Source organism: Amphiura filiformis, chromosome 4 (genome assembly GCF_039555335.1).
Source record: "Amphiura filiformis chromosome 4, Afil_fr2py, whole genome shotgun sequence".
In the NCBI taxonomy this organism is placed as follows: domain Eukaryota; kingdom Metazoa; phylum Echinodermata; class Ophiuroidea; order Amphilepidida; family Amphiuridae; genus Amphiura; species Amphiura filiformis.
Window position 1 is genome coordinate 83,614,955 of NC_092631.1, and position 57,409 is coordinate 83,672,363.

Consider the following 57,409-nt stretch of genomic DNA (forward strand, 5'->3'; position numbering starts at 1 on the left):
CACGCCCGACCTACTCAATAACGTGCAATTTGACGTTTTCCCTTCTCCATTTCTCCTCTTTTTACCCCCGGCTTGACCCCTTTTGCTCAAGAACGATATGTCGCAGATAGGTCGAACTACTTTTTTCTGAATCCTTGAGATGAGAGGAATAGTTTGGTATGGTTTTTTCTTTTACAAAATTGAAGCAAGTTTGAAATTTGACCACTGTGTTGACCTTTGATTGACCCCTACGCTCATATCCACCAACACATGCTAGCTAACAGAAAACATGAAAATTCCCAAGGGGGGGGGGGGTCGTTCCAGGCCCACACTGTCTGCTGGTCTATACACAAATTCATACAAGACAGAAATAATTTTATTACCTCAAAATCACTTTTATTTTCATAATTTTGGAATAAAACTGATCGACTTTACTGAGCAGACTAAACATACATTGTATCTCTATCTCTCATAATAGTTTTTCATTTTGTCATTAGTATTATCATTAATACATTACATATATTACACAAATAATACCAACCGGTGTAGTACTTGAGCAGAAAGTATGGCAAAATACAAATGAATTTATAATTGATTAATCACTATATTTTTTAAAGATTCATATTTTTTGAAAAACCATAAACAACTGATTCCAAATACAGAACTCACAATTTGGAATACAAATTATTATGGTTTTATCAGATGAAACAGCTGCAATAAAATTTAGCTTAATCTACTAGTATAGTGGGAATAAAAGTTAAAATTCCATATTCAATACATCTTGTTAGGAAAAAGGGTCAACCCTTATTTTGTATGTTGTCTTACAATAACACCCGTAACTAAATTCACTGACTTGGGGTAAAATATCAAACGTTTGTCTTTATTGTAAAATAATTTTCTTTTGCACAAAACCAAAATATTTTACTCACTTGACGGTTTCGCCTATCATGGTCGATAGGCATCATCAGAATGATGGTGGATGATCCTTACTTCCGGTAGGACGTATCCCGACTGTAGAGGGTGTATTTACAGCCAGGAGAGGATCATACACGTGACTAAGGTAGTGGGCCCCCTCGTCTCTATTCATGACATTGGGTCCTCGTCTCCTGATCCATATTACTTCTTTGACATATCTGGCATTTGCATCACACTCCTTGCTAAGAATTTTGGCATTGTCCCAATTGATGATATGATTTTGTTGCACTGCGTGGTCTGTTATAGCTGACTTGGATAGGGTGTCAAAAACCAAATCAAATTACACCCGGCAAACCCGAAAACAATCAGCGAGTGAACAATCACGTGTATGATCCTCTCCTGGCTGTAAATACACCCTCTACAGTCGGGATACGTCCTACCGGAAGTAAGGATCATCCAACATCATTCTGATGATGCCTATCGACCATGATAGGCGAAACCGTCAAGTGAGTAAAATATTTTGGTTTTGTGCAAAAGAAAATAATTTTACTGTATATCTACAAACCTGATGAATCTATTTAGTGTTTGTCTTTATTTTAGTAATTGAGAGGTGAATACGAGACACTTTGCATAGACTTTTTACATAGAATTTGCAGCAGTATTTGGGATTGATTGTTCTGGCATTACAAACACGCAACATAAAAATGCAGGATTTGGACCCTTTTATTCAAAACCTTGATTGAACATGGAATTTTAACTTTTAATCTCAGTTTAGTCGAACTAAAGGAGTAAGATTGAGCCTTTTCATCTGGCAAAACAAGATTAAAAAAGAGTTCAGCTTGATGAAAACTTGAATTATGATACATTTCACCTCTTTTTGGAAATCAAAGAATACCACTCACTTAAATTACCACTAATAGCAATCATTATTGAATTTTTTTAGGGAATGCAAGAAGGTCATAGGTCACAATGGAAAATACACAAAACGTTTGTGAAAACATTCGCAAAAGGTTAGAAAAGGTTGCCCCAGAACGATGGGTTTTATGAAGGCTATAAAATGTTATATTAATTGCTGACAAAAATAATTTGCAAACTATGTTGGCAAAATTATTTTTTACATAAAATTTAGGCAACATATTGAAAATGTGCCTATACTTCAGTCCGACTAGGCCATTACTCACTGCGGTGTCCCCAAACGTAAAACTGCGGTGTCCCAAGATCGGGGGTTCCATCAATCACTTGTTAGTGTGCTATACAGAATACACAACAGTGATTTTCAATACACGATTATGAATTGATTGAACAAATTAAATCTCTCGCACTGGTACATCTGTGGCTCCATCAATAGAGGGCCAAATACAGTAAATGCTTCTCGGATTGGTGTATAGTGGATAATAGTGCATTTTTATACAAAACATTTTACAACATTTTCACGACCTTTATATAAGCCGACACCCGACATTTAATGTTGTCAAAACATTTTGACCAAAACCCCCCAAAAACGTTTTTGTTTTCTGGGAGAGGCATTCTTACATTCTGCATACAGCTTGTTGGCACCTGAAAAAAAACCAAGCTCAGCATGGAACTGAAAAAGGAAGCAAAACATGTTAACACCACAGGAATGATTTGTAGATTCTTTCAACCTACTTGGCGTGGGTGCATAAACTGCCTATACTTTTTATTAAAATTTGCACACACAACAATAATAAGTTGTACATATGAGAACTGCAGACTCGTGTTCAAGATTTCCAGGATTTACACATTTTTATTCGTACATAAAGCCTCCTAACAATACAACAATTATTTGATCCCTTCTACTTTATGGAAACCAGAATACTAGATTTGCAATTTCAATCTTTAACATCACAAAAAACAAATTATTCATCTTGTTACTTGCGACAAATTTGTTTTGTCACTCCACATGATTGCGTTTCTAGATTGTATTTTCTTTCTCCTCCATTCCATCATTTCCACAAGTCTACATAACAAACACTATAAGGGGCAGGCAGCAGTCAAAAGGTTAACATCTATACAAAATGTTTAAAATTATAAAATTATTCACTTGTGGAAATGTGGGAATGGAAAATGATGACTTATTTCCTGCATGTGATCTATCATTGAGTCCAATGACTAATGTGAAATTCAGGGAAGAAGAATGCATGAAGAGTCAGCTTATGTCTTCACAGTGAAAACCTCAACTGTATCACCAGGTACATGGTCACTCTGCTGATTTAACTTCTCGTCCAAATTGTCCCTGTATGGTTCCATTAATACATATAAAAAGTCACGACACATGTCTATGATGTTGAGTATCATCACATCATACCGCCCATGCCTCCCATACCACCCATTCCACCCATACCGCCGCCCATGCCTGCGGGCATGGCGGGTTCTTCCTTGGGAATTTCTGTGATGACCGACTCAGCAGTGGAAAGTAATGAAGCTACACCAGATGCATCAATGAGTGCTGTCCTTACAACCTGTAGGAGATAGGGGTGAAAATAAAATGCGAAACAGTTGTCAACAAAAAATCTAGTATGGTTCACACAAACATTTTTACTTTTGATCCAAACACAAGAAATTAATTCCTACCTCGGAAGAATTACATAATGCCACGCTCCCACAAAATTAGCGTAAAATCACAAGTTCGGAGAGTTTCAAGACGTTCCAACTGTTGTGTTGATTTTCTATGTTTACCTGTATTGGCAGCAGTATGTCCTTTGTGAATGAGAACAGAACTAAGTACAGCATATTTATATCCCCACTCACAAAGGACATACCAACGACTATACAGGTGTCTTCAAACAAAGAACAGCAACACAACAATTGGAAGGTTGTGAAACTTTACGCTCATTTTGTGGGAACAGGTCACATATGGTTCTCCCATCATTTATCCGTGAGAGCCCTGGTAGTTTGAACCCATCTCCTCCCCGCCGAGAGATGATCCACCCACCCCCAATTCAGACTGCTTCCTCAACACCACACCCCAAACCACCAACGGTCCTTGTCCACAAGGCTCTGACCTAGACATAGCCTGAGTCCACAGAATGTCCAGGTGACCCAATACAATCGTGACCCGAGACCTCAATCCAATGTCCAACCTGTCGTTTGAATTAACAACTTGAATATCTTAATTAACGAAAAATCAAAATTTGAAATACATTAAGGGATCGGATAGCAACGTTTGCACATTATTTTTAGTGGGACATAAGAGCATATCAGACATATCGAATTGCATTCTGAACAAGGAATGTCCTTCTGATATCAAATAATTTTGATTTTTTGAAATTCGCGATATAATACAAATCACTATTAAAAATTTATATTTTTAAAAATATTTTTTGATATTTAACAGTCCTCGAAGTAAACTTCATAAATCTAATGATATGTACTTAAAGTGAATATATGTGACATGATCTGGTTCATGGGGGCCAAAGGAGGCATTTTTGAAAACTGAGTTACTGTAATTATTACATTATACATACAATAGGCTATCATTGACTGAAAACACCAAAGGTCTAACATACTTGGTTCTAAAGTTATGAAGTTTTTTGATGCTTATTTTCTTATGTATTTTATTGTTTTTTACTCTATATTTTTGCCTTTGGCCCCCATGAACCAGATCATGTCACATATACCTTGGAGGAAAAGACGTCCATCATGTGAAAATTTGGACCTTTCAAATTGAAGATATACATTTTCCCCCCAGAAAGACCTAAGTATTTTTTGGGAAAGATACTATGCTATGGGAAACCCGCCATCTTGATTTGTTGTTCATGGAGGCCACAAATGTACCTCGTGCATTCACCGGCAAGTGTCTGAAATTGAACAATAATTTGTATCTTTAGGTTTGAGCATTTCAAAGGTTTGCGAATGCAGAATTCAAGCAGCCACACGCTTTGAATCGCAGTTTGACAGGTGCATAGCTAAAATCTGGAGGTACATTAAAGGCCCATTCAGTGATTTGCTCATCCGGACGATCCTAAAAATCATCAAAATTCAGATTTTGGTACCTTTGTTCAGCCGAAAGCCGTGTATTTTAGACACAAAAAAAAGGAATTTACATGAAATCTGCAATTTAGATACTGACAGTATCTAAATTAGCTACATGTATTCAAATGGGGCTTCAACTTTGTTAATACTGCTGTTTTCTTTGTTTTTTGCCCAATTTTTCATTTCAAAAATACCAAATGACAATTTGAATGACTTATCCTTTACTTTTAAGCAATTTATAAACAATTTTAATTTTTTTACACTTTTGCTGGGAATGGGATCACTGAATGGGTCTTTAAGTGGCTTCTTCGAGCAACACACAAATATGGAGGAGTCTGTACTCTTTGATTCTACCTCATTGGTTATCTTGAGGTACATTAAGTGGCTTCCACGAGCGACGTACAAAAATGGTGGAGCAGGGCAGTCAACTTTTTGGAATTGCTTGGCGTGAGACAGAGGCGTACCGGGATTTGCCGACTACAATGTTCATTTTGACCTGTGATTATTTGAGCCACAGCCCTGGGTGGAGTCATTCCTCTTTGATTGTACCTCATTGGTATTTTCAGGGTCAGTTTTGAGAATCCCAGCTGCACATGCCCCGCTGATCCAAACTACAGAAACCCTGAAGGAATCAACCTGCTAATCCATGGTTTATACATACCTTTGTTGGATCAATGATGCCAGCCTTAACCATGTCTACATATTCATCCTTCATTGCATCATAACCAATTTCCTCTCCTGCTGCTAGCACCTTCTCTACAACCAGGGAACCTTCAATGCCTGCATTCTTGGCAATGGTCTGGCAGGGGATTCTTAGAGAACGACGGATAATGTCAATACCTGCAAAAGAACAGTGAACACAAACACTTGTAAATGAGAAGTCTTATCAGAACGCAATAGGTGGGACTCGCAGAACTGCCGACTGCAAAGGCAAAGAGAATATCTATCTAAAGAGTTTGTGAAAATTTTAAATCCCAATGCCGAATGCAGTTTCCCTCATCAGTTCAAACTCATTCAAAATAAAAATGACATTTTCTAAACTTTCAACCCTTCCACATGACAATTTGTACTTTTATTAAGTGTTCATCAAACAATTCAATGGATTCTTGCTAAATTTCTGAGCCTGTTTTAATAGTCTCTGTGTTACTCATATCAGCACTATGTAGTTGTGATATCACTGCATATAGCTAATCTCTTACCTATTTTTTGATCATTATTTGCAGTCTTAACATTATCCAACACTGGTAAACATCTGAGGAGTGCTACACCGCCACCTACCACAATTCCTTCTTCAACAGCTGCTCTTGTTGCACACAATGCATCGTTGACACGGTCTTTCTTCTCATTCACCTCAACATCACTAGAGCCTCCAACCTGTCAATTTAATGTTAAATTGTGATTAGTAGGAGTCTAAAAATGTTCACCTACCACCTTTTGCCCAACTAGAGAGCAACAACAAACATAATAACACCCATTTTTGTTTTCAAAGTTGAGTTCTATTTTATGTAGAACCCCTTTTTTAATCCATCATCATTTCAAGGCGCTCCTCCAAATGTGGCCCCAAGGCATGTGCACCCTGCCCCCTTCGCTACGCCACTGCAACCCTTGCACTATGAGAGAATGGAATCTCCTACTGACAGAGGTCTGTGATGCTCCGGAGGTAACAATTTGTAAGACTAAATTGGATGAACTGAATATTCATGAACTTGTCAAAAGAGCTCATTTCAAGATGTAAACCGTCGCATCACACCAACCTGTGTGTGATAATCTCCAGCCAGTGGTATTTGCACAGTACAGTTTGAAGCAGAAGCAATATTCAGTTTTTAATTATTACTCGCCATACCTTCAAGATGGCAACACCATCAGATAATTTGGCTAGTCTCTCATTCAGCTTTTCTTTCTCATATTCTGACGTAGTATCTTCCACAGCATCCTGAATCTCGCTTACTCTCCTATCAACAGCTGCCTGGTCACCTTTACCCTGAAAAGCAAAGAAAATCCATCTTCTTATTCATCTGGTTTTGGAAATTGTTTCAAGTTAAACAAGAATGATCAAATTTTATACGCATGTACGCTTTTTTTTTACGCAAGTGATAGAGACGGTGTGAATAAAATGGATCCACCTATTTAGACACATTCTGGCTTACAATATAAAACAAAGTATCTTGCAGCTCTGCTCTATCTTGAAGCACTAATATTTCACAAGAATGATGAGGAAATTCTACTGATACCAAAATCTGTTTTAGGAATAATCCGTCTCTTTCACCTAAGGGGGTACTACACCCATTGCATTTTTTTTGCATTTTGTGAAGAAATGAGAAAAAAATGGACAAAGTGGTATGCAAAATGAAGGGGAAAATCTTCTCGTTCAATTGGTGGCATCAGTATCAATGAAGCGTACATGTATGCTTCTAATGGTATAAGCCAAAAGGTGATACATCACTGATGTTTTAAATTCACTTCATTTTGGAAAGCTTACTATCAACGGATTTTGTTGCTAACACATTAGGGAAATAATGTTGATATGTAAAATGGGAATAAGTGGTTCCTGATTTCTTTTACAATGTATGACTTCATGAACTTGGTGCTCCACAACTATCAAAAAACGAACTGGTTAAAATACTTCTATTTTCAATGTTGAGCTATATTTTGTATTTTTAACTTGCGACATTATTTCACTGAAACTTAATTAAGCCATATGTAACAGGTTACCACAACCACACTACAGCAATGTTGAAAAAGATTGTATTTTTTGTCACCTATACCACCATATTAGGTAGTTTTCCGTAAGCTTCATTTTTGTGATTTTGGTAACTCTTTTATATTTATTTGCCCAATCCATCTCAACTAGGCAATCTAAATTGTACTCACCATTTACATCCCAAGGTATTTTAGTATATCAACCTCACACATTTCCATTATATATCCAGTAACAGACAAAATATCAAAATTGATGCCTCATTATGACATGTATGATATCACAGACTATCACATGTATTCAAAATGGATGCCTGAATTTGACCTGAACCAAGTGACCTATAACCTGACCTTTGATGACCTTATAGCCCTTTTAAATCTCTTTTCCTAACAACACATACATGGTGTAGTATTAAATTGTCTATGTGGAAGAGCTTATTTAATTTATTCAGTGTTTTAATCAGTGAGTACATTTCTATAGATAGTATAACAAAGGATTTAATGTATTCTATTCATGTACTCTACTTGAACATGTTGAATAGAATAAATTATGGTGTGTTATGGAACACACATCTGACTTACTAGGATACAGTAAACAAAAAATATATTGGGCTAAAATGATTTTCTAAAATGGTTTAAGGTATTGTTGGTCGAAGCAACCTATAAATCGATTTTCATTATCTAGATCAATATATTATTGAAAATTAACACCTTGATGTTTTGCAAAAGTTCATTCTACAAATCGTATACTTTGCAAACTTGCTTAATTTATTGTTGTTAATGAGTTATGTACGTTTTACAAAAGTGTTGTTGTTTCAGCCCTCTTTACAACGTAACTCAAGAACCGCAGCACCTATAAAAGTATATCTGTGATATTTTAATTCTTCTACACGCCGCTATGAATTGAGCAATGCAGTTTTTGCCAAAGCTCACTACCATTCGTAAGATGCTGTGAACTACCAAGTCACAACAGTTTAAAATAATTAATAACCTTAAAAGCACTTTGTATGGAGAGATATTTTATAAGTTCAGGACATGAGGTGATAAACATATTTGGTCATGTGTCTTATGGTGGGACCATAAGACACATGACCAAATATGTCCAATTGCATCAAGTTTGGGCTCATAATACAGCTTGATTATTCTAATTTTCAAATATGTTTCACAATTTGGAATTCAAATTGGTTTAATTAGTGAAAAATATTAAAATGTTAACGAAGGTAAACCTGGTGGATAAGTGGTAGAGGGCAAGTGGTAGAGGAGTATGTACAATCTCTATGGTAAAAGCTTTGTTGAAGACATGATATCTTTTTGAATTTTAATTATATCATTGTCAAATTGTGTACTATACATGCAAATCATACCTCAAATGAAAGCGTGTTTATTCATTATTCATATTCAGCTATAAATTTTATCTGATTGTGTTTACAAGTATTCACAGAGAACTGCAAGTCACAAGAACCACAATTTTTTCCTATTCACTTACACACAAATGCCAAAATTTTCAGTCACAACATGCGTTTTGGCTTTCAATTGTTGTATCTTGAGAATTATACACCCTAAGATAGGAAAAGTATACATTTTTGGAAAGCTTTTTACCCCAGGTAAATAAATAAATGTAGGATTCACTCTAAAGAAATTTTTTTCAAAAATGTAATCAACATTTGGTGCATAAAGTTACGTGTATTTTCGCACCCTGTATCACCACTTTGGCCAATCATAACATAGCAAAAGTATACATTTTATTAAAGCTCATAGTGTGGCCTGTCAGAAAATTAGATTTCATTTGAGGTATTCCATATCAGTAGCAAATGCAATGAATAATCAATTTACTAGTAAAATTAAATTTTTTCATGATATCACCCTATATATTTTCTTACGCACCCTGTATACCAACTTCAATTTTGCATAGTTGGATTCCTTGGAACATAAGCTTTCCAAAAATGTATAGTTTTGCTGGTGTGAGATGTATTAGTTTTAGATATGTATCAATTTTAGTGAAAAGGAAGACAAATGATCAAAATCAGTGCTTGTAACGCAAATGTGCCCCACCATATGACACATGACCATTTATATACTTATATACAAAAAAAGAAGAGGGGTACTGATGAAAATCAGGGTATTATACTCCCTTAAAATACCTGGCGGATAATCTTTGGTGATGTCAATCTTGCCTACCTGACCCAAGTTTTGAGCTTGAACATCATAAATATTTGATTAACTTCAATACTTTAATCACCAAACTTATATCAATGTGTTACCTTAAGGATAAGTGTGTCATCTTTGGTGATGACAATCTCTCCAACCTGACCCAAGTCTTGTAGTTGGACATCCTCAATCTTAACATCAAGACCTTCATCACCAAACACCTGTTGATATCAAATACCAAGTAAGTTAATTCAACTACCAATGAATAGGCAATCAAGAAAATCTCGCACTTGTGCACAAAGAAAGAAACAGAAAGGTCTATTAAAACAATAGCTTGGACAGAGAGCTTTTGCACACATTCATTTTTCAAAATGCAAAAGTCAGACACTAAACGGTCTTATATGACCAGGAATCAAATATGCATATTATAGCAGTTGAATGTATGGTTGACTTACTAGAGTACAGGCAAGTTGAAGTTTTAACACCTTATTTCTTCATACCGTATTTTGTCAAATAAATGCCCCTGGGGGCGTTACATTTTCCCAAGGGGGGCATTTATTAGAGGTCATTTTTAGCACGACAATTCCTGTTAAAATCATTAGGTAAGCTTAAAAGTCACGCTAAAATGACAAACTATGAACTTGACACTGACTTTAATGGTTCACTTCCGGGTTTCTGATGCAGATTTTCGCCATTTATTGCTGCTATTACCGACCATGTGAGCAACTTGGTAAACTTACTACACAAGATATGCATGGAAAAATCAGAATTTTTGAAACATCATGGTTGAAAAAAGTGGTGGGTGGCGTTTATTTGAGGGGGGCGACTATTTGACGAAATACAGTATACATGTACAACAAAGTTTACATTAAATTTTCAGATAAGGGATTATATCTTTGATCTAAGAAAACTATCTGGCCCTCTGACGTACATTTGACCAGTGGCTATGGTTCAAAGCAACAGTGCCTGCTGTGTGTGTGATGCACACAGCATGTATTTTTGTTGGGATTGGAAATCATTGTGATTGGTATATTTCAATTATTTTGATAAATCTATTCAACCTAAATTATAGGATTTCATTGACTTGACACCAGTGTCAGTGATATAAACAGTGAGAGAATTCAACAAATAAATAAAATAGCCGGTGTTATGTTTTTTTTTGTAGTTGCAGAGAAGGGCAAGGTGGCCTAGGCATTGTCTTAGGGTGTCACCGTATTGCTGTTAATGTTAAACATGCGTTGAAAACATGTTTGAGCCCCCCTTTTTAGATTCTCGAGCGCTTTGTAAAAAAAAATAATGGTCAACAATTATTAAGGGTCAACAACAATTTCCAGGCAAAAAAATATTTTGGTCAGTACATTCACAAATTTGGGACGTCGCCACAACCTCTAGCTACGCCACTGGATATAAAGATTTATCACAGACCACAGTACTTGTAATAAATCCAACACATAAATCTGTCAATTCATGACAGATGCCTCCAAGTGCTGAGGTCAGTGGCTCAATTGGGTTAAACACTTTAATAGTATTAGTTTTCCATGACACTTACAATACCACCTGTAGCAATAGCCATATCATGGAGCTGGTTCTTTCTGTTGTCACCAAATCCGGGGGCTTTGACTGCAGCAATCTGAAGACCAACCTTTAACCTGAAATGAAATGAATTCAAATAAATACGCAATAAATACACTGATGACCAAAAATTTAGCGGGTTCGCCGTCGGACAAGTTTGGAAAGTGTTATGAACTCCCGTTGTAAAAGCCTATTCCACAATTTAATACACTGATGGTTGTTTTTCCTTCCCTTTTACTGTCTTTCATGATTCTGAAAAGATTCCACCAATAGCTATACACCAGTTCTAAACTGTCATTGACTGGATAACATAAACAAATCTTTTTTACTTCTTTTTTTTTCAAACATTTCTTGATAAGTGCTCATTCAACCTGACCTGATTACAGAGCCTTTTAACATGTTATCTGAAGTTCATTTATAATTTTGCAATGCGCATGATTCCATAGTTACAATCTATACTATAAATAGAAGTTGTGTCAAAAAATTGCAAACAAGGGGATGTTCAGAGCAAACAATGACAATAACTTTGAAGTCTCTACAAAGTAACTTCAAGGTGAGGTGGACAAAAGGTCTCCCTGTTCACCTTCCAGCCCATAAATCTTGGAAACAAACAATGGCAGGTGATGATGTCTCTGGACTGAAATGCTCATAGATTAAAGAATACATAGATTAGAATATTCCATGCCTGTGCTCTCTAAGCCTACTTGAATTCAGCTGACGCTGGTACAGTGTTCATACTTGGTGACACTGCTCATCTTACGCGCTAAGTTTCTTTTGTATTTGCGCAATTTTTGAGTTCACTCACGCATACCTTACATTTACAATGCATTTCTTCCCTGTACCGTACTGATTTGCTATTCAGTGCAACATGGGTTAATAGTGAAAAAAGAAAACCTCAATTAACAAAGCTCATCCAGATCTTGCAACTGAGGTATTTCTTGTCACTATCGACCCATGTTGCACTGAATAGCAAATCAGCAGAGGGAAGAAATCAGTATGAGAAGTTTAAGATAATTCTAATTCAAGACTATTTCAAGTTTACAATTCTTAACTATTTACAATTCTTACCTATTTACAACCAGGGTAGTGAGAGCTTCACCATCAATGTCTTCAGCGATGATAATAAGTGGTCTACGTTGGGCATTAGCCAGCTCCAAAGCAGGTACAATGGACTGAATACTGGAAATCTTCTTCTCACTTAGCAACAACAATGCATCTTCATATTGGACCTTTTGACCTGCATACACACAAATTTATTAAGATGCTTTTTGAAGGAAACTGCATTTTACTAAAATAGTATTAGTTCAGAGATGCCTATGCAATTAATTAGTTACTGCTGTTCTTTCAAGATCTCAGTGTTCAAATTTAGTTGATCTGATATTCTGTAAGTTTCAATTACAATTTGCACTAGAGTGGAATGCAGGGTCTTAGCTAGGCACCCATCCACCCATCAAATGGGATGGGACATTTACTCTTGGGATGGGCAAAATTAATGCCTGTGACAGATACTAAATTAGAATTACAGCTGTAGGGAGTACACTGAACCATGGAAATAGACCAGGGTCATGAAATGAAAGAAAAGCCTTAGAAGCACATATTTGAACTCTATGAGCCCCGGTAGTCTGCAAAAGTCTTACAAATATTTGTAGGGTCAAATATGGATGGGCAAGTTTTTCATTTAGACGGTCAATCCTCAATTCCTTGCGAACACACTTGTGGAATGTCAACACAATCAGTGTGACCCTACTTAACATTTGAGAAGACACCCATTTTCTTGTACTAACCTTTTGCGGTATTAATGAAATATGGTGAGATGTATCCACGATCAAACTTCATTCCTTCAATAATTTCAAGTTCATCATTTAGGGTTTTGCCATCTTTTACTGTGATCACTCCAGAGCGTCCAACTTTCTTCATTGCCTGTGAGATGAGATCTCCAATGGTTTGATCACCATTAGCTGAAATGGTGGCAACCTGAATGTAAAAAACAGAAACAATTTGCAAATACTGTAAGAAAAATCAGTTGTGAGAAAATCAAACACATACATGTGTCTTGAGTAAAACACAAATAAACAAGCTGTAACTTACAGTCCCATTCAGTGATCCCAGCACAAGTGTAAAAAAATAAAATTGTTTATAAATTGCTTAAAAGTGAAGGATAAGTCAGTCAAATTGTCCTTTGATATTTTTGAAATGAAGTATTTGGCAAAAATGAAGAAAACAGCAGTATTGCCAAAGTTGAAGCCCCATTCAAATACATGTAGCTATACTGTCAATGTAAAATGCCTTATTTTGTCTTTATATACAAAGCTTTCAGCTTAACCACTAGCAGGGTATGTTTGCACATCTATGACAATGACAAAGTTACCAAAATCTGAATTTTGATGATTTTACGATCGTCCGGATGAGCAAATAACTGAATGGGCCTTTAAACTGTAAATAAGAGCAACTCATTTAAGGGTCAGTCCATGTCAAATCAACCAGGGGTCCCCAGGTGACCTTCTCAGATTTTGATGAAATTCCATCAGAATAATCTTTTGTGGCCACAATGAACCCATACACAAAATTGGCCTCATAGACCATGTCTTTTTTGAGAAATGGCCGTTTGAAGTTGGGCCCAGACCCCCCCTTTTTGGCACTCATAGCAAGTGTCATTGGTGATTTTACCAACTTGGGTAGCTTATAACTTCTTGTTCTGAACAGATATAAAGCTGCAATGTTGCATTCTAGCTAACCTTATGTCATATGTTCAGAATCTGGCTCTAAATTTCAGATATCTGCTTTCCGTTTAAAGTTATGAGCACTCAAAGTTGGTCATTTATTCAACCGCAAGTGTGATTTTGTCATTTTAGGGGTACCCTGGTGCCAAAAATATGTGATCATATGACTCAAATGTCATAGATACATTGTCTATGGGTACATATCTGAGCCCAAAAGCAAGTTTGAGCAAATCAAACCATTCATGGAGGAATGAACAGCATCCTAATCTGGGTTCGGGTGAAAATTTGCCGGAGACCCCCCTCTTTCTGACCAATGGTTGACCATGTTGACAGTTGAAACATGAATTGAATTTTACAGCCCTGAAACATACTTATGAGACCTACCTAGAAACAAAAATTCAGCTTTGGTACTCAACTCCATCATAGTTAGATGGCTCTTGAAAATAGGGAGAAAAATCCTATTATTTCTTGTCTAAGGGTGTTGAATTCGGCAACCATGGTAACAAAATATGCCAAATTTTACTAAGTATATGTGCATATTTTTGGGTCGTACATTACAGACCACTCTAGATGTGTTTATTTAGCCTCTAAAACACACCCAGAACAAATTTCATATGACACTTGAGGTAACTTGTGAAAAAACTTTGTCAAATTTTGCTGATTTTGTTGTCATGGTTGCTGAATTCAACACCCTTAGACAAGAAATAGCAGGTTTTCCACCCTATTTTCAAGCTGCCATCTAATTTTGATGGAGTTGAGTACCAAAGCTGAATTTTTGTTTCTAGGTAGATCTCATAAGTATGTTTCAGGGCTGTAAATTTCAATTCATGTTTCAACTGTCAACATGGTCAACCATTGGTCAGAAAGAGGGGGGTCTCCAGCAAATTTTCACCGGAACCCAACTTCAGATACTGCCCGTTCCTCCATTAATGGTTTGATTTGCTCAAACTTGCTTGTGGGCTCAGATATGTACCTATAGACAATGTATCTATGACATTTGAGTCATATGACCACATATTTTTGGCACCAGGGGACCCCCAAAATGACAAAATCACACTTGCGGTTGAATAAATGACCAACTTTGGGTGCTCATAACTTAAAAAGGAAAGCAGATATCTGAAATTTAGAGCCAGATTCTGAAAATATGACACAAGGTTAGCTAGAATCCAAGATTGCAGCTTTATATCTGTTTAGAACAAGAAGTTATGAGCCACTAAAGTTGGTAAAAATCACCAATGACACTCGCGAGTGCCAAAAAGGGGGGGTCCGGGCCAAACTTCAAAGGGCCATTTCTCGAAAACGACATGGCCTATGAAGCCAAATTTTTGTATGGGTTCATTGTGGCCACAAAAGAGTATTCTGATGGAATTTCATCAAAATCCGAGAGGGTCACCTGGGAACTTCAGAAAATTGGTTGATTTGACATGGACTGACCCACAAATATACGAGTGCGCTATCCAATATCACATTACCGGTGCAGCCAGTCAATGTGCGAGTTGGTCAAGCTTTCATCATACGTGGCTCTTGACTTCATCAGGACTTATAATGTAAATTAAGCGTTTACACATCAGTCTGAAAGTTTCTTTGTAAGCAATTGTCACGAGTAAATTATCAAGAATTAATGTTTCTTTTTATAACTCTTACTTGTGCAATTTCTTCTGGTGTTGTGACTGGTTTTGACATGGCTTTCAATGCATCCACAATGGACTCCACTGCAAGCATCACTCCTCGTCTGATTTCCACTGGGTTAGCACCTTTACTGATCATCTCAAAGCCTTCTTTTGCGATGGCTCTTGCCAACACTGTTGCTGTGGTAGTACCATCTCCAGCCTCCTCATTTGTGTTGTTGGCAACATCTTGTACCAGTTTGGCACCAATGTTCTGCCATTTGTCTTTGAGTTCTACAGCTTTGGCAACTGTGACACCATCTTTTGTGATCTTGGGACTTCCCCAGCTTTGTTCAATGATTACATTACGTCCCTGTGGGAAAAAATTGTGAAATTACAATTTTCAGTTGCAATTTTCGTCCAGCAAACAAACTAAGACTTGGAATATCTAGCTCAAAATTATGTGATTTTTTTAATCAAATGGTGGTTGTGAGTTCAGTTCAGGATTTCATATATGTAGTAGTACCGGTAGGCCTACTCCCAATGCCAATTTGAGGATAAATTTTGCTCTGACATTGACTACTCCTTCTGCCACCAAATGCAGACCAGTGGAAAAAACAGTCCATAGAGTGCTTTAGTCAGTTTTGTATTAATTTTACCGGGTACCATACCTAACTTGCTGCTTGTATATGAAGGAAAGTTATATGACACTGAAATATATAAAGGGAAAAATCTTTTTTTGATTTTATGAGCCAAAGTATGTTAAGGGTGGGTTAACTTATTATTTTTGTTCATTAAATTCAACAGGTGGAGACGGTCCAAGCTGGTCAGGCAAAACAGAATTTGATCAATTCTAAAATGTAAGGAGGTACTACACCCCTTGATAAATTTGTGACCATTTTTGCATTTTTCTCAAAAAACAGTAACACACTGGTAACAAAAGTTATACCGGTCGGTAATGCATATTAGTTTTCAGTTACTATACTGGATTTTCTGTGACTCAAGACAAGCGGTAGGGCCCCTACGTTATTCATGATAAGAGAAAAGGTTGAGGTACCTCTAGAATGTACCTCATAAAACTTAATAAAATTTCAGTGAATAACAATGTTACCAGTGTGTAGTTTATATTTTTGAGAAAATGCAAAATTAGTCGCAAAATTTATCAGGGATGTAGTACCACCTTAACATCACTCAAAAGCACACATACATGTGACTTACCTTTGGTCCCAGTGTCACTGCAACAGAATCAGCCAATAGATCTACACCCTGTAACATTAGTGCCCTTGCCTCTGCACCAAATTTGATGTCCTTGGCATAGCCTCTGGTGACAATGGGGGAGATTGCACGTGATGCGTTTGGGGCCATTGCCCGTGACACAAGTGGTCGGATTACACTAGATATGCGATACATAATGAATTACTTCTGGAAAATTAAAAATACCACACACAAGACATTAAAAAGATGCATAAATCATAGCACTTACGCTTTAGATAGCCTTTTATGATTATCATGTTTTTCCATGTCAACATCGATTACGATACCGGTAGTTGTGACTACAGCTCAACTTACCGTACTTTGCCTAACCAGACAGTCCATGCCAAAATTGTTACTACACCTTTACATTTCATCGAATCTCTTTTTGATGTCTGTCATTTTGAACATCACACTTGAAAGAGGTATGCTATGTAGAAACTTTATTTTGCAATTTCATAATTTGCATATTATTAGCATATTTGCAAGAAAAAACATGAAAATCAATAAATACCTATATTTTTCACAATTTCAATATTTTATTAGAAATTAAGCATGTAGGCCGTTTGTTATGACTTGATGAATGAAGCTGTTAAACAGATTTTGATATTTTTGCTTATTTTTGAAGTGTATTTTGAAGTACAGTCAACATGACCGGGATGATCCCCTGCTCTTTTCGAATAGCCTGTGACGTTCTTTAACGTGCAGACTACATTAATGTGAGAAAATATGCATGTACACGGGACCGACAGCTTAAAGTGCCCTCCGAAGCACTAAGCAAGTAGAGTGAAGTGTCTTGCTCAAGGACACAAAGAGCCGGACCTGGGATTCGAACCCTTGACCCTGGGTTCACAGTCCTATAGATGCCTTAAACCGCTAGGCCACGCTCTCCTCTGTTCAGTTCAGTTGAGGATTATTCCGCCTTTTCATTCAGACGCACCGCCAATTGGTGTAGTTTAGCTGATGAGATGCATCAGCATAGTTCACATCAAACATTTTACATATGTGACCATCCTCCACAACTGAGCCCGGATGTCGCCAGTGCCACTACTGAGATATGCTCCATCGAACTCAACAATAAACAATAGGAAACAAAGGATTTATTGACTGTTTTATTGATTTTTCACTACTTAAATGTCAAGTACTATAGACATGATTGATATACATCATTTTAAAGCTAATTTCAAGCAGAATATTTTGGCTGAATATCTCAAAAATGATGATTGGCGACTTCAGGGCTCCTCAGTTGTGCTGAGGGGTCACATATTAAACATCCAATCTTTTTTCTTATGCACACAATTTCCAAAATTTTTACCCCTCCCCCCTCTTACGCATGCTTTGTGCATAACTTAAAATGGCGAAAATTATGGACGGCCCCTTACAAGGATGTCAAATCAACAAAGCATATTAACATCAGACATAATACAGGGTGGGTGAGAAATATACATGGTCGCATGTCACAAATAGGTCACCCAAAAATGGAGCAGCCGTAACATGAAAACGCTTTCTTCACACTTCAAGTTAGGTTTATGCTAAAAGTATAATACCTCTTGTAGAAAATTTGGTGTCATTTTGTAGATAATTATGTTCTTTTTCAAATACAAAAAACCCCAAGTCAATTGGACATATACTTTGAGATTTATACCTCAATATGTAAGATGTGTCAATGGAGCAGCCGGTTCGGGAGAGCCGGTTCGGGAGAGCCCCATAGGGTTATACACAAAATTGTGAAAATATGGCAAACTTCAAACCTTTGTATCTTGAAAAGTACAAATAGCATGGACCTCAAATTGCACATATATCATCCTGGACTGTAGATCTACCTCATAGTACATCAACTGTAACAAAAGATGTAACCAATTAATTGCCTAATTAAATGCTAATTAAGACAGTTTTCCCTATATGTTACTGTACAAAGTGTGCATACTATGCTCCGACATTTCTAAATGGACTATCTCTTGCCCGAGTCACCCTGCTTATTAAAAAGAACACATATTTTTAAGGAAATTTGATGAGGAATTCAATTATGCTATTAGTTTTAGTGCCAGAAATGGAGGAAAAAAGTTTTGATTGAAAAATGTCATAAAAATCATGAAATTATTTTACAATTTTTGACCACCCTGTATGTTTAACGCAAGCGATACTAAACTCTTTCTTCCTAATTTGTTTGAAGGACCCATGCAATGTCTTTCTGAATCCATATTTATTTTGATCTACATAGCTTTCAGAAAAGGAAAAATATGGGTTTCACCATGACAAGAAAGATGCTAATTTTGTTGTTGTTCCACCCTGTATATTTCTCACCCACCCTGTATTATGATGTTATGCTTTGTTGATTTGGCATCCTTGTAATATAAGCTTTCCAGAAATATATACTTATAATGGTCTAAAATGTATTCATTAAAAGTTGTGTTGAATTGAATCAAAATTGGTGATATTTTTCTCATTTTACATCATGTTACACAAAAGATGACCAATTCATGACATGCGACCACATGTACAACTTCAAGGTGGAACAACAACAAAATTAGCACATCTTTCTTGTCATGGTGAACCCCATATTTTTCCTTTTCTGAAAGCTATGTAGTTCAAAATAAATATTGATTCATAAACTCTATTGCATAACTTCGCATAAGGTTGCTACACATTTCCACATGGATGGGTCTGTTATTCTGCCATGTGAATCAGGATGACTTTTGGTAAGCTTATGTAAAAATTGGCCTTAAAAACAGAAACTATCCAAAGATTTTTCTTTTAAATAATGGTAACAATTATATAGTCAAGTGTGCGATAAAATACGTACCTTTTACTTTGTTTCTGAGGTTAATTTGTAGGCTTTGAAGCCTATTACGTGATGGCGATCGGGTCGGCCGACGGTGACGAATTTGCTGGAAAAGTGGCTTCTGGATCGAGACCCACGTGCGTCCCTAGGTCATGGGTTATTTAAAATCCAGGGATGGCCCTTCAATGTGAGTTCATACTATTTTTCAGATTAAATCCGTTAAAAAATGAATTCAAGAACAAAATGTAACAATAATTTTGACCATAGTTTAATTTTTTATAAAAAAACTAAGGCAGAAGAAGTAACTTCACAGAGAAAACACACCTTTTCATGATTTTCATAATTTTAAAGTTATTTTTTGTTGTAATAATGCTCGGTTAGGGGCCCCACTACTTCGAATATTGGAAGATTCGAGAACGAAGCTGAAAGGAGCTGATGTAATTAATGCAAAAATTACAACTACTGTGAAAATATGTGAGGTTGTCCACCAGTGGAGTCCCTGAATTTTTGAAACCTACATTGATTCCAAATTGGGGTCTTAATTATAACAAGAAAGCTATAAAACATATTTTTCTGGGATTCTATTTTTCCACACGCATGCGCACGTCGTGTCCAGCTACCTCTGAGCCGATTAATTATTTTGCTGCAGCCGACGATCGTGATCTGCATACCGTCACACGTGTGTGTAATAAAATATCAATTATTTACTTAAAATGGTAAGTATGTGGCATATTATTAATGCTTGTAGTAGTATTCAATCTTCTGATAGCATGATTTTGGTACAAGTTGATTTTATGTTCCAAATATGTTTGAATATGGTGGTGTAAATGTGGAAGCTTATTTTAATGTGTTTTGCATGCATGATCATGTGATGCATGGGCATGCATGATGGGTATGACTGCTGAATTTTGACCCAGTCCCAGGCCGTCATCTCATACTCATGCCATGGTCACACCGGGAGTCGTGGTTTTAAAACACAGGTTCGCCAGCTGCTTGGATTGTAAGATGTTGAACGGGGCGAACGGCAGATATATTAGTTTGCGGATTAACTGACTAAATAAAAAACTAATTACTCATGATACATGGTATATAGGTATGCTAGGTGAATTTAAATTTGCCATCAAACTGCATCATTTTATATATCAAATTAAAGCTCTTGAGTAAACAAAGTCAAAGCCAAAACTGAAAACCTTTTTTCAATGCACTTTCCAGTAGCAAAGTTACATCTTGTCAAAGATTGACTTTCATCAAAAAGATTCAGCTAGCAAAATTCCCCAAAACGGCATTTCGGGGTGTTTCTAGATCTTAGTCTCATTATGATAGCACTTTTAGCAGCTTTTTTTAATGGAACTGCTAGCCCTAGAACTCTGGCCATAGTATCCGTTTTTACTTCCACTAGGGCCAGAGGCACTTCCATTGAAAAATTTGTTGGACATACTTGAACGATCCAGTACAAAAAATGAAATCATTTCAATGCTTGATCGAACCAATACAAATGTGTGTCAGGTCACTAATTAACATGATAAAACCCACTTGAGAACACACAATCGCCGGTCATTTCTAAAGATGCATTTATACTTTAATCGCTTTTGCAGAAACCTGAATCGCACGCATGATCAGTGTACTAAATCGCCGTCATATTTGCCTGCTGAGCATGCGCATGATTCACTTTTTTTCAAAAGCGACAGGCTATTATTGACACCCTCTGTCGGTCAACGTTCTCCAGAATTGCACACATAACTTGTGCAGTTAACGACAAGGATTCAGTCTGATGATGAGCAACCCATGGTATAAACACAGCTTTACACAATGACTAATTTACATAGGCACAAAAGACCGTGTTCATGTACCGTTACTCAGCCAAACATGGCAGAGTAGGTCCCGGATGACGGTACATGTTCCTATCTCCTCAACGTTATACCTTTCCAACAAGGAAAGAGATACGAAAAGCGAACGTCTGGGAACTGCTATCAAAATCCCTCTAAAATTCCATGTGCGCCTGTCTTATCACCATAAAAATCATATATGTGGGTCAAGTGAAGTATAGAAAGCATATTTATGTAGGTTTCTTTCTTCGGCCAGTTGTTTTAAATTTCTATGTAAATATGCATTGACATTGTCGGCGAATTTGACTGACTAGGTCGCATGTCACAAATAGGTCACCCAAAAATGGAGGATCCGTAACATGAAAACGCTTTCTTCACACTTCAAGTTTGGTTTATTCCAAAAGTATAATACCTATTGTAGAAAGTTTGGTGTCATTTTGTAGATAATTATGTTCTTTGTCAAATACAAAAAACCCCAAGTCAATTGGACATATACTTTGAGATTTATACTTCAATATATATGTAAGATGTGTCAATGGAGGATCCGGGCGGAGAGCCGGGTGGGAGAGCCCCATAGGATTGTACACAAAATTGTGAAAATATGGCCAACTTTAAACCTTTGTATCTTAAAAAGTACAAGTAGCATGGACCACAAATTGCACATATATCATCCTGGATTGTAGATCTACCTCATAGTAGATCAAATGTAACAAAAGATGTACCGTAACTAATAAATTGCCTAATTAAATGCTAATTAAGACAGTTTTTCCTATATGTTACTGTACAAAGTGTGCATGTAACGCTCCGACATTTCCAAGTGGCTTATCTCTTGCCAGAGTCACCCTGCTTATTCAAAAGTACACATATTTTTAAGGAAATTTGATGAGGAATTCAATTATGCTATTAGTTATAGTGCCAGAAATGGAGTTAAAAAGTTTTGATTGATAATGTCATTAAAATTGTAAAATTATTTTACAATTTTTGATCACCCTGTATGTTTCACGCAAGGGATAGCAAACTCTTTCTTCCTAATTTGCTTGAAGGGCCCATGCAATGTCTTTCTGAATCCATATTTATTTTGAGCTACATAGCTTTCAGAAAAGAAAAATATGGGGTTCATCATGACAAGAAAGATGCTAATTTTGTTGTTGTTTCACCCTGTATATTTCTTACCCACCCTGTATTATGATGTTATACTTTGTTGATTCGCATCCTTGTAATATAAGCTTTCCAGAAATATATACTTTTAATGGTCTAAAATGTTTTCATTAAAAGTTGTGTTTAAGTGAATCAAAATTGGTGATTTTTTTCTCATTTTACATTATGTTACACAAAAGATGACCAGTTCATGACATGCGACCACTAGCAAATATGTGTTAACTAAGGTTTGCCTGGGATTCCTACTAACTAGTAGTAAAAAAGTATGAAAATTGACTATTGAGAAAGAAAGCCAACCCCCACCAGTCCATGACTAGACCAAGACAAGAGTATGAATAACTAGCCCGAGGTACTCACACCTCCGTCACTACGATTTCCACTGACTGTCCTTCTCCGCCCGTACGAAGTCGAAGGTCCGACTCTGAGCCTATCCATGCTATATATCTGGTGCAGGGTACACATAAAATACAGTCCTTGGAAGTGCTTTTTTTTTCATAAATACCACTTCCTACCATTCCTCACATGAAGATGAGACTTAACCAAAACATATTTGGTGCATATTCGTAAATTTTGAGCACATTTGTAAATGACCAGACTTGTGACTGTTATCATCGCCATGTTTTGAATTCTTCCTAGGGACCGTTCATAAATACTTTGGTGGGGGGGCTGGGCACTTGGAAATTTTTGGAGTCAAACTTTTTTGACCCCCCCTCCAGAGAACCTAAAACTTTTTTGACCCCCCTCTTTAGACATACACAACTTTTTTGACCCCCCCCCCAACAGTCTGGGGAGGGTGCTACTCCATTTGTGCAAACTCAGTCACAATTGTTTATATAAATTTATTTATAATAGGCCTGTTTCCTAACATGAAAGTTGAAGGTGTTTTTCACATGCTGTGACTTGTATGAAGTTTAATTTCAATTTATGCATTCTAATTTTTTGAAAATACATGTTTCATTCTTATACCCAATAATTAAATAAATAAAAGTAACACAAGAAAGGGAAATGTCGGTGGTGTTTTCTAGGGCTTGTGGCACCCAGGGCTAAGGATAGGTGTCGCTCCCGATTCTTGAAATAATTATTGCGCGCGGAGCACAAATAGGGCCTACCACTAATTAATTTTGGTTATAATGAAGTTGAATATCGATCTTAAATTGAAATTTCAAATGATTTTGTTCTGAAATGCGCGCGAAGCGCGCAAAAAATTTGACTTTCATCGCTTAGAGGGGCGCAGAATCGATGCTGAATTGGTCAATTCGGTGCCCCCTAAGAGTGGTGCATGTCCCAACCTGCCCCCCGTCTCTATGCCACTGGAAATTGAGAGCAACATCTGGGCATATACTCAAGATTTTTAATACTTAAGACTTGTTTATCATGGGCGTAGCCAGCTTTCTTGGTCAAGGGGAAAATATAAATTTCGGGCAAAGACCAAAAAAATGCTGGTTGCATCATTTTGACCCGCTATTATCAGTGGGATTCCAAAAGGCTTTAATGGGATACTGGTAATGAGCGCCAAAAAAATGTATTTTTCACTGTTTTAGCCATAATCGGGTAAAAGGGCTTTATTATACACATATCTTTGCCAGTAGCGCTGCAAAAATTTTGTATGCTCTTGTTCTTTGGGGATTTTCTTGTTTAAAACTTTTTTGACCCCCCTCATTTAGTAACCAAAACTTTTTGGTCCCCCCCTTTGTGGAACTCAAAACTTTTTGTGTCCCCCCACACTTTGCCCAGTCCCCCCACCAAAGTATTTATGAACGGTCCCCTATAAATAGATCCCGTCAGTGTGACGTCATCACCGCGATGTGAGTTCACGGCGCCCCCTTTCTACGTACGTACGGCATTCATGGCCCTATGGTGAGGAAGGAACAATTAGGGCCATGATGTTTCGGGCTAAAGAATAACATGAATTAGATTCCACTCGAGTCAAGAATCTAAAAAGGAAGGGGGGAGTAAAGAAGGGACACAAAACACAAGACAATTGTTTAGATATTTTGACGATACATGAGATCAGGTCTGTATGGGTTGCGGATTTTGCAGACCTTTTCAAGAGATATCTTCATTCTGGCGCCCAAGTTATTCCATCTGCAATTTAAGGGGGTACTACACCCCTGTGGTAAATTTGTGACTATTTTTGCATTTTTCTCAAAAAGTAATAACACACTGGTACAAAGTTATGTATATTATTGGGGCAAGGAATCCAATTACTACACTGGAATTTCAGTGATTCAAGACAAGTGGTTCAGTATAATATGATCGGAAATGAGGTACATTCAAGGTCTTAGCTAGCCATGCGTCCACCCGTCTTTAAGACGGCCTAATCTAATTTTAGACTGGTGGATTTAATGGATTTTACAGATGTGATAGCTCTAAAACAGATGATTTTAAGGTTATATGAACTTGAGACTAATTCAGAGTGACATGTAAAGGCCAAATCAGGACATATTTGACCCTAGTGATCCTTCCATGGGTATAGACAAGTTCTTTTATATTTGAGGGTCAAATTTTGGTATCTGCTTGGACGGGTGGCTTCTGATTTCTGGCTAAGACTCTGGGTACATTCTTGCGGTACCTCTTTTCTTATCATAAATAACGAACCGCTTGTCTTGGGTCACTGAAATTCCAGTGTAGTAATTAGATTCCTTGCCCCTATAATATACATAACTTTTGTTACCACTGTGTTATTAGTTTTGAGAAAATGCAAAAATAGACACAAATTTATCGAGGGGTGTAGTACCCCTTAAGCCAATTCAGAATGGAGTGCATTGCAGGTAAAAATCTTGTGACGCGAAATGGGATATAGAAAAAATACACATTGTATTATCACAATCCTCCCATAGACGACTGGGGGATTTGTTATTTGGTTAGTTAAATTCAAAATCAATAGAGGGCGTCCTATTTTGGCTAGTTAAATGTTGGTCGCTCAGGCTAGTTAAATTTTAGGCACCCAGGCTAGTTAAAATTTTGTCGCTCAGGCTTTTCATATTGAAGATATACATATTTTCCCAAGGAGATCTAAATTTTATGTTTTGAGGGAAGAAAATCCATATATATGGTGACTGCACACTTTTTTGTTCGGTCTATATCCAAAAACTTCGTCATTCCATGTTGAGATAGGTCAAGTGGAATAGAAAAAACTGTTAACAGAGAAAAACAACCAAAAACGCATTTTTGAGGCCCTTAAAGCCCACTCCTAATTAAACTTAATGTTTTGTATCTATAACGTACTGTAGGCCCTATTCATTCCAATAAATCGGCCAGGGCACTTAACAAAGTCATTTTGGATGGGCGCTTATTTTTTATCTACGTCTATACCATCACTTCAAGTGAGTTCAACATTAATGGTAGGCCTACCCTTTAGCAAATTGAAAATACCCTGTGTGGCTGCTTATTGGGGCTTGTAAACAGTACACGCTCAGTACCGTAAATGTCAATAAAATCTGATTCTGTATAATACATAATAAATTACAACACTAAATCACATAGATCACCTGTCTTCTTGGGCTAGGAGAAGATGGAACCTTGCAAGGCTTGTATACAATGTACACATAAAACCCACCTTGATTCAACCAATTTTTGGCATTGTAAATCTCATTTGGGAAATATTAATTACCGGTACTTGATTTACAATCAAGTTACAATTTTATGTCACATGATCACACAGGGAATTATAGCTCTTTGATAAAGGCAATATGTGCCATTTGCATTGAAATAAAAATACAATATAGATTTGATTTTGATTTGAATTTTTTTCAAATATTTTGTGTCAAAATCAATAAATTTGGCTGAAAAACAGCAGATTTACATGATTGTAGTTTTTTGTATGTATGTACATTGTAAAATGCCTAACTTAAGATTTATTTTTCATTTCCAGTCTTTGATTAGGAAGTTCAAGCCACTCGTTGACAGAGTACTTGTAGAAAGATTCGCCCCAGAGTTGAAGACCAAAGGAGGCATTCTCATTCCAGAAAAAGCACAGGGCAAAGTTCTTGATGCCACAGTTGTAGCAGTAGGACCAGGACAGAGAGATAAGGTAATATCCAAATTGATGGCCAAATTGTTTGCACCACATCTGTGTTATTTGATTTCAAGTGATGAAATAAAATTGAAAACTAATGAAAAATTGCACTTTCAATGGTTAAGAAAATCTTTTCTGGTTGTAGTCAACTCCTGGGGAATCAGCTTTGGCATCCGCTAAAACAAGGTAAATAGCTACACATGCTACACACAGGTGCAGATCATCTTCACATGCAGATTGTGGTTCCTGCATTCAGGCTATTTCATTATAAATGACACGTTCACAAAAATGGCTTTTATCATATCTGGTTGATATAATTAGGGTGATAATGCAGTGTTATTAACTTAATTCTAAGTATGCCACAAACTACAAGCTACATGAGCATTTTTACAGAATTCTGTCTATTTTTTGTATAAAAAATTGCCAAAAGGTACATTTTAACCCAATTTTGGAGTCCCATTTCATTTTGCCCATGTATTCTGAATTAATTCTTTGAAAAATTAGGTACATTCTATGGCAATGTGCTTGTTGCAATGAAAATATGATATGTGTGGAACATCATGCAAGTTGAATGGTGAAAATTGGTGCAAAAATGTTAAAATTCCGTCGATTCTTGCAAAATTGGCATTTTGCGTTAAATAAAAAAATGAGTGTCCTCTCCAATTCATGCCTCCATTTTTGTTAACATTAAAGAGGAAATATAAACCCTTACCCTACCTGTATAATCTGTGTTATATTACCAATTGATGGGACAGGGCACTGATTGAGGAATTCATTTATTTTACATACAGTAGACCACTTGTTCTTGATACCACAGTTCCGCGTTAAAAATTTGTCCTCTCCAGAACTGAAGTTAATTACTAATTGTTGAAATAAGAAGGATTATATCATAGAATGTGAAATTTGTAGAGGAAGAGTGGTCTTCCTTCTACCAAGGTGGCACATGATTTGGTATTTGTTGCATTTTGCAAGCCTGTATCCACGATTCTGTTTGCAATTTAACAAATGTCCTCTCCAGCACAATTATGTCATTTCCATGAATTGGTAAACAAACTAAAAAATTAAAATTTCAAAGAGCCAAACCCACAAGAAATTTTTGCATTTTATTGCAAATTATGCTTACAAACCACTTTAGTGTTCAAATTATTGTCCAGTTGTTGAGAACACATATGATATTATTCTGCATTGAACTTCGGTTAGCTAAAAATTGCAATATTCCTAATTTAACCAGAATATTAACCCTGTTTGTAGTGGATTTTAAATGCTGGGGATCTTTTATGCAATAATATTGATGCAGCTATTTCTAAAGTTAAAGTATGCTTTATTATGTGTTAAAAATGTGTCCTATCCAGAACAAATGACACAGGAGGGTCTTTTATTTTAGGTTTTCCATGACTAGTACAACAGATTGACGCAGAATACTCACTTATGCATCAGTGTAGCTATTGGGCAGGACAAAATGACTATTTCATGAATTTTTCATGTGAAGATAAAGTTTATCCTTAAAATATGTAGTAATTTTGCACCATTTATCTGGATTAGTATCAATTTACTAATTGTTTTATATTGAAACTGGCATATTTAAGACACTGAAGTGTAAAGGAACATACAACAATTATTACAGACTAAATATGAATAAGTATGAACCCAATGTTGGTTACATACTCTTTCAATGTTGTTTATTAAATTGTTTAAAAAAATGTCCACTCCAGACGGCAGCTATGTTTTACACAGCAAAAATTCAATTTAATTTTTTTAATGGTTCCTGAGGGTTTGACGCTCTAATATTTTGAGAATTATTGACACACCATCTGAACTTTGAAATGATAATGAATTTGCATGAAATAAATGAGTTTGAATTTTGACCCCTTTTGGGACTCAATGTTGTCATTTATAATGAAATAGCCTAATTAGGGTAGGCCTTTTAGGGCTTTTGTTATTGAGACATATTACATTACCATATTACATTATATTCCATAGACTCCATAATGTTTACAATTTAGGGAATGTAAACATGCTAAATTGTACTTAGCACTCTTCAAATACTTTCAATTTCTTATTATGCTCTTACAACAACAGGATGGCAATTTCCAGACACCATCAGTAGCTGTCGGCGACAGGGTCTTCTTACCAGAATATGGAGGAACCAAAATTGAAGTTGAAAATAAGGTGGGTAAAAACCCAAAGCAATTATGCATCTATTCTTAATACAAGGTTAAAATGAAATACCCCCCCCCCCCCAAAAATACAAAACATTTCTTTTGTTGATTTGAAAATTCAAAAGCTGTGAATAGAGGAAGCGTTTTCAACCCTCCCAAAGTTGTTTCATTTGCAGTAGTTGTAGTCCTTGACCTTGCCCCTATAATATACATATCTTACTTGTCACCAATGCGCTATAATTTTTGAGAAAAATGCAAAAATAGGCACAAAATTGGCCAAGGGTGTAGTACCCCCTTAATTGGCTGGATGCCGACTTCCAACCTGGGGTGTCATAATGTGCCGCATTAGATAGTGCATCTATTAAAAAAAGAAATTGACCCCAATATGGTTCGGTTTTGAAATTGTGATTATTTTTCTATTAATTCAAATAATGTTCCATATGTTTAGTTCTACATGTAATTTATTTTTTTTTACTATTTTTTACAGGAATATCATCTATTCAGAGAGGGCGACATCCTTGGCAAGTGGGAGTCATGATGACAGACTACAAATCAAACAATATGTGTGTTAACAATAAACTGTCTCAAACTACCACATCCACTAAAACCAAATTCCTGCAAATTAAATGTAGCAATTTTTTCGAAATGTGGTTACTAAAAGATGTTATTATAGATGTACCGCCAACAAGATGAGACTTGCTACTTTGGATTGTTAACATATGGACCACAAATTGTGATATAAGCCTCATGAGCAGTGGTGCATCTACTGCATGTTCCTATACAAACACTGAACATGTAGTGAAGCAGATATAGGTTGTTTCAACTGAATTCACATGCTATGTTATGTATTCCTTTGCTTGTTTGTGTTGGTACTATTGTAAATGCACCACTGCATCGAAAAGTACAAGATTATCATGATTGTGTGAAGGATTTGATTTAATTTGACGATATTCATTTTGCATTTTACAACCAATTATAATGACCAATAGAAATGATGTGACATACCATACCTATAGATAGAATTTGAATTAAAAAAAATTTAAATACATGTAGTGTTTTTCAATGATTAAATCATAATATAACAAAATATACTGGAGAACAACAATTGTCACACAAGAATAGAATCCTGGTCCATCATTATTTCAAATTTAAATGTCAGATTATTACATTGGGTGCAGGCTTCCTGCTAGACTAAGTTTTGGAGTCTTTTTGCATAGTGAAATTATGAGGGACCCTATCTTTTTCACATTTTGAAGATTACAGGGTTCACCTGGACCACATAATTTCAGACTAAAACTTATAATTAGTGTGTCCACAGACCCCCAACACTTCTTTATGACCCAGATTATGGGGTCACCGTCCAACTGGGGGTCTGGGCCCCATCATTTCTTTTAACATAGTGGGTACCCTGATTGGGGAATGTCACAGAATTAGACAATTGGCTGGAAATTATTAATTAATAACATATAGTTTTGGAGAGAATACATGTGGCATAAAAAGGTTTTTCATTGTGTAATTTGTACACAGATTCAGCCAATTTATTCGTTATAAATATACAATACAAGTAGAAAAGTGAACCCGCCCGGATATCGAACCCATGAACTCAGGTTTATGAGACCTGTGCCTTAATCACTCGGCCACGGTAGCTCATGAATAAGCTGGCTGAAATTCGAATCCATAAGCGGTCCATAAGCCATAAGCCATAAGCCATAATCCATAAGCCATCTCCTCCCATAAATAGCTCATAGCAGCTTGGGCCGTAAATGCGAGATGTAAATTGCCATACTCCCTGCAGCATGTGTGGAGGAAATATAACATGGAAAAACAGTGGCATGAGTGACGTGGAAATATATAAAATAAGTTGGGGGAGGTGGACCCTTGACCTTTGACACGACTCCTGCTAAATGTTCCTAACTGTTCCCTGGTGATGAGCTTTGTTGATCAGAGCAACTTAAAATTAGACTTTGACTTGACCTTTTTTATACTCTCCGGGAGTCAGGGATTATTTTCCGCAAGTTACAGCCCAATTGGAACAACTTCAAATTTGACCTGATCTTTGACATCGGATGACCTTTGCGGTTTTAGACTCACCGAGTGTTGAGGATGATCATTTTCCCCGAGTTACAGCCCAATTGGAGTAGCTTCAAATTTGACCTGACCTTTGACCTCGGATGACCTTTGCAGTTTGGTAGGGATTATTTTACCCGAGTTAAAGCCCGATCAGAGGAACTTTAAATTTGACCTGACCTTTGACCTTAGATGACCTTTTCGGTTTTATACTCCCGGAGTGTCTATCCCCGAGTTACAACCCGATTGGAGCAACTTTACAAATTGCATTATGGGTAAACAACCACTTCACATTGCATTATGGGTAGGCTTACACAACCACTTCCATACCCTTACCAACAGACAGAAATGACAAATCTGTACCATTTGCAGACCATTCGGACAAAGTTTGAAATTCAAAAATAATGTGCAGCAATGAATTCTGGGTAGACATTACGGTGCATGCATGTGTTACTTGAACTCTTTCTCTAGTGACTGCCAGAGGTATATTTCCACTACTACTGCAGTTGAACATAGAAGTAAGTCCTGCATAAAATAGTTTTCACTCTCCTGACCTTATAACCCACTTAGCCATATTTCTGCCAACTCACTCCCCTAGAGTAAAGACAGAGATATCCACAGACCCACAGACCGAGAGCTCTGTGTTAGTAGTTTGATATTTCAACTCTATTTCCGGTCATTTTGATCTTTTAACAAATGTCTGATGATGGCAAATCAATAATAAATTTCCACCAGATATTCTGCATCAAATGTAATCGATTTGTCGTCATCAAGCAATTGTTAGAAGATCAAAATGCAACAGATTTTGTAACAAATACTTGTTGCATTACTTGCATCGAATATTCAATGTCAAGTAAAAAAAGTTAATTGGCTCTGTCAGTGTAGAATCACATGAAGGATCAACCAATAAAAAGAGTCCTGCATGCCAGTATTCTTTTCTGCAATGTCCTTGATTCCATTTTCTATGCTGATGTGGCAGTGATGTTAATATGTTGAGGCAGTGGTTTTGCACGTGCATCTATGGGACATCTTAAGTATGTGTGTGTGTACGACAGCACTTTGAGCACACACTAATTATTTGAAGCTGCGCCAATGAAATATGCACTGATGTCACTGCTACATCAGGGTGAAAAATGGAATGCTGTAAAACTTGAAATAATTCTCTTAAGAATAGTAGAAGGAAACAAAAAGCAAATCATGTTTTTTTTATAATATTGCTGTTACAGGTTTTATTACTGCATGTGAAATAAAACAGAAAAGTTTAAATTGAGTTGAGATATTTCATAATTATATTAAGTACTGTACAGAAAGACAAAGCACATTGGTAAGGGAACAAACCAAAAGATCGATGATGTCCTATAAACGTAACTAGTTTCGTTTCTCAGCCGACTGCCTCCCTCCCTGCCAGAAACGTAATAATGAAATGTTGAAAATTTTGACATAATAATTATAATGACACGTTCTTCAGACCGATGTTTTTGTACAAACGTAATCGAGTATTTTTACCCCTCCCCCCTAAACAAAACTAGTTTCGTTTATAGGACGTCATCGATCTTTTGGTTTGTTCCCTAACATATAGTCTAAGTTGGTCACAATATGTACAAATGATCTCCATGAAATGATGAACAGAATCTGTATAGATGTAGCTGGGGGACTTCCATTTCATTGTTTTCTATTTGGAACGACAAGTCTTCAATGGTGGAAACGGCACATTACTAATTTGGATTTTTACAGGTCAGGTCACAAAAAAGTTGTCTCCACTCGGATGACATTATCTTTGCAGCTATGGAAAAAAATTACTTGTGTTTCTTAGATAGATATGACAATCCATCACTATGACAATCCATCACTATCATTTAAATATGAGGATGTTTCTGAGCATGTTTTCAATAGATTGAGTAGGGCAAAGTACACCGATTAATATGCCTTTTGTTTAAAGTTTTCATAATACGTCTATTTATATTTTATTGTTTTTATCAATAATCAATTGCATGAAATAATGAGTTAATTTGATTTGCATAAATGCTAATTAATTATGCAAATAAGCAAATGAGAGGGCGGGTAGACAATATAATATATTAGAACATATCAAAAACACTTGGATCAAGTTTCGAGGCAAAAGTATGCAAAATAAAAGTACCCTGAACATTTATACATGAATTTTTAGCAAATTAGTGGCAAATAAGTTGCAGCTACTTTTGGGGCTAAAGTGGCCAAATATGAGGTTAATTTGTTCAGAAACCCACAGGCGTCAACATGGGGGAGGGGAGATATGATTGTATGGATCACCCCCTGGCAAAATATTCCCTCCCCCTCCCGATCGATCTACGCCTATGGTATAGAGTTACATTTTTTCACGGCTCAATTATTTATATAGATTTTCAGCTATTTTATCTCATTAACATTATTGATAAAAACAATATGATACAAAGAAAATGATATATTTTGAAAATCGTATGTCTGATTGCTTCAAACAAAGGCATATTGATACGTGTGCTTTGCTCTATTCAATTAAACTGTTTAAAACATGCATATAAGAGTTACTTCCAAAATGCCTCACAAAACAGTATAATATTTCAGTATTCTTTGGGAGTTGGAACACATGGGTTTATGCAGACTTAAACATGGGTTTATACAGACTTCAACATGACACTTTCCCTTTGCCTGGATTCTTTTTGAAAGGGAGCACTTTTGGGACTTTTTAAAGTTCCAAATAAACACACTATTTCAGGATTTTAGCCACAAGTTTGAGGCTTTTTGAGTTGTGCTGAGTGGCATCTAGCTGTTAAAAGAGGAAATTAGCACATTGCTATAATAGCTATGACAAGCGTGAATTCTGAGTTTGGCAAATTGTATATATCTACAAAAAGATGATTGAAATGATTAAAAAGAAACAACCTGCTATTGGGTTTCATTCATAAAAATATTTGACCTCTTGGATATTTGGCTCAAATATTATCAATTAAAGTAGGAAGTGAAGCTTTGCTGAATGAAAAATCGTGGTGAAGATATTGCTCAGGAATGTGAGAGTTACTCTTTTGTTGCCAAAATTTATGTTTGTTTTTTATTTTCAGACCATATTTGGCATTTTTATCCTGATTTACGCTGTTTTCAGCTTTTTTATATAGTAATTTTGTTAATTTTTGGTCTGTAGCCTCTCACACCCCTGAGTGCCGTCACATTGCAATATTGATGTGTATTTTCTTGTGTATCGCAGTTACAATAAGTTCCGATTCTTGCATTGCTCTGGAGATGATCACGATTCAAAGTCTCAATGATATAGGCTCTTCGTAGTGCCTTCCTTGGTGCTGCTTTGATTGTTTCAAAGTCTCAATGATATAGGCTCTTCGTAGTGCCTTCCTTGGTGCTGCTTTGATTCAAAGTCTCAATGATATAGGCTCTTCGTAGTGCCTTCCTTGGTGCTGCTTATCACGATTCAAAGTCTCAATGATATAGGCTCTTCGTAGTGCCTTCCTTGGTGCTGCTTATCACGATTCAAAGTCTCAATGATATAGGCTCTTCGTAGTGCCTTCCTTGGTGCTGCTTATCACGATTCAAAGTCTCAATGATATAGGCTCTTCGTAGTGCCTTCCTTGGTGCTGCTTTGATCACGATTCAAAGTCTCAATGATATAGGCTCTTCGTAGTGCCTTCCTTGGTGCTGCTTTGATCACGATTCAAAGTCTCAATGATATAGGCTCTTCGTAGTGCCTTCCTTGGTGCTGCTTTGATTGTTGAAAAGACGTCTGGTGTAAATAGCCTGAAATTGTGAAGAACAGCAAAGATTATTAATATCTTACCAAGTATTACTTTATTTTGTTGCTATATACATTACAGCTACAGTGGCGTACCGTGGCCTCCCCTTACCCGGGGGGCTGAAGAAAATCCAATTTTGCCGCCCCTTCCTCAACGGCCCGAAAAGGTTGCCCCAATTTTTTTTACGGTCGTTTGAAAAAGTGAACCCTTCTTCTTTCCGCCGCCCCTTCGATTTGGCCGCCCCCTGCTTTGACCCCGGGGGGCTGGCGCCCCCAAAGGCCCCCCAAATACGCGCATGAGCTATATCCAATAGAGGTGGGGTTTGAACTTAGTCTCTGGCCAAAAGAGGTAGGCGATCATGCACGAAGGCTTAATGTCATTGATTGGTTAGGGTTAAAGGCGGGGGTTGGAGTTAGTATTAGGATTAGGGTTAGGATTAGCTTACACAAAATAATTACATGAAGGTTTCCCAATGAAGCTTGATGAATCAAAAGCTAGAGAGGGCTCAAACAAGTTCAAAACGCTCATCAGAAAAGTTTCTAAGTATTAAGAACCGAAATCCTTTCGTGATCGATCAGTAATGAGCATGGTATGATGAGTGGGGTTATGACCACTAGGGTCCTAAAAACGCCCTCGAAATTACACCAAATAAGAGACAATCTATATTGATGGTCCGCCGAATTATGATATTCCAGTTCAAATCCATACTTTCGTAGGGGATGTAATAGCCCATTTTGAAATGAATTCTGCGCGGTGCAAAATGAAGCTAAATTTCAAATAGCTTTGGAGAAAAGATTGGACAACATCACTTCTCAAAATTAGTTCTGAAATTATTTACGAGAGCATACGAACTTGCTACTCTTCAGTCACACATCCAACCTTTCTAAGACCTCTCCGGAAAGGGGGATTATTGCTTCATTACCTGATGGATACCTTCGTTGGTCAGTAGCATCCATGTTCCGATAGTCTTGTGGGTAATGTTGTAATGAGCTGGAAGGTGAATCATCGTAAGATTTCATCCTATCTAAAGTGGAATGTCTAGATGAAGTATTCTCAGCACATGTTATCTGTTTGTGAATAATATAAAAAAAACATTGAGAAAATTAAGAAATAATAAATTACACAAATTGAGATGCGGTTATTCTTATCTATTTTTCAGTGTCACTTTTTGAGATGCTACTGAATATTAAAATCTGCACAATAAAGAAGGTAGCAGTTCTTGAATCATGACCTTATAGCCAAGTGAGGGTCGATTTCGAAAATCAAGGTGACTATTTTAATGACCGCAAAGGATGGTTTATAATTTGAGATATCCGTGACGGCAAATGATCCAGTAAATTCGAGAGGCCTAAAAGGCACAGATTCAAAAGTTACTCTCATCATTCATGTCATGAGTGCACATGACAAGGGACGACAATAGCCATGATAGCCTGACAATAACCTTAATTAATCACGATGAGTGCCGTGGACAATGGGGTTTGCCACGGTAAACGTGGACGGAAATTGCAACTATTGAATTCAACTATTGTACATGTACCTTCCACTAGTTTTAGTTTTACAACTTGATCATTTCTGCATGTTCAATGCCGTCACTGATCATGCTAATATCTCAATTAAAAAGAAAGCCTGATGCATCGATGGTCAACTTGATTTTCGAGCAGACCAGGGGAGGGCTACTTCACCAACGCAACATAGGCCTATAAGTATACTTACTATTGTTTGAGTGCCCACGGTTTCTGTTGGAGCCGAACCCGGACCACAGATACCACTCCAGCATACAAGCATACCTATAATACAAATAACCATTTCGGCGAATCCAGCCGCAGCACAGAAAAGGTGTAAGATCATTATTACTCTTTGCTGAAAACAGAAAATATCAAAGGCGATAAGTTATTGTTTGGAAAATTTGATATGAAAATTGATTGTAAGAAAGGTGGTATGAAGTCAGACCTTTCTTTCAAAGTTTTTCAGCGTCAAACTGTTAATGAAGGTCTTCCAGGAGCTTCCAGAGATTTCTTTTAAAGATTAGAGTTTAAAATAATGACAATTGTTTTCCACCGGGTTTGCAATCGTCAATATCATCGCCAATGGTATCATCGCCTTCTAAATGTTCCTACAAATTATGAGTTTGATGCAGAACAGGGGTACATTGCCTGGGTATAAGTAACGCCGACGTATCCGAAAAATAACTTAGAAGATTTAAAGTGTGTCGCCCGATTTTATCACGTTTCCCCCCATCTTACATGGAGGCACATTACCCAAACATTATTTATTCCACGTTAAAAGTTAATCGCTCCAGCAGGTTGGAAATTTAATAGAAAGAAATGTACATAGACCCTAATGGTCTATGATCATTCATAATGGTCCATAGACATCGGCCTAGAAGACATCAATTCTCTTGATCATGATGCAGTCATGTATACAGTAGAATTCACCACGACCTTTGCAGGGCTTAAACCCCATTAAAAGCTGTTAAACCGAGATAACACTCATTGAAAACAGCGCAACTGATTAAAACAGATCTTCTCTGGTTAAATCCACACTACACATGTTTCTGTTTTACCTGTGCGGTATTGCAATGAGCTGGTATTATAGTTTCAGTTGGGTAACCGATTATAAAGCAAACACAAGGTAACAATACTATGTGAACCTTTGTTTACGAAATGAGACAATAGTCTGCTTATTGTTAACCAGCATTCTTGAAAATGAGAAACATAATGGTTCATACTAGACCGGGGGGGGGGCACTCCAACTTTGGAGGTGACGCGTATGTAGGGCTGTTAAGACCCCCCTTTTCAGCATCGCTGTCACCCAAAGACCCCATATTTTTTACGAACACATGCTCTGTCACCCAAAGACCCCTATTTTTCCATTTGATCTGTCACCCAAAGACCCTTACAAGTTCAATTTGAACAGCAAATTTCATTTATCACAGATTTTGTTACTTATTTTGAAAAAACAAGAAATTTGAAGCCATTTAGAACTAGAAATTTGATTTTCGAGGTTTCTGTGGCGCTGTTTCGGTTCTCACCCAAAGATTCCATTAAAAAAAAAAGGCCATGTTCTCACCCAATGACCCCGTATTTTTTACATTTTGCTCTCACCGAATGCCAAAAATCATGCTCTCACCCAATGACCCCATATTTTTTACATTTTGCTCTCACCGAATGCCCCTTAGTGCGAAAGTGCCAGCCATACACCTATATCCATTTCAAATTGAAGTGCCCCCCGGGTTGTAGACTTAACACGGTTTGGAAATAATTTCTTCATATTTTTTGGTGTTATCTGTCGTTTACATATCCTTCCTATAAGTGCGAATATTTCCAAACACCTAAATTAGCTAAAAATTTAGGACATGTTACAAAACTATATTTTCTAGAATTTCAGAGAATACTTTAAATATTGGCCGTTTTTTTTCCACACAGTGAAGTTAACTAGGCAATGTCCTATTACCTATAACATACACTAAAACACCAAAGTGCGAATATTTCCAAACACCTAAATTAGCTAAAAATTGAGGACATGTTACAAAACTATATTTTCTAGAATTTCAGAGAATACTTTAAATGGCCGGTTATTTTTCACACATTGACGTTAACTAGGCAATGGCCTATACTTCTAACATACACTATTTGTAGAGGTCACGCGTCAATGGTGAGAGCACTGTGTATTGTGTATAGGAAAACGGACAGTAACTGCAGTATGTGTGGTACATTCATTAGCGTCAATCTGTCTTGAAATGTGTGTGTGTGTGGGGGGGAGTGAGCGTAGTCTCGGTCCCAGCCGATTTGTGCTCCTTCTTCACTAAACAAACCACGGAGGAACACAAACCGGCTGGGACCGAGACAAGTATGAGCGTAGCCAGCGGGGAGGGGGCAAGGGGGGCAGAGTGCCCCTCTGACAAAAAATGAAAGAAAAAAGTGCCCCTCGGACAAAAAATTAAAGAAAATCTTGAGGGCAAAGGAAAAGAAAAGGGACAAGGAGTCCCTTTTACACCAAAGTTCACCCTGATTATGGGCCAAATATTGTAAAATACACATTTTTTTGCACATTATCCCAACAAATCCCTTTTCATCCCGATCATGGACGAAAATAGTGAAAAATACTTTACGCACATAAAGCCTTTTTGGAAGCTCGAAGACGTGTACAGTCTCTCTAAAAAACAAAACCGGTATGTATGTATGATGTAACTTCAAAAAAATTTTGCGTCTGTGCCAATTTTTAAGTGGTAAAGTGTGAAGAATGAGGTTGTCACCAGCCTTTCAAATACACATTAACTTAGGACACCAGGTTTAAAATTGACATAAAATAATGTTCATAATACTTACACGATAACAGGTGCGATTTGCGTAGTATTCGAAATAATCACAGTAAATAAATGCCATATCTTCTGACCGTGACTTAACTCCTGATACCGTGTCATAAATAGCTTGAGCACATGCGCATCCAGCGGAAAGAGCGCACATCGCCATGTAGGCAGTAATCTGTGGAAATCAAACAGAAAGAAAACAATTTTAATATCTACCGCTTCATGCCATTTCGTTATGATAAGTGAGTTGTTGTTAAATCAACACATTTATTAGGAATAACCCAAAAGTTCGATGAAGCCCTCCCCCTCCCCTCTAACGTAAGTGTCAAATATCGAAAATTCCAACCCATATTCATTGGGCACAGGACCGTCGCTATGGTCGATGGGGTTGTGGAGGGGTTTGACATTGCTACTAGGATATTGATCACGTTTAAGAAACAATAATTCTAGTTTATTTTGAAAAAGCGCGGTACAGCTGCTTTATATCGTACTTCAGAAAATGCTTAAATTTTACAATTATATATTAAATCCTTAAAAAAAGATCAACTTTGACCGATGTTTTAACTACTTCTTTACAAACGTAATCGGTGTTTTTGACCCCCTCCCTCCCTAACGAAAGAACGAAATCAATGTTGTTTTAACTCTCTCAGCAATGAGCATTGAAACACTTAGGCGTAGGCCTAGAACTTGTGCAATATAATTATTTGCCCTGGATGGGGAGGGAAATTATAGGCCTATATAAGTGCCTAATGATCACCCCTAACCCTAACCCACCCCACCCCCACCTCAACACCTAAGCAACGACAAAGGGTCCTTAATCAGCACATTCACCAGGCCGTTGGTAATGTAGTTTTACCAGTCATTGGAATACAGTTGGGAAAAAACCCAGAATATTGATCTACTCGTTTCTTTCAGTTTCTTGATGCTTCAATTCGTCCTGTGATAATATAGAACTGAAGAATTTCACACGCCTACACCCCAACTTAACTCACACCCCACCACCTACTCCCCCACACACACACACACCCCACCCCACACATACACTATTGACAAGATGAGCGATGGACAACACAAGGCCCATATGATCTGAGCAAGGCACATGAAGTCTCCGTGTGTCATATATAACAAGCTAATAACTCAGTCAGCAATGTATAGTTTTACAAATTATTGGCATGCCATTGAGAAACAAATTAGAAACAAAATTGATAGTTTAGCATGTAGAGCTTAAAACACAACTGCGCACGCCACGCGGCCCCACCCCAGTTCTTTATATCGCGAACACATTCCTCAAGTCTCCAAATACTGTCATGTTTACCATCAGCCTTGCACGTCATAAAAACTTGACTGTCATCAGTGTAAAACATGCCATCAGTTTGATGCGCTCGCAGAATTCCCTCGACAGGAGCCATGTACATTGTGAAAATCTGGGGCCGAAAATGAACTCTTGAGGTACTCCACACGTAAGCTCTTGCAAAGCAGACTCGGAATCACCGATTTTCACAGATTGATAACGTCCACTGATGATGTATGACTCAAACCACTTGAGTGCCGTACCGGTGATGCCATACAAGGTCTGAAGACGATCGACGAGAATCTTGTGGACGTTGTGGTCGATTGTATCGAACGCGGAACTGAGGTCTAGTAAGACAAGTACGTCCTCCTTCCTATCCGTAGCAAGCAGAAGATCATTCACAGCCTTGACGAGGGCGGACTCTGTGCTACGGTGCTTCCTGTAGGCACTTTGAAGATCTGAAAACAAACTGTTGTCCTACAGATGGTGCTGAATTTGCTCAGAAGCCGATTTCTCAACAATCTTTGAAATAAAACTGACATGACTGAGATTAGAGACACTGTAGCTCTGAAGACTGTCCGCATCGAGATTTGGCTTTTGGATGAACGGGTATAACCTGAGCGATCTTGAACCTGTCAGGAAAACCACCCGAGCACAACGAATAATTGACGATCAACTTGAGGACAGGTAGCAGTTCATCAAGACAGAGTTTTAGCATCCACGTAGGTAGAGGAAGCAACTCAGCAACAAAGATAACAGGTCAGCAAGGGAGAAAGTAGAATATGCTGAACTTGTTAAAATAACCAGAAAGAAACAAAGACAGAGAAATAGAAAGAGGAAGGAGAAACAGATTCAAAACATACTGGAAATGGAAAAAGGTCAAAATCCGAAAACTGCGCAAGAAAGATGGTTCACCAAGTTTAAATAGGGAGGAAATTCTCAAAATATGTTCAGAGTTTTATCAAGATCTATACAATTCACACGCAGCAGAGGCCAAGGGCCAAGAAACTTGCCAAAATAACATCACCGGAAAACTCGGAATTACCAGACATCACATTTCGTGAAGTAGAAACAGCAATCAAGAAGATGCAGAAAAACAAGGCATCATGATGAGATAATAAAAGATAATCTCGAGGAGGGAGGAATTGAAGTAATAACCCATCTAGCAAAACTGTTTAATCAAATCATCACCAAAAATGCATCCCGCAATCTTGGAAAGAAGCAAAAATCATTCTTCTTCACAAGAAGGGAGACAAGGCAGACATCAAGAACTACAGACCCATTAGTCTTCTCTCACATCTGTACACAATTTTCACAAAAATTCTTCAAAATAGACTAAAGAAAGACCTGGATGCATCAACCACGAGAGCAGGCGGGTTTTAGAGAAGGTTTCTCAACCATGGCCTACCTACTTGCAATAAACCAACTCACTGAAGAGTCAAACGAATATCAACTTACTTATGTATTGGATTCATTGATTACGAGAAAGCATTTGATTCCGTACAACATCAGGATCTCTTCCAATCACTGAGAGAAATATACATGTATAAAAGAATTGTATGTTTGTATTCTGGAGGATATATAGGCCTACACAGATGCAACATCTCGAATCCATCTGGATAGTGACGTTTCTGAAATTGTTAAGATATCCAGAGATGCCTATACTATATGCTAATTATCCATATCACTCATACCTAATATGCACATGCCGTTCACCTACATACTCTACCAATAACTCACACCTGGATACACGAAGTATTAATACGTGAGCATTGACTGCCTAACTGCCTTCATCATGTTCATGTGCACACATTATAAACCCATTAAAAAGAAAGTATCCAGTTTGATTTTGGAGTTTGTCAAAGATGGGGTCTTAAATCAAGAACTACCAACAGTATGATATACAGATAAATTCATTCCGCACAGTTTGATAGCTCATTAGTCCAACTCGATACAGAATTGATGACACAATGGCCTTTTGAATGCACACCCAGGATTTTAAAGTTGCAGTCATTCCTATTGATGTGGTTTTCCTGCTTCTCAAGATTCTTCATAAAGGTACACAATAACAGAAGGACTAAGACTGTTTGACTTCACTTCGGCATAATCTTAAGGAAATTTCTCTAAACAGTATGACTTTGACTTCTTGAAGGCACCCGATGATAGGAATTTAAGTCCCTCATGCTTTAATTTCATGTATCGATTATTGCTGTGATTTGTTTTTTCACCTTACAATATCGACACAAAATTAATTGAGAAGGTGCAAGATACCAAGCACAATTCTTTTAATTTTGCAGGAGCCTCTCTTCACTATTTGTACATTGATGTAGCAGGACCAACTCAATAGTAATTTACGGCAACTTTAAAAATTCAGGCGATTGCATTCAAATGGTCATTCAGTCATCAATTCTGCATCGATTTAGACAAATGAGGTATCAAACTGTACGGAATAAATTTATCTGTAGTATTTGGTAGGTCTTGATTTAACACCCTTCTTTGACTTATAGACCAAAATTAAACTGGATACTTTATTTTTGGATGGGTTTACATTACAAGCAAAATCCTCAGCAATGTAGTTTTACCAGTAATTGGAATGCCATTGAGAAAAAATAACATTGATCTTACCACTCGTTTCCTTCGGTTTCTAGATATAATGCCAATAATACCGGTGACAATGTAGAACTGAAACACAAAAAGGAAAAATACGTTTTGATTACATCTTCAAGTAAAAGAAATGTCAAAATAAAGGGTGCAAGTTTAAAGTCCCCCCTAAAGGTATTTTATCAAAATTATAAAAGTATTATTACATGTATACAGTATTTTGATTTAACATCTTTAATATGCTATTTATTAAGAGTTTTAACTGTTCAATATGTACCCTGTCGTATACATCATGATTTACAATATCTTGTTTGTAATTGATTATTAGTAATTATTTGAATTTTCTATCAAGAATGTTTCATCGCCAATTATCACAATTATTAATTTCTGTGCCGACCATCGGTTGCAGGGCTGACACTGAACTATATTTTATGTTACTTTATTCCGGGTCTTTATTCTACTGGCCCCATTTTTGATTTGTATAATGTGACGCGATCAAGCAAAATCAGTCGGAACTCGGCAATATTGATGTTGAGATAAGCCAAACAAAGCGAATATTTCCTTTTGTTTCCTCTTGTTTTGGAAACACTTTAATTGCTAATATCTTTGGAACTGGTTGTCCAATTTCAATGGGTTTTTCTGCAAAAGCAGCGTTGTAAATGCTATTTAGTAGCCTATAAGAAACTGAAAATTTAATATTTCCGAGTTCCGACTGATTTTGCTTGATCGCATCACTAATTATCTTTTTTTAAATTAAAGTATATCTTACACATAAGCTTCCCCATATGCTCCAAGAAATGCGAAACCGAGTTTTACGTTTGATAAGAACGCTGCCACAAGACATCAGAAGTAACCCTGATATGATTTGTAGGATTCCAACGGCAACAGCAGCCCGTGTATTGTACCTATTAGATAGTAATAATGAAGAATTTTAATAGAATTGCCTTTATAGAGTAAGCAGAAAATGTTTAATAAAATGGTTTTCTTTTCAACATGTTCAATTTTGATAGATCGCAAACATTGATGTTTCCAAACATAAACTGTAAGTGACATAAGAACTGGCGATGATTGATAACACTATTATGGACGTGTTTATTATCATATTTATGAATAAACACAGTAAAAACAGCAGCAGCACTAACCGTAAACAACAACATCAATATTATATTGACGACCAGAGAAACCGTGCATTGTCGATTTATTACACCGGTGTCAACTTCTTCTTTAATGACAGCGATTTCACGTTATGACGAGCAGGAGTGAAATTCCATAGCCGTGGAGTGGCTGCTTCCTGGCTTGATCTGCAATCGACGTTTTTTTAAGGACGTGTACAGATGAAGCAAGTTGTTGTTTGCTGTATCAAGCCCAGGTAGACATATAAATCCTGTTCCATCAATCTAACATTCTGCTGCACTGCCCCCGACTTGGGACGGGCGGTGGTGGGTTGAGCGCTTTGTTCCCGGGAAGCCTCCCTCCCCAGTGCAGCAACTGTTGACATCAGGGAATCACATTACAGTAGTGGCCACTCCCTTCTTTCATACCAGGAATTGTCGGCATAAGGTGTTGAAACCAACGTGCCAAGCCACAACCCCTTAGTATACCAAGCAAACCCTTTGTCACGGATCTGCAGGGCAGGACTTGCACTGCTGGAACACCTTGATGTGTGCAAGTTCCATTAGAGGTTAGGCTGGTCATAGGATCCTGGTACTATGTAGGGAAGTAAAGCTTGGTCATTTAGCTTCAGGTAGGTCGAGTGGTGGCATATACGGACGATTCACCAATTCCCAGTTTCCAAAGTGTCTGTTGTTGCGTGCAAGCCATAGAGTGTATGTTGCTCTTAATGCTGTTCTCGCCACAGTATCCAGTGCCTTTTGGTTTCTTTGTTTGTGAGGCCAAAGAACTTGAAGCAGGTTCGAAGTGTGTTGTTTATGAATCCTCTTGATCCCACCTCTACTGGGATGGGAAGTATTTCAGTTCCCATCCTGTTGCTTGTCCTTCCTGGATTAGATCTTCATACTTCATTTTGTTTCTGAGGTTGGCCTGTGCTAAGTTCTCCTCAGCAGGTACTGTGAGTTCAATTATGATGCCTTGCTTGTCTGATGGTGAGTAGACAGTTATGTCTGGCCTTTTCGATGTTGTCACTATCTCTTGAGGGAACATAGCTGGGCGATTGTCTTCATCCCACACTACTTGCCAGTCCTCACAGCTTCGGATGATGTTGTCTTTTTGGGTTCTGTGCGATGCTATACATTTCTGTACTTTGTTCCAGTCTCAGTTATGAATGAAATGCCGGTGACTTTCTGTTGATCTCCATCGCCTACTGTCCCACATCTAGCTTTCAAAACAGCAGGAACTATTTGGTGGACTATCTCTCGGAGTACCGTGTCATGTCTCCAGTTGTAACGGCCTGTTCTAAGAGAGTACTGGCAGCAGTTGAATATGTGCAGCATTGTGCAGCAGTTGTAGCCACAGAGAGTACACTGACCTAGTGGGTGTTTGTTCCAGGTCTTCAAGTTGGCTGGCAGGTGAGGGTAGTGTGTCTTGGATTGAGTTGAGGTAAAATTGCAGCATCTCAGGTGACCAGGAGTAGAGGAGACTATTCCATCTTGTGTCCATGTGCATGGCTGTTTCCCATCCGAGGAAGCGCCCTTGTTTTGCCATTCCATATAAGGAGACAAGTAGGTGCTCTTCAGAGACATCTTTGGTTATTACATCTTTTTTATTATATTAAAACTTCTTTTGCCTGGGTAACAAAACTCAGTGTAAACACTGTTTTTCAGTTTGGGCCAGGGGTCAAACTTAAAACATCAAAAAATAAACAATACATATTAAGATACATTACATTAAGTATAATATATCAGATTGCACAATTTAACAAAATTAGGAATACATTAAGAACTAGACCAGCTAGGCATAAAATTTGCATACAAACAACAATGATTAATAAAAACAGTGATATTGCACTATAGGACATCATAAGGTGAAATTTACTTGCAAGCATATTTAAAATAACCGACTGTAGCTGGCAACGGATTTTTGGCTCTGGTAGGAAGAAGGTTAAAGGACAGTGCACCTCTGGAGGAAAATTTCCTTTTGGCAGAGGTACTTCGGTTAGTTGGAGGGACAAGATTACCTTGGGCTGCGGATCTAGTGGAGTGGCCATGACTGTGGAAAAGATGTTACATAAAGGCAGTGGGAGGATGTTGCTAAGGCTCTTATAGACCATGATGTTAAGGTGGATATTGCGACGGGCATCAAGTTTGTCCCACTTCAAGGTATTTAGAAGAACATCAGTGGGGTATCTACGTGGGAGACCAAGCATTATTTTGCCAGTAGTGTTTTGTAACCTGTCAAGCGTTTTCAGTAGGGTCTTACCAGCATTTCCCCATGAGGTAAAATAAGAGCCTTATACAGGAGATTTCTGACCCTTGATGAAGCCCAGGCCCTGGCGACCATGTTGCCATCTGCATAGCTCGTTGATAAAAAGATGTATTTCTCTTTCATGCAGCTCTTTCACCCCATTCCACTGTTTTTTCCTCTCTGTCTGTGCTCTATGTGACCATAGATGAACTGTGTCTCCTCGTCCACAGAGTATTTCATGATGTGGTATTTCACCAACTGCATACATTTGAAATTCGTTGTTAAAGCTTTCAGATGAAGGCCCTTGTTGGCGCATTTCGACAGACCTGCCCATCTCTTGAGGTAGCATGTAGCCACAGCTTGAAGATTTTGGGCGAATGACACTGGGAAGCAGTAGATGATGAATTCCCAAGATATCCTGCTCACACTGTGTTTTTCATATATCCACATCTTAGCGATACTGTTGACTTGGTCATTGTTTACTCTCTCTAGGAGAGTCTTCAGTTTAGACTCGACACCATATCGGACTTCTTTGTCGTTCAGATCCTTGAATATTTGTTGACCGAGAAATCGCATGGATGATTGGTGGATAAACGGGATGTACTTCCCACTGATGTGAAGTTGTGGTTCATATATGTGCATAGGTTGTTGATGTCCTTCAATTTGTCCTGACATGTACAGTGTTTGACTTCTTCATGGCCAGACTTCTACATTTAGTAGGTTTAGCTTCCATCGTTCTGGTCCACTTCAGGAAGGTTTCGAACCAGGGTGAGAAGTTCTCTACATCTATCAACAATTCCTGCTATAATTGTCAGGTCATCTGTGTATGCTTTCTGGGACTGTTTGAAGTCTGTGTTCTTCAACTGGTATCCTTGATCTTGCTTGGTCTTCAGTAAGTCCAATAGGAGGTTAAATACCATCAGGAAGAGCACAACGGAGATCCTTGAATATTTGTTGACCGAGAAATCGCATGGATGATTGGTGGATAAACGGGATGTATTTCCCACTGATGTGAAGTTGTGGTTCATATATGTGCATAGGTTGTTGATGTCCTTCAATTTGTCCTGACATGTACAGTGTTTGACTTCTTCATGGCCAGACTTCTACATTTAGTAGGTTTAGCTTCCATCGTTCTGGTCCACTTCAGGAAGGTTTCGACCAGGGTGAGAAGTTCTCTACATCTATCAACAATTCCTGCTATAATTGTCAGGTCATCTGTGTATGCTTTCTGGGACTGTTTGAAGTCTGTGTTCTTCAACTGGTATCCTTGATCTTGCTTGGTCTTCAGTAAGTCCAATAGGAGGTTAAATACCATCAGGAAGAGCACAACGGAGAGTGGACATCCTTGAATAAGCCAATTTGGTACATAAACCAATCTGAGGTCCATTTCTGGGTTCGCATTCTTACAAACAGCTTGTCATAGTAGTTAAAGATTAGCTCACGAGTGGTAGATGGGACGTTATACCATTCCAGTGCAAATTGGATCAGGTTACGAGCAACAGACCCATATGCATTAGCCAGGTCCAGCCATGCTACAACAATCTCACGAGCATTCTGTTTAGCATCAAGGAGGGTCTCCATCAGGGCTTGACTGTGTTCAACGCAACCTGATGTATACCTCGTAGAAATCCCTTCTGGATGGCTTGGTCTATATAGCCATTTTTTGTCATATAATCTTTCTTTGTCATATAATTTGTCATAGCTTTAGGCCTAAAAAATGCACATGGTACCGTGTCATACAAGTTCAACCTCATCCAGTTTGCATTATAATGGTACCATGTTCCCGACCACGTCAGGAAGATGATCTTTAACTACTATACTATGATGAAAGTTACATCTATGTAAAGACTAAGGAATGGACAACAGATTGGATACACTGCAGCATAGGAGTATTCCAGGGATGCCCACTATCTTGCATCCTATTCTTGGCAGTCAGTATTCAATCTTTGCCTTGATCTTCTTGACCAACATTACACAGCCATCTGGGGAACTGCATGAAGGATTCATCCATCAAATCATCAGTCAAAGCTTATGCTGATGACCTTACTTTAACTGCAAGAAATCCAGAAGACTGTCAGAAACTGGTCAACGTCGTTAGTGACTTCCTGAGGTGGACTAGATCAATGAAGGCAAAGCCAAGCAAATGTCGATCCCATGCCATGAAGAGATTTGTCCCAAATAAGAAACAAAAGCAAGAGGGACATAAATGGCACACGATCCAAAGTTGACAATAGATGGAGAAGAGATTGTGTATATACACAAGCAGCCCATGCGATTCCTCGGCAAGCTCCAAAGATCTGAAGGAGAAGGAAATCAGAGAGTCTGTAAGGCAGAAACTAACAGACATGCTGAAAAAGACAGACAAAAGCCTACTCGCTGGAATCATGAAGATGTGGATATATAATAATGCAATCCTACCCAAAATGACACGGGAGTTTACCATCTACAACTTCCCAATTACGTACATCGAGGGTTTGGAAGCAACCTGCAATGGGCACTAATAAGCAGATGTACCACCAACAGTGCTCTATACAGAAGATGGGCACTAATAAGCAGATGTACCACCAACAGTGCTCTATACAGAAGATGGGCACTAATAAGCAGATGTACCACCAACAGTGCTCTATACAGAAGATGGGCACTAATAAGCAGATGTACCACCAACAGTGCTCTATACAGAAGCAGGAAGAAGTACGACCGGGATTCACCTTAAACGACTCACCATAGCACTTCTGTAAAATGCATGCCAAGTCACCAAGCACCATCTCAACAGTATTCTATAGATGCGAAAACACAGACTCTCTACAAATACTGCCTCCAAAGAAAAGAAAAGCAATCAAGGTGCAATGGAGTCCGAGAACTTGAACAAAGAGAGCGACATACTGAATGAGATGTGCAGAGGTCAAACAGGCAGAACAGGTCTTGGTTTAAAAAGAACCAGACACTAAAAGACATGAAACCCCAATAACACAGAAAATGCCTCACTAGTCTGGTAAAAGACGTAGATGAAGATGATATGCTTGTGTACCTCTATGGCTGCACCAAACAAGGACAATGGCTCAGATGAGACTCTGCCATGCAGATAGATATTTATTTATTTATTTATAAAATAATTAAATAAGTTTAATTAACACACCATGGCCACTACTCCGAGTTTCATACTATGATAACTTTTTCATTGGAACTCCTGTACATGCTGTATGTATGGACAACAGAACTCCTATCATTCCATGTCAATGCCATCCACGACCAACTTCCATTAAATTTGAGACTTTGGGGGTAGACCAACCTTAGATCCTGCCATTTGTGTCTTCATAATAACTGTACTCTATTCTATATCTTAAATGGATGCAACTATTCTCTGCAGAGTGGTAGATACGTAGATACAACTGGAGACATGATCAGACACTGAAAGTTGTAGCAATTGGAATAATGCCCTTCATTGAAGAGGCAATTCAGAAGAAGATAATTATGAATACTATCAAATTCCGCACTGCAGATATGGTGTAACCTACCGGGATCCAGCACCGCCTCTTCCAAAAAGAGATCCAACAAACCTCTATGCAGAAGGCCAATGGCATGGGGATTCCTGATGGATGTGGATCATAAGCAAGTAGTATTTCCTCCCATAATCACAGAGACTGCAAAACGTCCTGATATTACCATCTATTCTGAAAGGACCAAATCAGTTATCATCATTGAGCTTATCCCAAGAAAGAAAAGCAAATACCAAGATCTTGTAGCTGACTGCGAAAATAGGGGATGGTGTACACACTACTTTTATCTCTAAGGAAAGCGGAACGACTGGGATCCTTTAAACCGGTTTGTTCCCACCAGACTTGTTTGATGCCTACCCAAGACATGGAGATATGCAGCTCAAGAAATACTTCCCGAGACACCTTCAAAGAGGCATTAAAATATAATGGAGTGCTCACCTGTATAAGGGTGAAATTAGCCGGCTCCGAAGGTGACTGCGCTGGTGCTCTACCAATAAATTACTTCACTTATTAAAATATTATATTAAACTACTCAATATTTTTACCAACACAGGCCTAGGCTATACCTGGGGCAATGTTGCGGCTGATTTCTCCTGTGATTCCGTTGAACCTGTAAGTAGTTCACTTGCGGCTGTGCAGGATATCGTGCTGTATATTGTTGCTTGGGTACATATCCAGTTGTTGGGTATTCTAGTTGCATTGAGGATGGTTGGTATCTACTGGGGTGACTAAGGTATCTGGCTTGAATGTCCATGTCCGATGTCATCTTGTAAACTGAAGTTCTCGACTTTTATCTGTAATTGGAAAATGAAAAGCTATGAAAAGACGTTTTATGTTGTTCAGAACATTATTGAGGAACAATCATATAAAATTGGAACTCCCCATTATTTAGATACATGTTATCATATTAGCACATATACGTGTTATCATATTAGCAAAACAAACGCACGTACGCCGTTTATAGTATACAACATTACCAGAAAAGATGCATGTACCAACTGAACCTATAAAAATGAATTTCTGTTTCGACGAACACTATTTAGAAATACTGTATAGCACACCAGTAAGCTCATATGAATAGTACCGTGCAAACAATGCCAGAAACTGCTGCGCAACGTCATGAAGTGTCGACAAGAAAAAGCCTATACTGATAGGCCTGCAATAATATGTACAACCCGGAATGTACAACATACAAAAATGTACATACTGAAAATATTGTAGCGGTGTACTTTCCGATGAATTCAAGAGTGATTTCCCCATTCAATTTCAAGTCAGTTCAGGTTGTTCCATTTTGAACTTGACTAGTCCACAGAGAGTTTATATTACCTGCTCAACTTACAATATAGTCCCGGCTCCTGGTAAACTTGTAACCAGTACGCTCAGGTAAAAGAGTCGGTGTCAGTAAAATCCAGCTAAATCTAGCACACCATGTAAATAAATAGTTCAACTTCAACTTGGTATCAAGAGTACAATGGAATTCAGAGAGTCGACCGTACACTCAATAATGACAATAATACTCGTTTATATATTCATTAAAGCGTGACGCTGAGGCAGAGCCTGGCCTAAACGTATTTTAACATTAATTTTTTTTTTCAACCACAAAGCAAATTGTGGCAAATCCAATGGTAATGGATTATATGGGCACATTATAATTAATTAATTTTTATGATTGATTAAACCGTATATGGCCATATCCTTTATGCGTAAATATCGATTCAATAGTGAGATGTGGCTGCAGTATAATGCGGCATAAATTTGATCGTGATGAAGATCTAAATAATGATAATAATTATAATAATATTTTTACTACTACTACTACTACTACTACTACTACTACTACTACTACTACTACTACTACTACTACTACTACTACTACTACTACTACTACTACTAATAATATAATAATAATAATAATAATAATAATAATAATAATAATAATAACACTAATAATAATAATAATAATAATAATAATAATAATAATAATAATAATAATAATAATATTTTAACAATAATATGATTAGCAGATATTCAAATGTAGCCTATGATTCACCCACTCTCTTACTAAAGGATTTAAAATTGACATTGCGTATATGCCTTTATGCGGTGCTAAAAAAACAATAATAAGCTGAATATAGAATCTCAAGGTTGGCACTAACAAAGGTACATGCTCATTCTTTTCCAGTTGTCTCATCCACTGGAAGATAGAAGATAGAAAATAATCACGTATACCATTATTATCCTCACGTATGTCTTCATTAGATTTTTCGTTTGGAAACAAAAACGAAATGTTAAATTTTGATGTAAAACACCATGTAATAGAGACCAACAAAAGTATCACATATTGCAGTGAATATATTATACCAGGTGCATGCATACACTAATCAGTCAACTGAAAGATACACCTGCAGAAAATAAAACGGTTGTCTTTTAAAGCATAAAGTGATTAAATGATATATACTATTTTGATAAAATTGAGATCATGCTTTTGATAATGGAGCAATGTTACGCATGTATACCACTGAAATCACAATGATGTTTTTTGTTAATTTAGAATAACTGCACTTAAATTGGTGGTAATATGTATTTTTTTCTTCAGATTCGGGATTCAGCTAAAATACTATCTGATAAGTTACATACCATCGTTATAGAACAATGTTGAATTTTTTTATACCAATGAAATCGAAGTCGCAATATTACGTTTTTAAACAATAATATTGAGAATGGGAGTATTAATTAATTCGATATACAATATTGCATGATTGATCATACACGCGAAACATTATAACGTGTTTATTCAGATGGAAATAATAAGCTGCTGGTGTTGTATTTTGTTCTCGCTGTATGAAATAATTGTGAAAAAAACCCTATTATTATAATTAATGTTGAAAAAACAGATGCAACTTACTTTAAAAGCAGGATCAGTATATTTTCCCATGAACTTGGATATCGTAACCTCATGATACGTACATGTTCTATGTACAATCGAAATAAGTATCTTGCATCCACCTTAAAGAGCTTTAAAGCTGCAATATTACAGGCAACAGTTTCTGTAGACCCGTTTTGACGTTGTCATTGGCAGTGGCCTTCAGAAATTATTCCGTGTTGTGCGTGTCATCTAATTGCATCCGCCTCTTTTTCTTATTTCCCTTATTATAGTTTTCAGAACATGCAGAAATTAGCGCACTAACAAACTAACTTGTCTCTCATGTTTGTTCTATATATGAACTAAAATAAAATTTACTGTTGAAAATGTATAATCGATCAAGAAAGATCTCATTTTTTCCTTCGAAATAAAACGCTTTAGAGTCCGATTGTGTCATCATCTACCGTGCCCTCATCACCATGGTTACACAAGCATATATATAGAGATGTCTACCCGTATCGTAATGTGATTATTTCCTTGCAATCTACATACAGGGTGCCCCATAAAAAGCCACTTCCAACGAATGTAGGGATAAACGTGATTTACCATCATTCAGTATTCACACGTGAAAGCAACATATATTTTAGCTTAATTATAATTTGTAGAAAACCAGAGCTCATTTGATAAAACTGTTTTGAAGACGATTGTCTTGAATTATCTCGGATGGAAATTGTTTTTGCAAAAATTTTGTTGATTTCAATTGATTAGCACCGTTGATTGAATAGGCCTACGCACAATACTAACTCAATGGAAAATTATATTTTTGAAGACTTACGTTCGGTCGTTGGGGGCTGGCATTTTCTTCGGAAGGGGGGTCACAAAAAATACTGGGGGTCATAGAATTTTCAGACCAAATATAGGGGGGTTATAATTTTTTAACACCCAAAATAGGGGGTTATAGAATTATTTAGGGCTGGTGACTTAAAATTTTCGCGCGCTGCGCGCGCATTCTTTAACTTCGCAGTCGAAATGTGCGTACAATCTATGCAAAATTTTTACACGCTCCGCGCGCCTTCTTTACACTTACAATAAAAATTTTACCGCGCTCCACACACTTTCTTCACTTTTAAGTTTTGACGCGCTCCGCGCCTTAGTTCGGGCAATGAATAATTTTTCTTGAGTCTGTGTAGTTGGAAGGGGGGGGGGGTCATAAAATTTTTCGACCCGCGATAGGGGGGTCGTGAAAAAATTTTGCCCGCGATAGGGGGGGGGATCATAAAAAAATTGACTCCGGTCACCGACATATTTTGTGACCCCCCCTTCCGAAGAAAATGCCAGCCCCCTTGTCTATTTCTCTAATTTTTCTCAAAAATCAGATCATCTGAGAATTTTCTGAGAATGTCACAAATGACATTAAAATTTGGTAGGTTTTATGATTCTTGAGTTATAAGTAAAATGTCAAAGTACAAGTCCCTATCATATCAATTTTGAACATATCGCGCTGCACTACAAGCAGGTTGAACTAATCACCTGTGTAGACCTATGTCTGTAATCATAGATTGAATACAATACTGGTCTTTTCAAAGATACTAATCTTACAGGTGCAAGTGATCAGCATGATATGGTTCAATGCAGAGGTACCGCGTGAACGTATCAGTGCAGCGCGGTATCTTCAAAAATTGTTTTGACCTATTGCTATGGTAGTTAATCCGATTATTACGTAACTTCGCCAGCGTATAGTGGCGGGACATTCAGTTTGTAGTTACATGGCATGCTATGGACCAGTAGTACAACTACGTGTATCGACATACACACGGATCTACAAGGTCACCATTAGGCCTACAAAGCACGTATATCATCAGAATGCACAGGTGAGATCGTTTTATATTTTATTATCCGTCTATACCAGTCCATATTATTCCAACTCAATTACCAATCCTAAATAATTTGGGAAACCAGGAAGCAGCTCTTCTTATAATAAAGCACGTTTCGTCGGTTTTCTGAGGTAGGGTCGTTTTAATTTTTGTAGCTGAAATCGAATTGAATTGAAATGAATTTTGGGCGATTTTCATTTCAATGCATTGGAATTGAATTGGAATCGAAATGAGTGGGCTTGGGCATGAATTGGATTGGATTGGAATTGAAATCATCGTGAGCAATGAAGAATTGAATTGGATTGGAATTGAAATCATGTTGAGTGATGACGAATGAAGTGGAATTGAAATGAAATTCAGCTTTGATTTCAATTCAGTATTTTAATTCACAAGCAGATGTCTGTGATTCCAGATCATCCCACCTGTAAAAGTGCCCTTCTTTCATTCTGAAGTCTGATACACTTCCAGGTCTATTCACACAAGAGACACACATTAAAAATTTAGAAGGCATATAAAGATGAAGTTGACAGATACATGAAACTTCTTTGCACGAACCAGGTCATTTGTGGTACTGATAATGATCCACACACTTTTTGGCGAAGCGTTTCTCGACCTTATTGCGATGGGTTTTGGCCCACTTATTTCCTCACAGCGTTGCAGAATAAAAATAAAATAATCGTGCTGTCTATGTAATCAGGAAACTACAGAGGCGATAGTGCACATTTAAATTTGTCATTACTACTTCATGTTGATATTCAAACAGTGCTATAAAGTTGTCTTACCAAGGAATGTGTTTGTATTAAAAGAAATAATTGTTTTACAACTTGGATTAACTAGAATTACTTTTATGCAAATCCGAAAATTGCAACAGATATTTTTCATTTCTTTAAGATTAGCGGTATTGCCAGATTGTACGTACAGTTGGGCTACATTAATAGCCTCATTATAGTTTTATTGAAACTGGCAAAATACTTGCCTGTATGTGCTTGTTGTTCTGCTATAGCGTATAGAATCTGTTAATGATACTATAACCACACAGTCAATTAATTTATGTCAACATGTCCTTTTCACGAGGCTGTGTTTATATAACTGAATTCATTTATACAAACACAACCTTGAGTAAATTAAAGTACTTAAGGGATCTGGAATGAGCGTTTCGATAGTATTTTTTGTGGGACATGAGAGCACATCAGACATATCGAATTGCATTCCTAATACGAAGAATGTCTTTCTGATATAAAATAATTTTCATTTTTTGAAAATCACGATGTAATACAAATTTTATGACAAAAATTTGATATTTTTCATATTTTTGATATATAACAGTCCTCGAAGTAAATTTTATAAATCTAATGACATATTCTTAAAGTGTATGTAGCTGGGAGGAAAAGTCGATCAATTGAAAAATTTTGACCTTTCATATTGAAGATATGGATTTTTTTTGCCAAAATGACCTAATTTTTGTGTGTTTTGGGAAAAAGATCCATATCTTCAATACGAAAGGTCAACATTTTCAATTGATCGTCGGCTTTTTTCATCCCACCTACATACACTTTAAGTAAAAATCATCATTTGCGAATTTCAAAAACTCACAATTATTTTATATCAAACGGACATTCTTCGTATTCAGGATGCAATTCAACATGTCTGATGTGCTCTAATGTCCCACAATAGATACTGTCCAAACGTTCATACTGTCACCCAGAATTGGGGAGACAATTTGACTATGTTATCTAGTGGCTATCCAACAAAATAACATAGTCAAATTGTCTCCCCAATCTGGGTGATAATAATGGGGGCTCGTCCAGGAGTTATCTATCCAACAAATTCCAAATTTAATTTTGTGGGATAAATTAATTTTGGTAGTTAAGCTAAACTATATAGTGTATTATATTCTTACTATTGTATTAGGGTTAGGGTTTAGGGTTAGGGTTAGGGTTAGGGTTAGGGTTTGGGTTAGGGTTAGGGTTAGGGTTAGGGGTTAGGGTTAGGGTTAGGGTTAGGGTTAGGGTTAGGGCTAGGGCTAGGGCTAGGGCTAGGGCTAGGGTTAGGGCTAGGGTTAGGGTTAGGGTTAGGGTTAGGGTTAGGGTTAGGGCTAGGGCTAGGGCTAGGGTTAGGGTTAGGGTTAGGGTTAGGGTTAGGGTTAGTGGGTTAGGGTTAGGGTTAGGGTTAGGGTTAGGGTTAGGGTTAGGGTTAGGGTTAGGGTTAGGGTTGGGGTTGGGGTTAGGGTTAGGGGTTAGGGTTAGGGTTAGGGTTAGGGTTAGGGGTTCATACCACTAAATCCGCGTGTGAAGCGGTTTCCGGTAAAAGTTTATCACGACTATAGTCCCAACTTTGCATACAAAATGTGCAAAATCGGTACAATATTAACAATTTTAGTGTTTCAAATCGTGTTTTGCTAGAACTTGTGAATGTGATCTCTACTAATTTGAACAGAAAACGCGAAAATTTGAGTGATGTTTACGATGATGAGCGCATGAACACACGAGGTCAAAACGCGGTTAGCAGTCAGACGTAAACACGGGAAAATCGGGTCTTTTATATAGCGCTATTTTTCTCAAAAAGTAGACCTAAAATATGGTGTCATTTTCAGATATGTTATGCAGAATTTTGTTCTGATTAAAATGATATCAAATATATATTTCAAAGTAAGACGTAACTCGACTTATAGCCTAAAACGTGACCACTGTTTTGCACGTAAAGTCTATGGAAAGCTATTTGGTGGCATGTACCCTTTAAGGAGCAATTCCATGCGTTTTTCGCGCGTCTTTATCTATTTAAAATGCACGCGAAGAAATGAGGAAGGACATCAACAAGCGCGTGCATGGACGCCGCCATGTTTTTCGCTGTACGTGCGTTTTCCGCGAATAGGCTTACTTTTATTTCCAATTTAATAAAAGTTCCGATTTTGGCAGAAGTTTGAAACCTTTTGATATGAATAAAGAAGAGTTTCAAAATATTGAAAAC

General features: G+C 37.4%; 3 protein-coding genes across 9 annotated transcripts; 1 reads left to right on the plus strand and 2 right to left on the minus strand.

Annotated features, from left to right (window-relative positions):
• Window positions 1-350: 350 nt before the first annotated feature.
• Window positions 351-19,844, minus strand: LOC140151541 (60 kDa heat shock protein, mitochondrial-like). The gene is made up of 11 exons (XM_072173916.1): window positions 19,686-19,844; window positions 16,850-17,053; window positions 15,669-16,004; window positions 13,089-13,278; window positions 12,373-12,541; window positions 11,282-11,381; window positions 9,846-9,953; window positions 6,731-6,868; window positions 6,087-6,261; window positions 5,549-5,727; window positions 351-3,374 (listed from the first exon to the last, which is right to left on the minus strand). The coding sequence occupies exons 2-11, from the start codon at window positions 17,039-17,041 to the stop codon at window positions 3,210-3,212; spliced, it is 1,752 nt and encodes a 583-aa protein (XP_072030017.1). The 5' UTR covers window positions 17,042-17,053; window positions 19,686-19,844; the 3' UTR covers window positions 351-3,209.
• Window positions 19,845-20,198: 354 nt separating this feature from the next.
• Window positions 20,199-29,392, plus strand: LOC140151542 (10 kDa heat shock protein, mitochondrial-like). Its single transcript, XM_072173918.1, has 4 exons — window positions 20,199-20,380; window positions 26,523-26,681; window positions 28,746-28,835; window positions 29,313-29,392. The coding sequence occupies exons 1-4, from the start codon at window positions 20,378-20,380 to the stop codon at window positions 29,361-29,363; spliced, it is 303 nt and encodes a 100-aa protein (XP_072030019.1). The 5' UTR covers window positions 20,199-20,377; the 3' UTR covers window positions 29,364-29,392.
• A 2,158-nt stretch (window positions 29,393-31,550) lies between these two features.
• LOC140151543 (uncharacterized) lies at window positions 31,551-52,718 on the minus strand. 7 transcript variants are annotated; one of them, XM_072173919.1, is made up of 8 exons: window positions 52,611-52,718; window positions 50,272-50,499; window positions 43,618-43,753; window positions 42,873-42,929; window positions 38,976-39,131; window positions 36,361-36,507; window positions 35,570-35,714; window positions 31,551-34,651 (listed from the first exon to the last, which is right to left on the minus strand). In XM_072173919.1, exons 2-8 carry the CDS (start codon window positions 50,469-50,471, stop codon window positions 34,569-34,571), a joined length of 924 nt encoding a protein of 307 aa, XP_072030020.1. In that variant the 5' UTR covers window positions 50,472-50,499; window positions 52,611-52,718; the 3' UTR covers window positions 31,551-34,568. The 7 variants fall into 7 exon arrangements, with proteins under 7 accessions (XP_072030020.1, XP_072030022.1, XP_072030023.1 ...); XM_072173921.1 differs by lacking the exon at window positions 52,611-52,718 and adding an exon at window positions 51,045-51,189; XM_072173922.1 differs by lacking the exon at window positions 52,611-52,718 and adding an exon at window positions 51,032-51,188.
• Window positions 52,719-57,409: the final 4,691 nt, after the last annotated feature.

Excerpts from the sequence above, each read along its gene's own strand:
- LOC140151543 (XM_072173919.1), bottom strand. The coding sequence starts at position 50,471 with ATGACATCGGACATGGACATTCAAGCCAGATACCTTAGTCACCCCAGT. Across the intron at positions 36,508-38,975 it reads CAAATCGCACCTGTTATCGT|CAAAGAGTAATAATGATCTT; the intron begins GTAAGTATTATG and ends TTCTGTTTTCAG. Across the intron at positions 35,715-36,360 it reads CCGTGGGCACTCAAACAATA|ATAACATGTGCTGAGAATAC; the intron begins GTAAGTATACTT and ends ATTCACAAACAG.
- LOC140151542 (XM_072173918.1), top strand. Across the intron at positions 26,682-28,745 it reads GACCAGGACAGAGAGATAAG|GATGGCAATTTCCAGACACC; the intron begins GTAATATCCAAA and ends TTACAACAACAG. Across the intron at positions 28,836-29,312 it reads AAATTGAAGTTGAAAATAAG|GAATATCATCTATTCAGAGA; the intron begins GTGGGTAAAAAC and ends TATTTTTTACAG.
- LOC140151541 (XM_072173916.1), bottom strand. The coding sequence starts at position 17,041 with ATGTATCGCATATCTAGTGTAATCCGACCACTTGTGTCACGGGCAATG. Across the intron at positions 9,954-11,281 it reads CTATTGCTACAGGTGGTATT|GTGTTTGGTGATGAAGGTCT; the intron begins GTAAGTGTCATG and ends TGATATCAACAG. Across the intron at positions 6,869-9,845 it reads ATGACACACTTATCCTTAAG|GGTAAAGGTGACCAGGCAGC; the intron begins GTAACACATTGA and ends TTTGCTTTTCAG.